The 71,345-nt window shown below is 42.1% G+C and overlaps 2 protein-coding genes across 14 annotated transcripts; one reads left to right on the top strand and one right to left on the bottom strand.

The window, feature by feature from the left end:
* Positions 1–14,258: 14,258 nt before the first annotated feature.
* ECHDC1 (ethylmalonyl-CoA decarboxylase 1) lies at positions 14,259–57,997 on the top strand. 10 transcript variants are annotated; one of them, XR_012041473.1, is made up of 9 exons: positions 15,778–15,875; positions 18,051–18,188; positions 22,755–22,976; positions 28,003–28,145; positions 32,943–32,995; positions 34,934–35,014; positions 54,368–55,000; positions 55,137–55,219; positions 55,392–57,994. XR_012041473.1 is itself a non-coding variant. In XM_072855813.1 (7 exons), the coding sequence occupies exons 3-7, from the start codon at positions 22,757–22,759 to the stop codon at positions 54,771–54,773; spliced, it is 903 nt and encodes a 300-aa protein (XP_072711914.1). In that variant the 5' UTR covers positions 14,259–14,399; positions 15,238–15,307; positions 22,755–22,756; the 3' UTR covers positions 54,774–57,995. The 10 variants fall into 10 exon arrangements, 8 of the variants coding, with proteins under 8 accessions (XP_072711914.1, XP_072711913.1, XP_072711911.1 ...); XR_012041472.1 differs by having other exon boundaries at positions 54,368–55,219; XM_072855813.1 differs by lacking the exons at positions 15,778–15,875; positions 18,051–18,188 and adding exons at positions 14,259–14,399; positions 15,238–15,307 and having other exon boundaries at positions 54,368–57,995.
* A 1,742-nt stretch (positions 57,998–59,739) lies between these two features.
* RNF146 (ring finger protein 146) lies at positions 59,740–71,140 on the bottom strand. 4 transcript variants are annotated; one of them, XM_072855809.1, is made up of 4 exons: positions 70,990–71,140; positions 65,129–65,285; positions 61,371–61,509; positions 59,740–61,283 (listed from the first exon to the last, which is right to left on the bottom strand). In XM_072855809.1, the coding sequence occupies exons 3-4, from the start codon at positions 61,506–61,508 to the stop codon at positions 60,450–60,452; spliced, it is 972 nt and encodes a 323-aa protein (XP_072711910.1). In that variant the 5' UTR covers position 61,509; positions 65,129–65,285; positions 70,990–71,140; the 3' UTR covers positions 59,740–60,449. The 4 variants fall into 4 exon arrangements, with proteins under 4 accessions (XP_072711910.1, XP_072711907.1, XP_072711908.1 ...); XM_072855806.1 differs by having other exon boundaries at positions 59,740–61,509; XM_072855807.1 differs by lacking the exon at positions 70,990–71,140 and adding an exon at positions 70,473–70,497 and having other exon boundaries at positions 59,740–61,509.
* Between the last annotated feature and the right edge of the window lie 205 nt (positions 71,141–71,345).

The raw sequence follows: 71,345 nt of genomic DNA, 5'->3' as shown, positions 1-71,345 counted from the left end.
TTTGGCTGCAGCGCATCTTCAGGCCCTGTGAGCAGCATTCAGCCTCTCTTGCCGACCTTCTTGTATCAGTGTGCCAGAGGAACTACCAGGGGTTACAAATAAGGCACAACAGTAATTCAACAGCAGAAGAGCACTCCTCCCATCAAAGTCTTTGCAACAGCTTTAACTAAGGCAGAGCTGTGCTTCACTGAATAGCATCTGCACGTTTAACTTCCTTCACTCCGTACTGCAGGCAAGGTAAGGGGCACACACTTCCACTACAATTTTTCCTGCTTGGAAAATCAGAGCCTAAATCTGCTTTTGACATGAAAAATAAAGACCCATGTGCACTTCTCAGTCTGTTTCAACAGCCTGGCCCAGAGACTCCCTGTAAATTCACTCTGCTGCACCAAACCAGCACTTTTATTTTTCATTCTGTGTCTTGAAATAGTAGCAACCTCCTATGTAATTTCCCTGGTAACTGTACGGAAGAGAATAGAGTATTCCCTGGCATAGATATGCAGAGCAATAACTGAACTTCATGATGAGCAATTTCAAAATATCATCAGTCTTTGCCACCGCAGGATATTGTTTCCTTAGTTCTCCCACAAAACCCTGCCCACAGTCAACTGTTTTAACACTCTCCCATTTGTTCCCACACAGGTTCCCAAAGGTTTGATTACTATGTTGCTCAGATCCATCAGTCTGCTGCAGCTGTTTTGTAGCACCACAGGTACACAGTGGCCATAAACGTGAAACGTGTTTTGTAGCTGCTGTGTGTTCGTGGAAGCCTCAGGTCATTAACGGAATACAGCTGTAGGCACAGAGGGACTGGGATCTGGTCCTAACATGGCAGCTTGGAAAACCTCAGCTTAAAATGACAAGATACATGTGTTCTGCACAAAATGTTAGAAAATTGGCTCTTTGGTTGCCTTCTCTGGTCAAATCACTTAGGCACCATACTCTGTGTGTTTCTAAATATACGCTGTGTATTTTGGGAGTTATTTTACAGCAAGGCAACACCATGAGGAGCTGGATCACTAAGGAAAAAGCCAAGGCTGGGCTGACGCAGTTCAGTCTGGGGTGGTGGAACCAGCTGCTCAAACCATAGTCATTTTGCAAATCCCTAATAAAAGCCAGCTTCTGCAGGGTTATACTGCACCAGTTTCCCTGTGCTATCGATCACAGCCAGTCACCTCTTCTATACACCACCTTGGAAAAGCAGCTCGTGGCCAGCAGGCAGCTGATTCCTTCCCACAACAGGACTGGGAAACAGTCTCCTGCAAGACAGCTCAAAACACATTTACTGGCGCACGTGTTGGACTATATCACAGTGAGACAGGCACATATCTGCCTCTGTCTGATGAGTGTGGCTGGGCCATCTTATAATTACAGTGATGTAACTTCTGCTGCCTGCTTATGAGGGCAGGAGTGGAGCCAGGCCAGCTGGGAGGTGAGATACTGGATTATTGGACTACAGAGAAACAGCTGGCAGTTCCCGCTCTGGCTGCCACAGCTGTACATAGGCTTTGTAGGACAGTCACATTTTGTAGTTTGGGACACCACTGACTGAAGTTTAGGTTACATCATCAGACATTCCCTGCCCTCACCGATATTTTTTAAATGCTTGTTTTTATCCCCAGGGAGCATTTGGCCTTCTGTAACACAGTGTACTCAAGATGGCACTCGGTACTGGACACTGATTTATAAACTCTGAGGCCAGGACAGATGGGAACCATCTCATCTGACCGCCTGAACAAAACAGAGCATTGCATTTCACCCATTTATTCCTACATTAAGCATAGTTGTTTGGGAATTTGATTGGAAGACATTTGAGTCAAAGGCACACCAAGAGCTAAAATCCCCACTAGTTCTCTTGGCGTTTGTTCCCATGGTTGATTCCCTACTCCACCCCTGCGGTTAAAAAATGGGTGTCTATTTTCTCACTTGAAAACATGAAGGACTTCTCACCTGGCATTAACTGGTTCACATTGGTTCATATCAGGACTTTTTCTCTGCTGGTGTGAAGATACCTCCTCCTGGTGTGGGCACCTGGTCGACAAAACAGAGCCAAGGCGTAGGTGATGCACAAGCCTCAGCATGGCTCCTGTGAGCCTCCCCTGGCGCAGACGTGGGCTGCCCGCCTCGCCTCCTCACCCTCACCTGTACCCGAGGACCTCCCTGTTAGTGTAATTCCTCTGGCGTCTCCAGTGCCGAAAGCGTGTCCATCCCTCACAGCTAGGTGAAGGCAGCAGTAAATGAGGAGCTGAGGTGTTTCCCTATCAAGAAGCTGCAACTCCTGAAGTCTCCGTTCTGAGGAAAGCCTCAGGTGCAAGGCTTCGTTATTTCCTTCTTGAAGTCAAGCCTGTCTTGTGAATACCAGGCCAAACTAAAATGCATATTGATTGCTGTGTTGCCTTCCCTGGAGTTGTATCATTAACATCATCAAAGTGCCAGCTATGATATCCTATGTTCTTCTGTCCTGCTGTAGACATTGGGTTTCCCCATTTGCCTAACCCTACAGGGAAGCTGAATTGGTTTATTGTTGTAGGAAAACTGTATTTCCATTTGGTTTTGTTAAGGTATCGCTCAGTTACTACAGGAATGCATATAACCACTATTACTGATCAATAACAATTGTTATTGTTTAATCTGGAGGAAATGCTAAGACAACCAGCAGCTCCTCCATTATTTGTGTTAGAGCAAACCACTCCCAGGGGTTGTCCCAGACCTGAATGTGGCAGCAGGAGCACCAGAGCTCGCAGCCTCTGCCTCTGGCCTCACGGAGCTGCAGGCAGCCGCGCTGAAAGCTCTCCCCGTCTGCCACAGGTGCAGCGACTCCGGCCGGGAAAGGAAGGGACAATTGCATCCCCGTGCTGGAGCAAGCGTAGGCTGAGTCTGAGACCGCGCTGCATGGTGCATGTTGCTGTGAATCACACTGTTTCTATGACCTTCAGGTCCTCTGGACTAAATGGAGTGCCTCATTGTGTTTTTCTCTAGAAACTCAGTGCAGCCCCTGAACCTGAGGCTGAAGGACGTGCTTGGACAATAATTCTCTGTCTGCTCTCAGCATCCATTCAAAAGAGAGGTCTCAGACTAGGGTGGTCCTGCTGCTAAAACTATCATTCTTGTTTTATGTCGAGGCAAGGCTATGTAGACTCAGTACCTCAAGATTATCAAAATATGCCACGCTTTCAAAGAGCATGGTGAGGTCAAACGGGACCAATATCATTTGTATACATACACACACCTCCATCTATCTGTCTGCCTATCTATCTACCTACCTACCTGCCTTTCTACCTATCTGTAACACAGATTGCTTCCTGGTTTCTTCTCCAGGAGGGTCACCATGAAGTGTTACATGCTAAAGGACTTAATCTTGGTTTTCTCACCCAAGCCTCAGTAAATGGATTATGACCTGTGTCATACAGCCGTCCCAGACAGGATGACACCTGCGTGTTGATAGACGACACAGACAGTGTTTATCTATCAGCACAAGCCCTGCAGCTGCAAAGCTCAAAAAGCACAGCGACAGCAAGGGATCCTTCTGCTTCATGTCAAAAGCATTGACCCGCCAATACCATCTTTGCAAATAGATTTGATTGTCTCCTGTCTTGGCGAGGCCACGTAAGCTCTCTGTGCACAACACGTCACCCATCTTCTCCCCCTCCTCCTCTTTTTTGTTACTCTCCTGACGCTTCCCTTCTGTCTTCACTGTATAAACTTGCCATTGTTATTAATGCCTTGCTCCTTGTTCCTTCCTGCCTTGACTTTATAAGGCAAGAACAGAGGAGCGGCCCTTTTGGAAAGAATAAATGTTATTACTACAAGGGGATGAAAACTCCACTGCTCCCAGGTTGCAGGCTCCCATATTGCCATTGTGTTTCTGGGAGAGGCAGCTAAAGTCCTGAAGCTACCCATATCACATGAGCTATAAAACCTGGGAAAGTGTGTCAGCAAGTCCTGAATATCTTGGGCAGATGACCATGTTACAACAATCAATTTCTTCTCTGAGCTCATTCTGCTTGCAGGTGACAGGTATGCGTGCAGTCCTATGATTTAGCGCAGGCCTTATGTGTGTAAGCCTGGTGTCAGCGGAAAGCTATATTTACCAGAACCGGTGCTAGCATCTGGTGTATCTGACTGCTTGTAGGAAAAAGCAGAGGTTTCCCTAATGTGAACTGCTGTAAGGTACGTACGGTTCCACATATCAGACTGACTGGATCCAGAAAGGGATCTCAGAGCACAGGGCAACATGGACGAAATGTCAAAAAGACATTAACATATTGGGGAACAGAGAAAGCAGGAAATGTTATATTTATTCTGTTGAAAAAGCTGTTATGACAGCTCAGATATATGCCTCAGCTATGTTGTGTCACTGTAACAGACATATTACATTATTGTTGAAACTTTTTTTGTTTTTAAAAAGATAGAAAAGCTGCCAAGAAGGGCTAGTGTCTCTATACCATATTGCAGCAGGAAATAATACCTGGATGTCCTGGTTTTGGCTGGAATGGAGTTAATTTTCTTCCTAGTAGCTGGTGTAGTGCTGTGTTTTGGATTTAGGATGAGAATAATGTTGATAACACACTGATGGTTTAGTTGTTGCTAAGCAGTGCTTACACTGGTCAAGGACTTTTTGGGTTCCCATGCTCTGCCAGGTGCTCAAGAAGCTGGGAGGGGGCACAGCCAGGACAGCTGACCCCCACTGGCCAAAGGGCTATTCCATACCATAGGGCGTCATGCTCAGTATAGAAACTGGGGGAAAGCTGGCTGGGGGGCAGCGACCACTGCTCGGGGACAGGCTGGGCATCTGTTGGTGGCTGGTGAGCGATTGCATCATGCATCACTGGCTTTGTATATTCTAGTAGTAGTAGTAGTAGTAGTAGTAGTAGTAGTAGTAGTAGTAGTAGTAGTATTTTCTCCTCCTCTGCTGTCCTATTAAACTGTCTTTATCTCAACCCACAGGTGTTACTTTTTTCCAATTCTATCCCCCATCAGGAGGGTGAGTGAGTGGCTGTGTGGTGCTTAGGGGCCGACTGGGGTAAAACTGCAACATTGGTGCAGGAATGATCAGAAATACTAGCTTCTGCTAAAGCAGTCTGGGTTATGGCTCTGTGGACCTTTATTCTGCAGCAATGCTTGCTGAAGTGACCCTTCCTTCCTTCTCACCTTGGCGTCTTGTTCCTACACCGCACTTCCCTCCTTTCATGTGCCTAGCACAACTGCTTGTATAGTCATGCAATGAACTAGATCAGAGAACTTTTCTGCCTGAAAGTCAACTTTCATTTCCTCAGCTGTGCTACTTTTCAGCCAAACCAAAACATCGATTCAGTTCATGATCTGGACACACAAACCATTGTGCCAATATGATGGAGGAGGTATTGGGTTAGGAGTGAGCTCTAGAGGAAGGTAGGGTACTATATAAAGTGCTGCAGCGCTGCTGCCACATGTGAGGAAACTCTCTAGTCCCTGCAGCCATGGTTAGTGGTCTCTTTAGCCCAGCACATCACGAACACAAGTCTGTAGTCCAATCCAACACATACTGAGAAGTGTTAATGGGCTCCAGTCCTTGGCCTGGCTTCTCTTGCTGCATCATGATTAGCTCTGAAGTTATTATGCTATAAACAAGTAACGTATTCAAATGCATGTCTGTTCAGAGGGTGATGTAATCGGGTAATCTGACAATTTGTGTTCACTTGCTGAAGCACTAAGACTAGCAGCAGCCATCTGGCCAGGTGGGGTCCTACAAAAGCATCCTTATGCTTCAAATGGAAGCAAAGACAGACAAACCTCCTTTACTGCAGGAGCCAGAAGAAAAACTAATGCCATAATTAAATCAGTTATCAAGAAGAGGTGGGGAAAAAAGACATAAAGTAAATTTCTACTCCAGGTGATCTGGCTCACTCCAAGGCTTCCCCTTCTTTAGGGGCTGCCAGGTCCATCCTTGCTGCTGACCTGCTCTCAGTGCCAAACACTGCAAGCAGGAAGCCCCAGAGGCTGTGAGCATTTATCCCTCTACCAGACTGCAAGACAGCAGCTGCAGGGGCTGCCAGAGAGGATGTCAGCCTAAAAGAAACCTCTCCCAGTGAAAATCCTTCCCTGTAAAACAGGGAAGAAGGTGCTTGGCCACCAGGATTTCCCTGAACCTACAGCATCTGTTAGAAGTAGGCAAACTCTAACGCGCACTTACCCTTACCTACTCAATGACTCTATTTCCAAGGAATTTTGCCAGTTTAAATTGCCAAACATAAGTCAAATAATTATGTGAGAATGTCCATTTTTAATTTTTTTAAAGTTCATTTTTAGTCCTTCTTTAGCAGTCTCAAAAATGTGATCCAAATTATCATAATGACTCCAAAGAATCCAGATAAGAAACACAATGTATGTGTGAACATCACATTTATTACCATGATTTTTAGCCTGAAAATTAGTTTTATGGGATTATGCTGTCTGCACATCAGTCACTACCCTTACAGTTTCTGAATCCTTTGCTTTATGTCAGCCAAGTCTGAGAGGTCTCCAGGTCTCAAAGGTATTCAGATTCCTGAAAGTTTCATGTAAATCACCTTAGTGGACTCAAATGAATTCCCCTTCAAGAGAAAGTTAAGCAAAACAACCATTACTCCCTCGTTCTGGCAGTGGTCACCCAGCGCACTGGCAGCACACACGCTGGGGTGTGCTGCCTCTGCCTTGGGGTGCCCTATGGGGAACACTGGGTTGTTGCAAAGGAGCTAGATGAGCCACCAGGCAGGCACAAACCCGTAGGAAAGCACATCTCCTTGTTTTTTGTGCTCACAGAAAAAAATGTCCAGTCCATTCCAACACAGAGTCTCCTAGGCTTGGAGTGCAGGGGGTAATGAATGCTGGTCTTGCTGTGGTCCATCATCTTCTCTCACCTTATAGCCTTAAATATACATTACGATTTAGTAAATTAAGATGTAATTTCAGTGCTGCTTGTTTGAAACGGTATTGATTCCACTTCAAAAGCAATGTGGCAGAGTAGAGGCATGGTAGTATATAAAAGACCTGTGAAGTCCCAGGGTGCTTCATGGTAGCAGGGCACAGCAGGAAGAGGAATGAGCTCACACAGCAGCTAATGCAGAGAAAATTTTGGAGGATCACTTCTAGTGTTTTCTACTTTTTATTTGCGGTGTTTGACAAAAAGAATCCTGAAAGAAAGGTCTCAAAATACATGGTGGCTTCTGTTCCTAGGCCAATAAACCCACCTTCCATCTTCTAGTATGGAAGAGCTTATTCACATTAATAATTTTTATTGACAAAGGCTTTACAAGTCATAGCAGGACAGATTTTTAATAAAAGCATGGAAGAAAACTTCACCTCTTCTGAGACACCTTTATGAGAAGCAATGGCTCAGCTCCTGGTTCTGAATGAGTCTGGGCCGTAGCAGGAGCCAGGCATTGCTGCGAGGACCCACCAGTCAGCTGCACTGGAGCCCACTGGGAGACGGGATCTGCCAGCTACCACCGCATTTTGGGTGGAACACTTTTTCCACCTTCCTATCAAGGACCTGGTATCACATGCGTTTAAGGCAGCACTTTGGCCTCTCTTCTACTTCGTAAGGATGTGTTGTGGCAGCTGTCGGACAAACGGCTGTGGTGCACCACAGAGCAATAGAGGAAGAGACTGAAGCGCTGTGGGAGCGGCATAAAGACATGTGAGTGCTCATGCTGCTTATGGGGGTCTCTGCCCTTGCTGTGTGACCCAGCACGTGGCAGACAGAGCCCGTCTCACGCACTGGATCCTGACAAATTTCCTGGTTCGCTTTTCTCCCGGGTGTCCCATCCTCCCTCAATGACATTTAGAGCACAGCAGCTGCTCTGAGGTTCCCATGGGTGCCAGGTCCCAGGCAGGTTTTTAACCACCTACGGCTTGAGATGAGGCTAATTCCCCACACAGCATCTTTGTGCGCAGTCAGTATAAAGATTAATTTCTGTTCTTTTCCCTTGCAGGGTTTTTTTTAAAGATGTGATTATGCTCCTTACCCATCTCTTCCTGCTTGGATGAGGAAACAGCAGACAGAATACTGCACAGCATGCCAGATTAGAAGCTGCTAAAATATATATGGCCACAGATGTCTGATCAGATTTGATGAATAATAATACCAATACCTAGCGTTACAAAACACTCTATAAAGGATGTCTGTCTAGCCATCCATTTATCATTCTGCAGACAGGGAAGGGGAGGTAAATGGAACGGCAGGAGGCTCCCCTTGCCAGTGCCTGTCATTTTCATCAACGGGGAATGTTTGCTCGCTCTCAGCAGAGATGTTAGCTCAACCCCATGGGCAGAGCATCCCCCGCTGCCAGCTCACGTAGCTCCCCTGCCTTCCCGTGAAGCTGCACCCAGGCCTGCGCTCAGCACTGCACCAGCACGCACGCACATCGAGCAGCCACCCTCCGAGCTGACCCACCCAGCCTCCCAGTAACGCCTGGCTAACAAGTGTGGAGGGAAAAACAACACAAATCCTAAACACCTTCGGAAATGATGACATGGTACCTCATCACCAGCTTTATAGGAATAGAAAAATAAATTTGTCTGCATTAAATAAATTATTAATTGTGATTTATTCTCTTGATTCAGCAGTTAAAAGCTTATAAAAATTTTTTTCTTGGTATATTACTGGGAAATACATGTTGTTTAAGCACCAGAAAGAGAGAAAGACATTCTGTGAAGACTCAGGCTTTTTGTTAATGTTTTAAATCCTATTGTATTCACATGTATCTAAAAGGCAATAAAGAGACATGATAAAATCGATGAAGTGATCTTTTCATTTCTTTATGCCATTTCTTGTCAGGGTAGGCTAGTCATATTTTCAGATGCACTCCTTGGCAGCATCCTGAAATAAAGCTGTCTGAATGTACAACCAGATTATGCAAAATCAACGCAAGCAGGAGCAGCCCTGCCTCAGGGACACAGATCATACAAATTTCCGTTCAGGCTGACTCCAGCCTGCCGTCCCCTGGTTAGCTTTGATAGTCCAGAGATTTTGCACTCCTGTTACTTTAGGCCAGCTGGCAACATGCACCTATCTAGATCAACTTAAGTAAAATCAGGTTTGACTGCACTGCTAGTGAAAACATAGCGAGAATGATAAGCTAACTCACAGATATTAATATTCCAGTGTTATTCATGTTAGGTGTTGTTTTAGGCTGAAATTATTTATTTAAAAAAACACAAGCAGGTAATTGAGATTTTGCATGTTGTTTGTCCAGTTGCCATCTGTTGAGAGGAGGAAATGGGTCAGCACAGGAAGCACCAGTAACACAACAGGAATCTCAAGAGGTTTATTTTGCTTCGAAACGTCTCTGCATTTGGTTTTAGCTTCGAATTAAACCACAAAAGCAGTAAATTTTGACACTGTGAAAAGAGTGGTGGGTTAGAACATTAGACCTGTACAGGATTATGCTTTCAATTGAGGAAAAGTGCAGGGCCTAGTTAATCTTTAAAGTCTTTAAGAACAGTAGATATTCAAGATTTTTTTCTGTGAAAAACAAAAAAATATATACAAACCCAGCATTTTACAATATTAAAAAAATACTAACATGTAGGTATAAATGAATTTATTCCTAAATTAACTACTTCAGAGACATGATCACAGCCATTAGCAGTTCTTTAATACTGTTAAAATATCTAGATTTAATACCATGAAATCCCTGGTGATAGTCAGAAGTTTCTTATTATTAATTACCTCTTTTACCATTACAGTATTTTTACATGCTTTGTGTTTCCATTTAATGTGGTCTATTACAAGATAAGCTCTAAGCTGGTCAGCTTTCCCGTGAAAGTGGGGTCACAGGATTCAGCAGGCTGTTCTGCCTCGAGCCAGCTGAGAACCTCATTATCCACCTTTTGAAATAATTCAGCTGTGGAAGCAATACACTTACATAACGCATACTTCAGAAAAATAAAACCATCTCTGCTTTTAAAGAGAAATGCTCTGCAGCTCCTGCCGCCACTCAATTCTCACAATTTCCTCTTTCTCTGTAAAGTGTGAACCAGAAAAATATTATGAGCAAACAATAGTGATGACCAGAAAAGAAGGAAGAGAAACGATGAAAAGGCAGATGAAAGCAGGGAATAATGCTACCTTAAAAAAAGGTACCTAAAAATATTCTGGTTCTTCTCATTTAGCAATAATCCTCACATCGCATCACAGCATCTTCCGTTTCACCCGGAACCACTTACTATCTCTTCACGTGAAAAGGGGAACTAGAACCATGTATTAAAGAAAACCAACGTCGATTTAGCGCTTCTGCGACCAGCCACCGCAGGAGCTGGGGCCAGGCAGTGTGTCAGCATCCCCCAGGTGCCTGCCCTGGCCGCAGGTCCCACTCCCCTGCCACCTCCACGGGAACTGCGTGCACCCACGCACGGTGGATGCCTCGTTCCTCTGCCCCGGCGGGTACAGGGGACACACTTCAAGACATCAGTCCCCAGTCGAGGACTTGTCTCCGCTTTAGCTGCGGAGACCTGGCTGCTCCATAGATAAAGATCTTGCCGTAAATGCAATTATTGGTGTCCGTGGCGGTGCGCTTCACCGCACTTCGTGGAAACGCAGCGACAGCGAAAGACTGAAATCCTTGGCCAGATCTCTGCGTAGTTTCTCGTGGATGGACCTCCTGCATAGGTATCTAGGCATAAAAGTGCCAACATCTACCATGATTTCATGCTACAGCTACTGATAACAACTGGAACTGCTCTTCCAAAATCTTTAAATACACACACTGTGAGGCAAGAAGGAAAGTGGTTTGGCAGAGTGGACCTGTTTCAGCAAAGTGCTTATGTGTCACTGAAATCAATGGGACTATTTAGGGGCTTAATTGCTTTGCTGAATCCAGGCCAAAGAGACAAAAAGCAAGATGGTTAAGTGGCAAGGCTTGGATATATATATATCTTTAGTCCGGAACACTTAGATCCTTTATCAATATTATGATTCTCCCTAATAATTCACGGTGGTTTAGAAAAGTGTCAAAGGAAGCACATGCCTTACTTTCTGGCCCTGATTTAGCAAACATTCTGGTGTCCGTGTAACATTATTCATGCGGATAGCGCCATTTTCTTAAGAACAGAAAGACACGAGTGAAGTGCCACAACAGGCTGTTTTTGCAGGTCAGAGCTGTATTTTAATATCTACAGCATTTAAGCATTCCTACCAAGGTTATACAACTGCTAGAGACATCTGGACCTAATACTGAAATGTTCCCTATTGCAATCTGTGTGCGTGTGAGTATTCTTGTGCCAGAATATTTATTTTAAACTCTCTTTAAAAGAAAGAACAATAAGTTCAGGGAGTTATAATTTTTTTTCCAGTTGTTTTTCTTCAAATAGTAAACACACCTCAGACAAATAAAAATGAACAAATCCAATACCAATGTTGAAATAATGCTTTTACTCGCTGGTTAGTCAGAACCCATACAGAATGGCTGCATTTGCCCTAATTAATGGCCCATTTTCAGGAAAGGCTTTAATTAACAGCTGACATTTAAGCAGCAATACAACGTGCTGTGCAATTATCACCTGGCCTACTTCTGTGTGATTCAAATGCTCTTGGAGAAAAAGGCACGATGCCTTTTTTTCCGGAAAGTTTTACAGAACAGAGTGCTGAGAGAGAACTGAGGAAGAGGGAGGAAAGACAGCTGGATCTTCAAAGGGATTTATGGTGGAGTATTCCAGTACAATTAGCCTGACCCAGCGACTGGCTGCCCCCTCAAAAGAGGGGCACCCGCTCATGCATCTCTCAGCTTTGCCCTGCGTTACGTATTTCTAACCCACTCCCTCTCGTCAGACTGGCAATGCCCTGAGCATCACATTGGGGAGAGTCAGGAATAATAATACAACCGAGCCCATTTGATAGCTCAGTGCTGCTAAAACGGCACAGCCTTCCTCCTACGGCTTCCTCCATCTTCTTTCTCCTGTTCTGTGTCCCTGAGGCTCACCTGGTAGCAAGCCAGGCTGATTCAGTTCCTTAGCCCTGGAATCAAAACAAAACCTAATTGTTGTGCTAAAGCAGTTTTCTTCCAGTTCGGTGAGCTCAACCGGCTCGCTGTGCAGTCGCCCTCGGTCCTCACTCCCAGGAAGGAGGCGGAAGAAGCGTGGGACCACCACCCCTCAGCGGAGATGAGCTGGTATTTTAAGCTGTACTGTAAATTGAGCAGTCTTGTGAAATCAGATCTTATCTTGTGTAGGAAGGTAAACCACACACAAGCATATTTTTGTACTGCATACATTTCCTGCCAGAAAATCAATGTCTAATCGAACAACAGTGCTGGTAAAGCGAAAGGTGGGACCACGTGGCAGGGGCCTGATGGCCCTTTAGGCTGGACTGAGCCCACTCTTCCAGTGGTTAGCCGTAACCAGACAGAGGACTTTGCAGAGCAAGAACATACTTTACCCTACCTGTTCAAACTGCTCTATATTGCATGCAATAACTTAAGTAGCTATTAATGTTTAAATACATCAGTATTTGCTGGGTCATTGAGAGAATGAGCCAACACCAAGCTGTGGCCATGCCGAACCTCTCTCCTGCTCTCTGGCCTGATGAATATTTCATTATGCTACACCAAGTGAAACAGCTTTCGGCACGGGGGCCTGGGTGCCTTTCCCTCAGCTTCCCCACAAGACACCCCAGCCTGCGGATCAGAGCACCTTCCCCAGAGAAACAAGCTGGTTTGCTTGGGCAGAAGAGGGCATTCAGCCCAGCTGGGTGACACTTCCCATGCCATGCTACAAGAGGTGAGTGTTTCTTCGCCTCTCCTTCCAGCCATGTCTTGCCGGAGCCCGGGTCAGCTCTGCTGGTTCTCACAGGGCCCGCCACAGGAGACCCTTAAACAACGTGGGCAGAGAACATAAAATCAACACACCGTGGTAGGATGGGTATGGAGCTACCTGGGAAGAGCTGAGCCCTTTGTGGACATGTCCAGTGACCGAGTCTTGTGTGGGAAATAACCCCGGTCTTGTGTGCTGGCAGCTTTGGTTCCTGAGGCGGATGGGCTGACATACGAATGCCTGATACGGTTGCAGTCCTGAGGTATGCACGGTGACTTCCCTGTCCCCAGCCAGCCCTTGCCTAACGAAATCAAACCAAATTTAACTTGGCATGCGGGGCTGCGTTTAGAAAGCTGCGGCAGCTCAGGGGTATTCCAGATATCTGCAGTGGGGACAGGAGAGACAGCTGGGGCGGTAGTCTTGTTAGCTAGCCTGATATAAATTGTCTGTTCCCATGAATCACAGCTGCCAGGCACCAACAGGATTTGGGAGCCTCCATGGTTTGGCAATGAGGAGAAACTGAATATCAGGATTTTGGATCCAGAAATCTAAATTTTAGGAAGATTTTAGAAAATTAGAAATAGAATGCAGGTACCCATGTCGTTTTTGTGGATCTAGTCTTTGGAGTATGCATTAGGCCATCTTTTAGCCTGTTACACTTCCACACAGAGTTGAAGATATTTGCCCCCTAAAAATTACAGTCAAGGGACCCGTTATGAACTGACTGTGGGATTATGTGTTGGTTAGTATCCAATAATTCCTGAGATCTAAACCCGGATCTGTCATTGGTTTGTTCCATGGCTCTGAAAGGAGTTTGTAAAAATAGCACCAATGAGCTCTGTATCTATTGGTATTCAATATTTCAGTCTGGCAGCCTTGGATCTGAGAGTGAGGCGTTGCTCTTTTAGCCAGCACACCGTCGCCAGCTTCTGGGTCAGTGATGGGGAATGGGAACATACTAAATAATTCAGGTGGTGACCTGACTCTCCTAGGGCAGTACTGCTTTAGCAATGCAAGGAGAGTATGTTATTGAAATCAGTGGGATTATTTGCATGAATAAGAATGAGAAACTTTGCAGGACTGTGCATTTTTTTCTTTTTTTTTTTTCTTTTTTTCTTTTCCTTATTGTGCAGTCAAACATGCAGGCACTAGCATCACCATCCTGCTGGAAGTTACAACCCATAAGGGGTCTTTAGTGTCTGTTTTCAAAGAGAATCCCATTCGTCTGTTCGTTTTCCTACAGTCCTCATTCTGCACTCTTGTATATCCTACTCTAATCATCATGTCTTATATGATACAACGCAATAACAACGAAAGTGAGGCAAACTGTTGTTTATGGAACGGAAGGTCAGGTTTGTGCTGCTTTCGCTCAGTGCTGCTAGGTGGCAATATGTTACCTAGAAAACCATGAGCTTCCAACCACCATCCCTCTCCTCTGCTTCGGACCTAGCTGGGACGTGTCTGGGCATTGCTCCCCTCCAAAAGGGACAAGGCCTTGGAGCAGGACCTGGTGAGAGCTGCTTCACTCACACGGATTTCTAACTCGGTACTGATGTTTTCCAGAAACAAATGCAGGACGGAATCCTACTGGAAAAATCTCTCCTCTGTGAACCCATGAGGAAAAATAAGAGGCAAGCCCGCCTGTTGCAATATTTCTGTTTATAGTGGGAGCGTTGTAATAAGGGAATGAATCCTTCTGTTGTAGAAAGATATTGCCACCTGGGACCAGAATATTTCATATTCTCAGAGGATTCTCTTAACAATACAAAATTTAAAAGATCTGTTCAGAGTGCAAAGATTTTGTTTTTCCAAATGTATGATTAATTGAAATCCTCTACATGTTCAATCATAATATTTAATCAACTAGACCAACTTCAGGACATTTGTATTGACAGCTGGGTTGAAAAACAGCTTTAATAAGGTGGAGAAGATGTATTTCCAGATACATCTTTCAGCCATGCTACAAATACTTAAAACTGAGTCATCTTATGTATGTGTATTAACAAGGACCTAGTAATAAAGACTGGTTTATATTTGCATATTGCTTTGAATACACAAAGTGATCTGCCTTGAAACAAGCATTTATTGCCCTTGATCTGGCTCCTGGTGTGGCAGCATATGTTCTTCCAAGGAGGGAAACCAACGGCCAGGGGAAGGGCAGAGAAGGCAGGGCTGTGTGTGACGGTGCCATTTTACGCCAGCTGTAAGTTTACACAAAATTACAGTTTAAGGATTACTCCCTTTCGATGCCGGGCTAGTTTGCAGCTGGCTCGGCACTTTGGCCCAGCTGCCAGAGCGTGGGTGCAGGTGAGCGGCACCCGAAGCTGGGGAGGCAGTGGCCAGGAGCACGCCTGCTGGAACGGGCTCACACTTGTGCTGACAGATAAAACAGATATATGCAAACATGGGGAGCCCGAGTATCTCCTTGTGGTGGCATGGGTAAGGCATTAATGCCTCTCCTCCCAACAGTGCAACACCGGGGAGAGCAAATGGGCCAGTGAGCAGCTGCTTTGCTCCAGGCAGAATCCTCCTGTCAGAGGTGCGTATCCAAACTCGAGCGACCTGAGGTGAGACGTTGTTCTGGGATGGCGGAGAAATTAGCGTCTTCAATTACACTGGCTTGGACAGAATACTGGGCTGATGCAGGGTATCAGTGCAGGAAACAAAAATAATAATGAGCTGCTCATGTGGTATTTAGCAACCTTGGAGCTAACAAGTGTCTTCTGCGGCAAAGCTGCTTAAATTTAGACTGCGTTTTCGGCGCCTGGGGTCACCCGTAAGTGGCTGTGGCACGGAGCAAAGGACGCCGGTTCCCCGCCGCGGCTCAGGCCGCCTGCCTGCCGGCCCCGAGCCTGCCTCGGGCTCGCGGGGGCTCCATGTTCTCTTTGTTCACCTTCGCTTCGCCCCGCGGCTGCCCCCGCACCCGCTGCTCCCCGCGGCAGGGCGGCTGCAGGCCCGGCCCAGAGGCCTCGGCCCGGCGCCGAGCCGGGCCCTGCCATCCCGGCCCGGCGCGGCGCGGCGGCGGTTCCCGGCGGGGCCGCTTTCCCCGCAGCACCGCCCACCAGCCGCTGCCTGACCGGCGACGGGAAGGGGAGCGGCGGGGCCAGGTCAGTGCCCGGCCGCGGGCCTCCGCTTCCCCCCGGCCCCCCCTTCCCTCCGCAGTAGGAGCGGGGGCTGCCGAGGCGGCTCGGGGCTTCTGCGGGGCCCTGGGGCTTGCGGTGGCGAAGGGGAGGAGCAGCGTCTGGCCGCGGCTTCGGCCCGAGGAGCGGGCCGGGGCCCGGCGGCGGCAGCCGCGGCGGGGGCAGGCGGGAGGCGCGGTGTGGCCAGGTCCCCGCGGGGCCGCTGCGTGCCTGGGGCAAAGGCGAGGCGGCCTCGCCGGTGTTGGGGTGGCCGGTGGTGTTTCTGCCTGCAAATGTTAGGCAGTGCGAGCTGCCGTCGCTTGCTCGGCCTCAGCCCAGAGACCTCGGGTTTTATTTTGGGAACAGCGGATTACCGCCCCCTTCGGCCCTGCTCGGCACGGAGCCGGTTGATTTAAAATGAATCTTTTTTTTTAAAGATAGGCTGTGCCAGAAATGCTTGCCTAGGTCAGACCAAGCGCTACAGTGCACTTGGTGGGATTTTGGCATTGCACAAGGTCAGCAGCAAGAAACCTGTTGGGGAAGGAGTTCCCCCCCCTCCCCCTCGAGTCTTCGCAGGGTGATGCCATGCAGGATGCCTTCGCTTCCCGAAATTTAGCGTGCAGAGCCAAGGAGCCAGGTGACACGCTGTCCTGGTGTGCTTCTGCTAAATTCCCAGTGCCGTTGCAGGGGAGCGGGAGATACACCCCTGAGAATCGTGCTGCGTGGCTGGTTCTGACGTCAGGATGCAGTTTTGCTGTTGCTGTCAGCAAGAGCACTTACTGGTGGTAGTGGCAAGGGCAGCAATAGTAAAGAACTGCGTACTAAGTGGAATTCAGAGCACTGCTTGACTACAAAACTTTTCACAGTTTTCAAGGCACATTAATCCTTGAGAAAGCATCGGTATTTGTGGTTACAGCTAGAATGAATTCATCTTTATGTTTTTTATGGTTTAGGATTTGGTGACTAAAAAGCAAACGGTGAGTTGGTTGTGGTTGTTTCTGTTCCTGTGAAGTAGCGCATCTGTTTGTTTCAAAGGTGTCTAAAATACACCTAGTAGGCAGTGAGCTTTATGGGAACTTAAAAGTGTTTTCTGTCGCTGTTATAGAGGGTCTTTTGCTGACAGAGGCAAAGAGAACCTCTTCAGATCAAAGCATTAAAAAATAAAGGCCTGCGTGCTTTTTGCAGAAGATAACGGATTCTTGCTTTCACCCTCTGCTGTGAAACTCAAGATCTTGTACTCACCATGTGACCAAAATCAAATGTTTTTAGGTAGTGTCATGTGTATTTATAGAAAGACTTCTTTTGTCAGCTGTTTTGCATCCTTGTGCTATTATTTTTCATGGGACTTGGGTACGTTTCTGTGCGATTTGTTTACTAGGTCTTCAAAATAATTAAAATGTGATTAAAAGGGAGTATAATTGGTTAGGAACAGAGAGACAATTCACGTCTAAACCTTAGCCTGTGGGGACCATTAAAAAACACAAAACTAAACAAAGAACAAACAATTTGGAAAGCACATAGCTTGCTATCCCAAGAATCGAGCTGCTCGGAAACAATGAAAAAACAAGGAACAAAAGGGAGAGGGAGAAGCAGAAAAGAGGTGACTGCCCTCAGCTTGCCTCAGCTGGTAATTATTAGAGTGGGAAGAACCTGTCAGGTAAGGTGTTTAAGTTAACCTAACCCACGCAGCACTGAAGGAAAGGAGAGAGATGCATAAGTAGATGAGGTAGATGGAGGGCTCTGTAACCTTCAGGTGAGGGGTGCTGACAAGCAGCTGTCAACAGTGGCCTGTTCAGCCAGTGCTGGGGAGGAACGCTGCAGGTGAGACCTCCCTCCTACACCTTTCTTCTGTCTGAAGGCAGGGTCCAGTGACTCCTCTTCACTATGAGACCCATGCTCGTCTTGATTTGCATCCAGGCTGGCCCCCTTTGATCTTGCTGTTTCTGAATTCTTTCTCTCTGTCCAACACTGGGATTTATTTTTTCCCTTCCACACCACCCCCCCAGTCACCCACCAGCCTACTGTCCCAGGTTTCAGTCAGTTGGTGTTAATGATTTTCACTTGTTTTCAACCCTACTTTTTTTTAATACAGATGGACTATTTTCATGCTTTGGTTACATTTCTCCTTCACTCTCTGTTCTTTCATCTGCTTTCACATTATAGGGTCAGTTGTGCCAGTCCTCAGCATTGCGTCACCAATTGCTTTTCATTCATTAGTCAGTCACTGCCGGAACCTGGTGAAGCATCCGACAGTCACGCACGCTGCTCTCTAGTACAGATGAATGCCTTCGACAGTGACTGGTAAGACACGCACCCAGAGGGTTGAACTGTGAATCATGTCATCATCATCTTCAGTTCACGTCTTCTATCCCTTTCTCCATGCCCTGTCTTCGCATTTCTGTGCTTGTCACTGAAATTGCAGCTGCTGGAGGACTTCATCAAGTCAAGTTCTCCTGCTTCTTGATGCCTTTGGCAGTGTCACAAAAGTGCCTTTCTAATTGTTTTTTTGTTATGTCGTTTGAATATTTTTCCCTCCCTGAGATTTTTTTTGTGGATTTTGTATGTTGGATCCCTTTATTTCTGCTACACTTTATTTCAGGATACCTTCACCCAAAACCAGAAATTCAGCTGATGTGTTTTTGCAGGTGACTTGCAAGTCTGTATCTGCACATCACACCTGTCACCTCCTGCCCCACATGAAAGGGCACGCTTATTTCCCTGATGTATTGAAAACACATCCCTGCATCTTCTCTCCCCATTTTCTTTTCTCCTGACTTGTGTCAATAATTCAGGCACTATCTTTGAGTCAGAATTTTCCCTGCTTATGTCTTTTAACTTGCTGATTATTTCTGTGTAGCTGCTCTGTAGTGCAGCGTTTCACACAGCTCAAACAGCCTCATTTGGGCTCCCAATGTCCAGTTCTCTGGTTTGTCTTAGTTCTACCTGTCCAGCAAGTTGCTACCTACATCCCTTACCCAGTGCTCTGGCGGGCTATCTTTATGCTTGCTGGCAATTGCAAGTGGCAACATTGATGGAGGTTGCTGTTTGATACAGCGTATTTTAAGAGAAAAACTGGGGTTGCAACAGTGTAGTGGTGGGTGGCAAGGGCAAATACGCTTGTTCAAGAGCTGGGGTTTACTAGTTTCCCAAAGAATCTGCTCAGTTAGGGAATATTGGTGCTGGTGTTATCCCTATTACTGTTGTTTTTTATTAACATTGTGAGAGCTGAATTTTAACTAGGCAGTTACCAGAGGCTTTGAGAAGGCTTGTGATAAATATGCGTACACAAAAATACATATATTGTGCGTGAGTGTCTGCATGTAGATGCATATATTGCTCTTGCATAATGTGTGTCATTCCTTTGATACCAAAGTGTGAACATTCGATACGTGTTCATATTAACCCGCAGTCTGCTAGCCCACAGGCAAGGGTGTTATAAAATCACTTGAGTGTCAAATGGGATTTAAACTGTTGGTTTATGTAAGAGGTACAATAACTGTGGAATGAACAACTATTGATGTCCATACTATCAGCTTATCTCTTAGTTGTCACCAGTGATACGTAAAACTCTAGCACTTCTTAAAACATTTGAAAGCTGCTAATTGCCCACAGTGTGTGTTATTCCTATACTGTCAGATTTTTTTCACTATAAAAACTGTCCATAAACTGTGTGTGCTACAGATGTTAATGGGTATAGCATGTCTGACTTCTTAAAATTAGACTAAGACTTAATTTCTATAAGTGTATCTAAATAGATGTGATTATGTTAAATTGAAAATCTGAACATTTTAGTGTAATAAATAGCTCTTGGCTTGCCCTACAACATTGTGCGGGTTATTGCAACATCTCTCTTACACTGCTTTCATTTACAGTACAAAAAAATCAGTCTCAGTCATGCCGTGGATTGCGATTGCTCCATACTGATTGAAATTTTGGATGTTGTTTGTCAGAGATCAGCAGAAATCCCTTTAGTTTGAGAGAGCTGTAGCTTAAATATCATGCTTTTCCTGAGTGGTTAGCTTTCTCAGACTGAGCTGTTAAAATAATCATGTTTTTATTAAAAAAAAGTACTGGGTACTGACCAGTACTGTAAGAGATGGTTTTAAAGAAAATAATTCAATGATAATACCTTGCATGAGTCATTAATCATGAGTCATGATCAGCAGGCAGTAATGTCCAATTTGTTTCCTAATCCCGCACTTGCTGATGCTCTTTATTACCATAGTGATAATATTAAAGAGCTGTTAATGCATATAACCACGCAGTTGAAAATGACAGACTTTTTTTTTTTGGTAGAATAAAATTTCCATATCTTAAGTCTGTTTTGCTCTGTACATTTTTTTGACATGGGAAATCTAGGTAGCATAAAAGTGATCAAACAAGTATAATTTGGCAGGGAGTTAGGTTACCAGAACAGACTCCCCCCTGCTTTGCTTTCAAGCCAATCATTGTGGCTTCCTAGAGAATTAAATCTAGTCTGTCTTCTTATGAGGACTGGGGAGGCTTTGTATTCATTAAAAATTGGGAGTTAATTGTTCAAGCTACACTTTGCAACGAGAGCCTGCACTATCCATGGTTTTCATGTTTGTTCTCTCCTGAGCAAAAACTAGTACCTGGATGGAAAGTTTTATTGCATGAATGTATGTTGGGGAAATGACTACTGAGGTTTTAGAGAAAATGGAAGGCCATTTCTCTTCTGAGAGCCTGAATATAAAAAGAATCATTTAGCTGAGAAATGAGCTTTGGAAACCTGTTTTCACTCTTAAATAAAATTTTACCAAGAGAAGCCATTTTAAAAGCTCTGAAAGGTGATGGCTGAAATGTTGCAGACAATATTAGAATGTGCATAGATGGAGAGTGGTGGGGTGCAGCAGCAGTTGGGTGATATTATTTATGAAGTAATGAATCTTGTATTCAATCAGATTTTTAACTTGATTAAATTTTAATTAGTTTTATTAGTTTACTCTTGAATGTAGAAAAGTTGATCATAACAGATTAAAACCTTGAATTTAGTAAGGAACTCGGAAGACCCTTCAAAGTGTCTTACCAGATGTTAAAAAATGATCCCTTTACCTATTCCAGTGTATATGACCTTATAATGCATGGATTCCTATAGGCCTTACTAGTTTCTTTGTGTTGAACGTGTGAGATAGTGCTGTATTGGTGGATGCGATGCGGTAGGACAGGTATGAATCTACTGGCATAGGCGGCTCTCTTTGAAATTGTCTGGTGCGATGCATACTCTTCCACATCCCATAATGTGGTTGCTATGCAAACTCCTCCTCCATTTCGAGGAGGATTATACCTGCCCCAACAGAAGCATTTTCCATTTTAGTGTGGGATGGTGCAGCTAGAGGCAAGATAAGTGTACACCTGACAGGATTGTTCACTTCTTTCATTATAAACTAATTGTGTGTGCTTTTTTAATGTGTGTTTGCTTGTTCATGTGTATATAATAAATGTTTTTAAAATTTCAGTCTGTAAACTGTAAGATGCCCTGAGCACAGCATTAAATATAGCTGTCACCAAATTCTGTCTCACTTGAATATGTTTGTGTTTCGGGTTCACCTTAGAAAAACTTTCCAGGAGCTTCTTGTGAGTTTTGGAAGACTCTTGTTTCTGCCAAGTATAATTATGAAACAAAGATAGTCTTTTCCCAATTCTCCAAAAAATGAGCATCTACCATGTCTTCTGAACAGCTGTATCCATTAAAAAGGGGGTTGGGGCAAAGCCAGGGCTAGTCTAGCAAATTGCGGGATTTAAATATGGCAAACCTTTTTCTGCATCCTGTGGCAGTTCTTTTACTTCCCACTCCAAGTGGCTTCTAAGATGACTTCTTTTTCAGATCAGTAGTCTCTTGTTCAGGCTTTACCCTATTTCTTTCAAATCACTTGTCAGCCACTTTCTCCAGTAGACCCTTTTCCAAAGTAAATAAAATAAAGCAGAGCTGAAGCTCAAGAATAATATTTAATAATGACTTCCTTGTTATTTCCTGGTATACACGCATACATTGCAGAGTGGAAATAGCGGAGGAATAAGCCGTGGGTGTACTGGTACATAGAAATAGACTAACAATATTACATAGCTGTATAAAAGGCAGGTGCAATGCTTTGTATAATACTGTTGTACACTTTTCCTCCTTTGGGGTATTGCACAGGTTCTGGTGCTCTGTGTCCAAGAGAGATCAATTCAAAGTGGAACTGGAATAACTGGGAAAAGCAGATAGCTACCAGAAGCTAGGGAGTCTAGTGTTAAGATGGAGTGTGATGAATGTGTTAATGGAACTGGGTGACAGGGAATGGATCTCAATATAGGAATGGTCTTCAGTTCTTAATTTTTGTGTTCCTCAAGTATTCTCTTGGAAAGGTCTTGCAGTGTAATAGTTTTTTACAGAAAAACAGGAGATGCTGAAAACATCTAGATCCTGAAGAGTAGGGGTTTTGATAGGATTTCTCCTCCAACACAGGTGGGCTTTTTTGGTTTGTTTTTTCTTTTGGCGGAGGGGGGAGGGTTTAGAAGATTAGTACAAAGTTGGTCTAATGGAATACGTAAGCATCTTACTACAGTTCTTGAGCCTCTTTGATATTCTGCACCCAAATACTTTTGGGTAATTTTTAGAAGAAAATATTTTAAAATATGTTAATTTCTGGCTTAACTACTAAAATAACTTCTTAAAACTCCTTCTATTAACTTTGAGGGAGTAGATTCAAACTAAGAATTTTGCAAATACTGTCTGCAGTGATTTCTGTAAACTTCTGTGATTGTATCACCTTTATATTAGTGTCTTCTGTTCTGCTTTCCTCTGTCAGAGGACTGAGGTAGATCTCAAAGGAAATTTACTCTTCTTCCTCCGCCCCCCGTTTCCAGAAATGGCAGCTTCTCTGTGGAAGAACTTACTTCAGACTACAAAGGACAGAATACTACAACAGAGAAGGGCATCACTGTATATTGGTGCTCATGGTTATGAGGAAGAATTGATTAAGAAGAAACTTCAGCAGTTTGCTGGTGGATCCATCAACCTCTCCAAAGAAGACAGTGGCATTGGAATACTTACTTTGAACAACCCGAAGCTAATGAATGCCTTTACAGGTATTAGTTAGTTGATGGGGTTGCTGGTTTGTTTTTTTTTCTCCTTCAGTTACCCTTTTTAGCATTTTGCCTAAACAAAATGAAAACCTGTGCCTTACCATTCCTTAGTTAAAAGAGAAATGTTTAAATTTTATTCAGCTGTGCATCAAATGCCCACTGTTCTGTATAGTAGCTTTGCCATAAATGCCATGAGAATATAAGAAATTCTCAATAACACAAAGGACTGTCTGGCAGAACATGCCTTCCCCCCCCCCCCCCTTTTTTTTTTCCCCAGTTGGCACAATTCTGCTACTGTGCTCTTTCTTATATCTCATTGTATTTTGTCTCTACTGCTCTGGAAATGTATAGGGTACTTTTATGGGGGTGGGAAGATGCCATCTTTGTTTTGTAGGTGGTGTCAAAAGGATGAGTTTACTCATACTGTACCTAAAGCCTTCCCTGTAACTTAAGATTCCATAATTTGGTCTTTTCGTCACCCAAACTGGCTTCCACGTCTTCATTTGCCTTATATCTTAAATACCAGTGATTGGTTAATGAAAGATCAAATGAGCTGTATATTCTCAGCTGTTGCAGATCCGGAATCTTCTTCATATGCTTTTACACTGGATGTGTAAAAGTGCCCTGTTTGATTAATCTTGTATTATGAGAGGCTTTTGATCTCCAAGATAGGTATATTTTCTGTCTCAACTGTCTAGAATATTCCAATTTATGCTGTTCTCTTCAGACATAAGTGGCACAGGTTCAGGGTCTGCATCTGCCTGAGCTTGAGCTGTGCATAAGCCTTTACTGTAAGAATGCCTTTATCACTTAATATTTTGAAATGGATGCATTTGTGTCATCTTGTTAATTTCTTTTCTGCTGTTCTATTTTCCTGCCCGGTTCTCCCTGTTCGTTTGCTGTCAGCAAATTTGTTTGCAACCCACTAGCAAAGTGTAGAGCTGTTTACATGGAGAATGTCAATCTACTCCTTCCACTAATGACTGTGAGCTGAAAGAAAGAGAACCTAACAGAACAACAGAATTAGTGGTAATGCACCTAGATGTCTCTGCAGTTTCTCTTTTGTTTCCATTTAAAAGCTCATGTATAAAAACATTACCTAACTTGAGAAGTTGTAGCTAAAAGATGTTAGCATGGAGATTGTCCTTCTGAATGTCTCCCTGTCAGCATACATGTTGTTATACAATCGTAATTACATTGTTGTTTCCTCTTTTTCTACAGATTGTTTTTTTTTATTTTTGACTCAAAATAGAGCTGTGCAAGGTACAGCTTGTAGACTGTGTCCTCTTAGCTAGCTTGTTGTGGAAGTTGAAAGGGGCATGAGAAATGAGATGTAATAGCAAAAGGAGAAAGGACTAAGCCTTAGTCTGCTAAGGAGATCAGATCTCTGATCTCTATGGAGATCAGATGTAATGGAAGTCAAATTGCTTAAACTAAACTTTCACAGAAACTTACAACTGTGTTCTCTGTTTTCTAGGTGCTTGGCAGAAGGGGCTCAGAACTGATTTGCTGAAGTGCTGAGCAGTTGCAGCTGCTATTTAGGCCACTGGTAGCTGTGCTGTGACTATATGAAGTGCTATATAATGTTAATGTACTGAAATCATATTGCACATCTCAAGTTGAGCACGCAAAATTAGCAGATGTTTTCTTTCTGGCTCAGTTAGTGGTCTGTAAAATAATTTCTTCTCTCCTTATAGGATTGCTGTGAAAATAAATTATTAGTGTATGTGAATTAGATGCTCTAGTAGCAAAGAGGAGCTACAAAAACCCGTGAGGAAATTAATAGTTCTGTCTTTCTTGCAGACCCTGATTAGCATATAGCAAATGAGCCATGGGATCAGGCAGTTCTGTTTTACGGTAGTCTGTAGAGCCCTGTAGAGAGCAGTACTCTGTTTTGCTAGGTAATAGCCACAAAAATTTGCTCTGGAAAATCTTACTGTGGCAGTTCAAGAGATTACTGCTTCTTTCTACTGTGCACCTCTGCCAGAGACTTTTGTTGTTACAAGAGGGAGAGTAGAAGCAAAATCATGCTGGCCCCTTGACCGCTGCAGTAGATGGTATGGGATATTAATTTATGCTGCTCTTCATTTTATTTTAACATTACTGCCTGTAAACTGTAGTTGCTGAGGAACTAGCAAGCACTTGATCCTTTTCCATTTGTTGTGTATCAAGTAATACCCTTCAGGAGAAGTAGGAAGAGATGGAATGCGCAACCCCTAAACTGCCCCAGCAAGATCTGGTTGACTTCATCAGCCAGAGCATGTAGATACCCCCTGCCTCAAATAAATTCTCTTGATTCTGTGTCTCAGAGCTTCTGCATAGTGGCAGATGTGAATTTATATATACATGTTCACTTCCTTTAGAAAGCTGCAAAACATCATTAAACTGTTGAGAGAAATCCTATTTGCCAGGCACTTACTTTACACAGCAGCTTTTTATCTCAGAGGAATTATGTTTATTCTAAGCTTGAGCAACTCATGGAACCAAAAGCAGAACAAAATTGTTGGCAAATTGCTAATGGGCAATGTGGAGGTTGTTATGCCTTTTTTCTCTTCTTAATTGGAATCTGATAGCCACCTGTTTGAAATAGTCTCTTTGGAAACAAATGGTAATAATGTCAGTTAAAGCCTGGTGGAACCAATTTCAGCAGCCCAACCTCTTGCTGAACTAAAAGAGAAGGAAGCCAGCCTGCAGGAATTAGATAATAATGGTGATAAAATTATTTTCTAAAATTGACTTTAAAGCATTTATTCTCAGATTATAATTAAGATGCAAACAAACTATTATTCCAAGTAGATTTAGTTCTGTGAAGAGCATGAACTTACTGGTATCACATACTGAAGGACCAAGACTGGCAGAATGAGGATTTGCTTTAGTATTGTGTCCTCATCATTATATCAAACATCATGGACTATACAGGTTGGTAAAATAACAGTTCAGTGTTGTCAGTAATGGAAGGGATCTTCTCCCACCAAAACAGGACAGCCTCTGGACAGTGTTTCTTGTCCCCTGCTGTTACACGTATATTGGCTTATACAGTTCCTTTTTGTAAACTCCATTTTTCAGTTAAGTAGATTTTTGGCTTGTAACACTATGGAAAGACTCTTCAGTACCTCACTGCTTTGACTATTAAAAGCACCACAAACAGTGGTTGTGCTGTATCTTGACTCTGGCAAAGCTTGGATGCCAGCTGAAATACCTTTCTTGTAAGAAAACTTGGCAAATATGCAAAAAGTGAAATGCATGGGGTTGATGCACACCTATTTAAACAGCAGCATTTGCAGAAAAGTCATTGTTGAGTGTACTGTCAGGCTGGGAATGCATTTCAAGTAAAGACCCACAAAAATCTCATCTAGGCCTAGTTCTGTTCAGTATTTTCATTCATGCCTGGGATGAGGGAATAGAAGGGGAACTGCTGAAATTGTCAGATGACTCCAAATTGGGAGAGCTTGCAAGATTATTATTTGGAGCAGAGGAGTGGAATTCAAAGTGATCTTGATTAACTGCTACAAAGAGCTCAAGATAACAAGGTGAAATTCAATGAAAGCAAATGTAATGTCCAACACACAAACAGCATGACCAAATTATAAATACAGAAGGGAAAGGAACAGTAAGAGTTCTGGGATTTGTTAGAGGATCATAGTCTGGAACAGTGGAAAAAAACCAACCCAATGTCATTCTGGTATATAATATGTAACGTCCACTTAATTATTGCCCTCCTCAGGAACATTGTCAAAATGTGCTATTTCAGTGGCTTAGGTCAGCCCTAAGGTGGAAGTGCTTGACTGAGAATTCACTCTTGATCTGGTGCTGGGAAGCTTACCTCATAAGGAACTGCAAGGAAAACAAGCAGGAAGGAAAAAAAATAATCTCCCACGTGAGGATGGCTGCTAACAGGCAATTTCAGAACAGGATTAGTTCTGTGCGTGCAGGCGTGGGGTCAAAAAACCATCACTCTTGGCAGAAAACGAGAGAGTCCTTGAGGGTATTAATCTAAAGCACATTTCTATCTGAAGAAGGTAGGCTTGTCCATCTAAATTCTTGTCAAAGGAGGATAAAGCTGAGTACCATCAGCTTGTATGTAGGCTGCTTTCTGAAATTAGTTTCTGTAAATGTTTTCTTTTAAGAATATAACTGAACAAGAGTCATAGGCATTCAGAGAAGAAGAGCTTTAAGTTAATGCTGGGTAAGCTCAGTTGGTGTGGAAGATGCTGCAGTCTAGGATGAGCTCTAGAAACAGGAGTTTGTAGAGTTCCACATCAGGAAGGGTACTTATGTGAACATACAAGAATACTATCTTTAGGCTAGAAGTAGAAAGCTATTACTGTATAATCCATACATTTGGAGCCTAGGATATACTTTGTAAAGAGAGCCTTTCTAGAAAGGTACCAGGGAGGGAATCAAAGATGTTTTAGAATGATCTTTTTTTTTTTTCTTGTCTTTTTAAAAGATAAAAGGCACTTTGCTCCTATTTTCAAATATATCTTTATTTTCTTTTGGATGAACACTTCTAAATGTCTTTGGTCTCCAACATAGTTTGCTCTTCAGCCTTTTTTTAGGAATCTTTATTAACATTAACTGGTCGTAGCTTGAACCCAGCTTGCACATGATTCTCTTCTGTACTCTGCCAGCTCTTTGGGCAGGGTGGAATGACAGTAACATCAAAATGACTAGATGGACAGATCTGGATAGATACATGTATAAGTTCATGTGTTCTGAATGTATGCAAACAAGAATAAACCAGGTAGAGTTCATGCTTGCCTCCTTGCGTCCTTGCGCTTTTTTTTTTTTTTTTTTTTTTGGTGAGTGTAACACAAATTGCAGAATATGCTTCAGAATTTCAGGAAGTGCATCTTTGAGGAAAAAACATATGTCAGTGCTTGTGTGTGGGATAAGGTGATGCTTTCCTTTGTGTTTTTAAGCCCATCACTTATTAATGATAACTTGGTTTTGGTGGTGAAAAATGTAATGTAAAACATAGTGATGATAAGCTCCTGTTAAAAATTTTGCTTCTCCCCTCTTGTGACAGGCACTATGATGCTAGAACTCCAGGAGAGGGTAACCGAACTGGAAAACTGGAAGGATGGCAAAGGCCTTATCATCTGTGGTGCAGGAAACACCTTTTGCTCAGGATCTGATTTGAATGCTGTCAAAGCTATATCCAACTCCCAGGCAAGTACTGATACAAATTAAGTTTTTTGAAGAAAAATTAGCTTTCTGATATTGTGAGATCCCTTTCAGACAGAGGTGTGCACGCTGCCTGTGCTGCAATTTTATATGCAAGTCACAGAATAGAGCTTTTAATGGTTCAAAAAATGCTGGCAGACCCTTTAAGCCATGGCTTAAGTGTTACCTTAATTCATTCATAACACTGAATTCCTACGCCACATATTCTTTTTAGCCTTTTCTTTTAAAAATGTCATTTCAGTTTCTCAGAGCAGTATATGGTGAATTTACACATCAAATAACCTGTGCTTCAGTAGTCTGGCCTTTAAAAGCAGATACAAGTAGTCATTTCTCATATATTATAAAGTCAAAACCAAATTTAAGCAGCATGGCTGCTATTACAGAAGGGTTTCAATTTTGTCAAAACTGTGCTTGGACCTGCATAAAATGGAAGGATGGATGCAGTGCTTGCGCTGTAAAGCTTTGGCATTGATCTTGTAGTCCAGTCAGGTGAGTCACGTGTAACTATGGGGCTGAAGAGATCAAGGTTTGATGGCAGTTTTTCACTCATGCCAGCCTGTCTTGACAACTTTCACATGTGCTGCAATTCTTTTTATGGGTTAATATGGGATTCTTGGCAATGTGTGAAATAGGGCTTTGTCAACTGCAGGGGAAAGGGGCCTTCCTGTGCTGCTCTTATGTCCTGGTTTGCAATTGTGATAACTGGCATCCTGGTGCTTTTTTGTGTCCATTTCAAGTTTCAGGATTTGCCCACAGAAATTAATTTTAATCGAACATTCCAGTAAGAACACCAACTCAAAAACTGATTAATCTGGTGTTTGTCTGTAGTGATGATTTGTTTCTGTTGATGAAACTAAGTATCATAAAAACCACCATGTCTTAAATATTTCTGGCCTGATAAAATAAATGGAATGGTCCAGCTTTCAAAAGGTACAGGAGGCTTTGTTTCCTTTGTGGAACACCCTGAGAGGTATGCTTTCCTTAATATGGAGACACCATGCCTCATAGATACAAACATTCTTTGGGGAGTTTTCATTTGGACGCTTTTATAAGCACTGCTCATTTTAAAAATATAGATGTATCTGTGATTTGTGTGTGGGTTTTTTGTTTCGTTTTGTGTGTGGTTTTTTTTAGTCTGAAATTTTCAGCTTATAGCAACAGAAAAGGAGCTGAAACCAAGCACGGGCCAGTTGTTTTCTTATCTGCAGTCTAGGCTTTCCTTCAGAGTTCTGCATTCAGTAATTCTCAGTGATTCTGCTTCCATACTCTCTTGGGCACTTAGTATTCTGTCTATGTTTATACAAATTACTTGGAGCCACTGCAGTGGCAGAGAGGGCTCTTGTGAGGATTAGGGTCCATAACAGATACACTGGACAGAATGAAATGCGTAGGTATTAGTTATGACTTTGTTGAAAATTCTCTGGAAAGAATCTAGATCTCATGCTAGTGCTGAAATATGAGTCTTAAGAGTCACCAGAAATGATCCAAGAATAGTTAAACATCATTGCTTTTTATTTCCTTTGGAGAGTTCAAACTATTTATCCAGAACTCAGAGTTTCTGTACAATAGCCAACTCCTAAACCATCTGTTTGATGGGATTTAATACTTTTTATTAAATAAAACTTTAATAGAATAAGGAATAGCATTTGCTGTTCTCTAGTCTTGCAGAACTCTGCTCTAACTCACTGCAGATGAGAGAGTTTTGTCTGGTTTCTGGTTAAAAGAGCATTAGGTTAAGTTTTCTGTCCACAGGCATCCCTAAGACGCAAAAAAAAAAAAAAAAAAAAAGGGAATAGCTTTGTCCCTGAACTGGTATGTTTCTCCTTTAATTTTTTGCAAGGCTGCTTTAGCTCATAGCTTTTAGTAATTACCGAAAACATGTATTTTATTCAACCTGTTGGTTGAGGGGAGATGTATTTTTCGTAATCCACAATATAGTTTGCCTTTCCCTGTGGTGCAGGAAAGGCAGAATAACGGCCAAGAATGCTGAAGAATTTTCGTGCCCCCTAGTGGCTCCTCCTTCTCTTCTTCCTCCTCCTCCTCCTCTTCCTCTTTGTCCTCCTTCTCCCATGTTCAGTTGTTCCTAACCCTGAAACAAACCCAGGTCCTCTGCCTGTTCTTTGGCAAGTGCTAACATTACATGATGAAATCACAGAAGGCAAATTAAGCGGAATTTAAAACAAAAAACAAACAAACAAACAAAAGATTCCCCCCCGTCCTTGTAAGCCTGGTCCCCAAGAGCCATAACCTCATTCTAGAGTGAGACTTGAAAAGCTGGCTAGCTGAAAAGCAGGGGAAGCTCTTGAAAGGACAGCTGAGAGGAAGGAAGCACAAAGGAGAACGTCACTTTCCTTGGTCCTTGTCTAGAAGCCCTAGGACAGAGGTTCCCAAGCTGTAAGCCACGGAGGAAGGACTTCCAAGCAGTTAGAGGTGGTCTGGAAATATTGTTCTATCTGTAGTGAAAGTGGACTCTAAGCTCTTGCAGCAAAAAGAGCCAGGGGTACAGTCATCTGCTTTAGAAAGGTGACTTTCTTCTTCCCTGCCCCCCCTAGCCCCACTGCAAACTATTAATCCTTTTCTTCTATGTGTAGTGCATACTGTATTTTGCCTCACTTTTTGCTTGTAGTTTTCTTCCTACTCCAAGGACAGTATTAGAGCTGAAAATGTGATTATTCCACTAGACTCCAGTGAACGCCTCTCTTAGTCAGGGTATTTTATCTGAATAGTAGCCTTATTTTTCTTATCAGGAAGGTTTGAAGGGTATATTGGCCAGGGCTCAAGTAATTGTGGCTTTTTTTCAGGGTGTTTGCTGTGCAGGCATTTTTTCCATGTGATACCCAGTAATCTCTCTATCACCTGAGAATAGGAAGACCTTTCTTTTTGTCTGCTCAGTCATAACTGCGTTTATCAAGCTGGTCTGTTCTGGCATTAATCTTTAATTACTGTTTTGGTATGAATTCAGATGGCCAATTTGAATGCAAGGACTCTGCTGTGATGAAGTGGAAAATTACTTTCTCTGAAGAGCTTTTTTGCAGCTTCATCCTGATGGTTGTAGTATGGGAATTGTGTAAGTCTATGTCCGAGAACTGGTACCTTGTATGTGGGTTTTGAACTTTTCTCCCGGATTAGAAGTGCTAAGACAGCTATCATGGAGGATTTGATTGTTCTTTAATTCGGAGTGGAAATGCTGCTACTGGTCTTAACGGATGTAGGAGTTTGCTACAAGTGATAAATAAAAGCCTCTTTGTAAATCAATGTGTGCTGAAATTTTCAAGCAGGCCTTTAATGTAATGAAACTGAGTTCACAGGTTCCTGTGTAGCGATTGTTGTGGCAGCTTTTATCTGCCAGAGATCTGTCCCTAAACACCAAAATGGTTGTTGGTGTTGGGCAGAGTAGGTCTTGGGAACATATGAATAAATGGACAATCAGTCAACTGAAGTTGACCTACTATTATTTCAAGGTCCGGTTCCAAGATGTACAGAAGACTTACTGCATGTCTTTTCTTTCCCTAAGGTATGAGTCAGAAGCTTTTAATCAAGGCAGATTCTTTAACTTGCCAACCCCTGTAAAACTGTGTTTTAGAAATTAGTAAATGCCAATAAAGAGATGTTTGTTTGTTCTTTTTCTTCCTACCATTTATTTTTTTGCCTTTTTTGTTTGGTTGGGAGTTTTTTTGAAAGACATGCTGAAATTGTTACCTACTGGTTTTTTGACTTCTGTGGTGTCCAAACATTTTTTTTTCAATTTGGATTAAAAGGCACATGTGTAGTTCAGTGTATGCAGTTCAGTATGTATATGAACATGGTCATACTGGGTCATTTAGCCCAGTCATTTCTTGAGTTCCTGGTCAATACTGGATGCCTGAGAAAGAATATAAGGACAGGGAAGGCAGATAGATAATTATTTTTGCTTCAAAATGTTCTCTTAGTCCCTAGCAACTTGCACTAAGACTTCTAAAGCTTGAGGTGTTACCTTGTATTTAATAACCTTTTGTTGATTTTTCTGTCGTGAGTTTATCTAGTTGTTCTTGAATTCGTGTAGTCTTGTAGAGGTTGCAGCGCCCTTCTGCAAGGTGTTTCACAGTTTAACTACGTGTTGCAGGAAGAAATATATTTGTTTTGAATCTAGCAGCAACTGATTTTATTTGGAGCCCCTTAGTTCTTGTACTGGAAGATAAGGGAACAATTGTTTTAAATTCACTATTATTTGCAAGCTGATGTAAAACATAAAGGAGGAGAGAAATAAGAAGAATCTTCTTTCTGTTTTGTTTTTTTGTGTGTTGATTGGGGTTTTTTTTGGCTGAAATGCTTTTGGCCCAAACAATAAAAAAATGTAGTTCCAAACAATAAAAAAATGTAGTTGGTAAACTGTATCTTGTCTAAAACTTTATGGATTTGGAACAGTAAAAAGTATGCAGTGCTCTATGATCCTATACAGACTTAAAACTCAGCTTTATGGGTGTTTAACTGGGAGCGAGAAAATTAAGAGGAAAGGATGTAAAATTTCACATCACAGAAATTCAGTATTGCAGTTACTTTAACAGTGGCTTAGTTATAACTGAAATTCATATAAATTAATTGAGTTCAGATTTTTTAACCTGATTTATACTAGGTTTTCTATTTGTGCATAGTGGGGTTGGGCTGGAATTTGGGCAAGATTAACCAAAGAGGAAAAAAAACAGCTAGAGTAAATATAATGAATACTCGCGTCTACTCCATCTGTGTGTTTAATTGCTTCACATAAGGATCACTTAACATTTTTTAATTTCCTATTCTTTGTAGGATGGGATGAATATGTGCATGTTTATGCAAAACACCTTAACCAGGCTTATGAGGTAATATATTTTATTTACCCTTCTTTATGAAGTAATTATAAGGATTGGAATATGTTTTGGCTAACTCTTTAACAAGATGTTTAAAGTTAAATATATAGTTTTAAGTATGTCATTTTGAATCCCAGACCTTGTATTCACACATTTTAATCAGGTAGGTATTTATGGATTTAAATTAGGCCTTGACATTTTGCAACTACTAGACTTTACAGAGATTGGAACAGAAAAAAACCCCTATGTGCTTATATGTGGAGGGCCAGGAGATACCTAGAATTAAGGAAATCTAGGCCTTCAAAGTTTCTGAAACTGCCTTCTGTAACTCAGTGGAAATCGGTAGCTCTTAAAAAACAAGCAGGGCCAACTTATGCAGCCTACGCAGGTAACATTTATTTAATATATTTATTTAATCTTCCCACTTCATAAGAGGAATGTATTCAGTTCTACCATCTGGTACTTCTGAAAAACATTTTTTCCTTTCCTTTAGATTTAGCTTCCCTTAAGAAGTCACATTTCTATTAAATCTATGTGTGGTAGAGTCTGTCTTTTTTTCTGCTCAGAGCTCTTTGAAGATAAATATTATTTGTTTTCAAATAATCTATATGAGAAAGTGTTATGAGTTAACATTATTCTGTAAAACTGCCCAGGAGCTTGGAGACTTAGTAGTAGTAGTACTGTAAGGAATCGTCAGAACCGGAGTTAGAATCCACTTGTGTAAGTTGGTCTTTGTATAATCAAAATTGATGGGACAAAGCAAAGAGGAGGAACATGTATGAAGACTAATCCCTCACCTCAGGTGTCCTGACTTAGAGTATGTTGAAGCTATAGTTCAGAGGGAGCACTGAACTGCTGTTTGGGGACATCTATTGTAGATGGATCAATCTCCCTCAGAGGGAGCTGAGGCTGACTGTGATCCTGAAGGAAGTGCCTCAAATGGATCAGAGTGTGGATGTAGGGGACTTGGACCCATATCTTCTGTTTCCCATAGACCACAGAAAAAATGAGGTTACCCTCTTCCAGTGGGTTCACTTGTGCCATGTATTGTATGAAGTGTGTCGCAGCTGGTAAGTGAACTTGGGCCATAAGAAACTGTTGGTGCTTCTGTTAAAGTAGAAGTAAAACCAAACGTGGTCAGGACTGGGAAGCTGACTTCAGAATGTGGTTTCAAAACTGCTCAATGAGTTAAATGTCTCTTCGTAGTAAAAGATGAAACAGCTGTATCAGCATGCAAAGTCTGGGACTAACCACTTGTCTTCATTTCTTAGGGAACTTGGCTTGTCCTACGTCAGTCACTGTTCATTAGTATTCATTTCACAATGGCAGTGGGGAAAGAGGTTCTCCCTACATACTCTTCCTTCCCTCTCTCCTTTGAATTACCTTGAACATGATTAAATACCTTGAGCATGATTAAATACAACACCATCAAAGGTAACAGACTGTTGCTATCCTCAAAGGATGTTTTGTCCTCCAAAAAAAGTTTTGTTGATGACTGAGATGGTAGCATTCTGAAGAAGCTGCTGAAGGTATCATGCTGAATCTCATTATTTTTAGATAACCCAGCCATGCAGTTCCTTGTGTCCCTTTCTACTGCTTTCTGTAGCGTACTGGCTTAGGGTAGGGTCTTGTGTTGCTGTCCTGTCACTCCTTCTTGTATAATCTGTAGTATGTATTTTTCATAATTTTTCATTATCTTCTTTACTTTGATTCTACTTGATATATCTGGCTTGCTGTTTCATTTTGGGATTCTATATTAATTATGGAATAATCATTTTAGCATAAGTGGAATTGGTATTGTGCTACTTACCCACAAAGTTGTAGTTATTTGAATGAGTTGGAACAGTATATTTTCCCAATCTTTTACTGTAAAGATGGTTTGTTTAAATACTTTTGTAATTTCTAGAAGACTAAAAGCATGAATTTTGGTTACAAAACTCTCTTGTGTAGATTGCCTTTGATCAGTGTTGCACTAGTCCAAGGAAAAGCTGTTGGAGGAGGAGCAGAACTTACCACAGCATGTGATTTCAGGTAAGATCAACAATTTGAGTAGCTGTCATGTTGGGTCAGTGATTTAATGCCTGTACCTGTGAAATGCGGAAAGCTTGAGGTACCACTTTTACCAGGAGTCAGGTCCCTGAGTTCCAAGGCATTAGGAACTGGGCTTTGTCAGCAGACTTCACAGGAAAAAAGTTTGGGTTTCCTGATAGTACAGAGGAAAGGTTATTTACTGTCAAGTTCTAGAGTTCGAATCACTGTATAAAACAAGAGCAGTGAGGAGCTTTAGCAACCGACTGTGTCATAGACCAAGTGGGTCCAACTTCTCACCCCTGAGTGAGAGGTAGGACTGCAAAATTGTATATCCCCTTACGTCTCTTTATGTGGCTGTCATAAGTAAAAATAAATAAATAAAATTATCCATTAGTCTGGTATTTTGTGTTCTGGGTTTACTATTTGTAACATAACTTTGTGCTGTACAGTTTTTGAAACAAGAGTTTGAAATGCATAGGAAAGCAAATGAGGTTTTGTCCCTGCTTTTTTTTTCTGTGCAGGTATTTGCCAGCACGAAACAACTAGTGAAAAACAGAGGGCTCTAATTAAAGAGGCTGACTGCACAACAGGAACTGGAAGAAACTAAAATAATAAAATGTCAATTTATTTAAACAGTTGCTAATGTGCAAACAGCCTACAGATGTAACAGGATAAGCACTGTGCGCAGCCTCTCTCAAAATGAGGAGTGAAGTTTTTATCTAAGAGAAGGAAATGTGCTCTTTAAGAGGGCCTTAGCACCTAAAGTGGGAAATGAATTGTCCAGAACAAGCTGAAAGTACTTGTGTTCAAAATAATACTAAGCAAAGTAAACTGGAGTATTACAGTGCTGTTCCTGATACGTGGAACAGGCTTTGGATAGAGGAGATGGCATCTGCATTGTCTGAGCCACTCGGAAGCAATGTTCCTTTGCTTTGAAACTAGATGCGGCCAGAACTTTCTTCATATCTACACAGCACCTGGTGAACTGGAACCCCAGCTCTGCCTCTGGCCTCTGAGTACATGCTATATTATAAATGCCTAGGAAGCATGCAGATAAGTACCATGGTTGACAGGAGAATGCACCTGGGAGACTTAGTCGACCTTTCTGTATCTGTGAGTCCATTGACAGAAAGTGAATCCTGTTATCCCTAAACAGGAGTTTAGGGAATGTTAATGTAATGAAATGGAAATCTTTTGCCTTTCTAAAATATGTAGTCTCTACTTTTACTCCAGCTATGTTGTTTGACATACCGTGTAATTACAGTCATTGTCAAGTAGCTCTTATTTGAATGAACTGAGCAGCTGTAGTTCCTCTGACGTGCTGCCATAATTTTCATAATAACTACAGCTGTTGATCCATCTTCCATTACTTTCTAACACACTCATCCAGTGCAACTAAATAATAGCAATTCAGGAGTAGCAAACGGTACTTAATTAGCAACAACAACAAGATAGAGAAACATACTCTCTGCTGCTCTTGCTCCTGAATTTGAGAATGTTAATACTGGGGGAAAAAAATCTTGGGTTTTTTTGAGGGCTATGAGCAGATATTAGTGGAACAGGAATTCTGTCCTGAGTCACTAGATGCCAAAAGAGGAACTGGAGAACATAAATCAGAGAGGTTTGTTCTCTTCCTTGAATAAACTGTTTGGACATTTTTATTTTTTTTTTAAGAACAGAATGAGTGAGTTGTGGCTGCTTTTAATTCTAAATTTTCAAATCCACTTCTATTTCACAGTTACTGTGTAAACTACCAAAGCGCTTGGTATTGGCCTGAAATATTTTCTAATTTTTATCTCTGCCAGTTTGTACTACATTAACTATACTGATACTGTTGAAGTGATTCACTTGAACCAAAATGGCTTTTATACCTTCTCTGAAATGTGCTCTGGCAGCATGATGCACATGTCTACTGAAGTAGAGGTGTGGACAAATCCAATTTTAAAATAGCTGAGGTAGTTTAAAATATTCCTGATGCATTCTTCCAGCAGCAGTTCTTGTGGCTAATTGTCTCTTACTCTGTTTTAAGCCAGCTCATTGGATTAGGGAGGGCTTGCATGAACTGGCACATTTATTGCTGGCATAAGGGCAGTGATGAAAAGCGAAAGCATCTTGGGTCACTTTACCTTTGATCTGGAGGAAGAGGTCTTCTAAAAACATCTTCAATCTTAGATGCTTTATGGATTGTTGCAGTATGACTCTCCATAAGAAGCAACATTCTTATAAAGATCATAAACATGTGATTGAGGGGGGGGAAATCATTGTCCAGACAAGTGCAAGGTAATTAAAATCCTTTCAGACTTTTTCTGATACGAATATTGGGAAGATAAGGCTTCTGAAACTCTAATTATTTATCTAAATTATTTATGTAAAACAGTAATGTAAAACCATGCAGGTATGAAACTTGTTTGGACAGCTGAGCTTTTTAGTACAGTTTCAGGAAACCTAGACTTTTTTTGGTGTGCCACAGCTGAATATTCTCTCTGAGCCTGTGAAGATGGCTCATGGGTTCTGCTGCCAAATGTCAGTGTACACTGCAGTTCTGCGTGACACTGCAGCCATTTCAGTGAAATGCACAAATGACTATGTTGTTGGATTCAGTGATGCAATTTTACAAATAATTGAAATGAAGTATCTGTTCTGAGTTCCCTGTAGGCAGAAACTTGAAGTGTATCTTGTACTTGCACAATGCATGAAGTTAAGGAGAACTGATTTGGCAGGGTTGGCTAAGGAATTTGGACAACAATTGTAGTGGGTTGTTGGGCAATAAGCTAACAGATATGGGGCAGAGACAGTTTGGTAATGAATCTATCTGTGCAGTTATCATGAACACAGTAATCTCTCAGCACAGTAGCTGTGCTACCAGCCAATAGCCAGAATAACTAACTTTGGTGCCTTTGAGAAATCTCGCTGGGGCGATGTCTGTCTTTTAGACAGGTCTACAACTTTGAAAATTTGGTCCTACATCACTTGGCAAATGGACTTCCATTGTACCTGAGTGCTTCTGAAAAATATAGTCTCTTCTCCCCCACCCCCTTTTTCCTCTCTGATGCTACTGCAGTCAAGATAGAGGTGTGCCAGTGCCATGTAAATACCATTTAAAAGGTGGTGTCTCCAGGCAGAGGATAGGAGTGCAAAGATGGAAAGCTACCCACTTCTCTTACCATTGACCTCAAAGTGGGCTCATGGGTAGAGGAAGCAGTATTCTCCTTTTCTTTTTTAGAAAATAAATTAATCAACTGTAATTTCTTCAGCTGTAGTTGATGTTGCACAGTTAAATTGCAAAGGACCAGTTTCATTACTCTTGCTAGTGCTGAGCAGTATCCTACTTTGTAAAAAGCACAATTGATTTAAAGAAGTACTTGCTTTCTGAGCAGACTTCTGCCCTGTATCTGTAGGAATGGCAGAATTGAGCTTTTAACAAGGGAGGAAGCTTATGCTAATTATACTGCACTTATCAAATTGGCCTTGCTGTGTTTTAATTGGGTGTTTTGTATATTTTTGTGAAATATGTAGGCATGCTTAGTATTACATTTTAAGGTGTTAGGCATGTTCCATAAAACACCTAATAAGAGATACAGTGAAATGCACTGTTATTGAATAGCTTTTGTCGTGTGTGTTCCTGTGATGACTTATGCTTATTTACTTTTACAAGCATGCGTTTAGTGCATTAGATGTAATTAATATGAAATGAAAGGAGCAGAAGATGATAACCACTACCTAGATGTAGGCCCACTATGACCGACTTTTCAGTTGTTGCTCCTTTAAAAAAGGGGGGGGGGGGGGCCTGTAAAGACATTAGTATTCTACACCAAGCTTTTCCAAGAATAGGTTTCAGAACGTCAGAGTGCAACACAGTAGCTTCTTTGGAAATATTTAGCTGTATGCAAGGATTTTGGCTTTTAGTTTTATCAGGAGGAGCTTTTAGGTACACAAGATGCTGCTGTTTGAAGTAAGGGTGCCTCAGGACATAGTAGCTCTTTTCACTGGGCAGAGCATGATATGAATGTAATGGGATGGGGTTCACATATTCATGAGTTCTTGCAAAGTCAGGCTGACAAAGCACTTTTCATTAGATGTGACTCTGGAATGTTGCTGCACGTCATCAGAAGAATCAGAAGCCAAATCTGAGTGGGTTCTCACAGCTTCAGGTGCTTGCTATATGCCATAGATCACTTTTTTAACTATATAAAATTTTTATCTCTAATATATATGTGTGTGTGTATATATATATGTAAAACCTCCTTCAAATCAGCTGGCAATTTTAGAATTCCATTGCAGTCATGCATCACTTCACATTTTTAGAGCCCTGGGAGGTTTGTTAGTACAATTTTCTGATGAATTTTGAGAGAGAGATATTATGGTTTTAAAAGTTTCACATTGCCTGCCTTTAAGAAGGCAGTCTTATTTTTGTCCTGGCACACTTGACATCTGGTTAAGTAATCACAGCACTGCTAGAAATGGACTTGAGAGCTTGTATTTTTGGGCTTGTATTTATGGGCTGGTATTGCTTTTTTTCTTTGTTACCAGTTTTCATTTGGGTTTGAATTTCATGTGTTTACAATCTTCCAGGCAGAGGATTTTTCACATAGTCTACAGTTCAAATTTACCAATGTTGGATTTTACTGGAAATGTAAACAAGAGCAACAAAGCATGAATTTGAGTTGAAGTTTTCTTTCTGAGGTTGTCTTTTTGTAGGGATTTACTTCATTCCAAGTTTTGGTTTTTTGTTGTGTGGTTTGTTTTTTTTTTCTCCTTTGGGAGGCCAAACCATCTTATCCTGGGTGAATGAGACTTTTGTTATTGGCATGTGTCTACATTTGAGACCACTTCTACCATGCAATCTTATGTCCTTTCTGTTGAACAAACCTGATGCAGCTGATTTGCTGTTGCACAGTAATAATAAACAGAGATAGCCCAGATAATGGAAAACTTAGCTAAACCAGATTTTAGGGAATGCAGAGCTGGACCCATGCTGATTATTGCTGGGACACTGGGCTGTTGATACACTGTAGGGAAGCATTCAAGGTTCAAGGAGAATTAGTTTAGGAAGAATACAAATGCACTGAAATGGTTCATTATGCTTGCATCTGTGAAGTGACTAATCCCCAGTTTAGATAAACTGCCTGCAGGTATTTGAGTTTGACACTCCACTGTTGATCTTCACTACCAAAATATTCTTTTAAATACATACATATATAACCAGATAGCTCCACAAGTTGGTTAACATGAAGTCTGAGAAGCACTTATGTATTCCAGTCTGCTGATTCCGAGGTGGGATTATGTTGAGCTGTGATTTAATGAGAAGGACAGACTGCCTGAACAGCTCACCTTGATGTGCGAGGAGGATGTCCCTGCTGCCCATTCCCAGCTCACTGTGTACCTCTGGTTTGCCAAGCACCAGTGAAGATGCCTGTATGAGGCAATTATTTCATGAAAAAGCAACAGAAAGGCTAGATATTTCCTGTTCTTACAGCAAGTTAGAGTGGTTTGTAAAAGGATATAGTAATGGCTAGATCCAATGTAAAGGAGGAACTCGGCCTCTAGGAGAGGATGACAAAGAACAGGAGGGGATGGGAATACAATCTTCTCCTTTTGGCTCTAGGGAGCTGTTGGCCTCAGTTTCCCCTGAAGCCACAGCTTTAAACTGCCTAACTGCATTGCATCAGCTTCCAGAGAATGTTTTCCAATGTCCCTGTTACTTATCTCATTTTTTCAGTCCTGTCACGTGCTATTGAAGGACTACAAAAAGATTAACTCTTCCTCTCTCTATCACTCCAGGTAGCCATATAGTTAATATTGTAGATATCTGAAGGGTAATCATCCACATCTGAGTTACTGCTCATGCAATGACCAAATGACTCAATCTCCCTGGGTGTTTGCAAGTGTAAGCAGGCATTGCTGTGTGGATCTCAACCTACTTTCATTGTAAACATTGCCTTCACAATTGCAACTTCTAGTTTTCCCCTTCACCCCCTGTTTCTCTTCTCCCTTGTAATCCAAAGCAACCCAATATCTTAGTGAAGATTTGCAGGCCTGCTGGCTGGACCACTCTGTTCCTGTTCCTTCCAGACTTACCCAAAATTGTGTGAAACAAGACTGTGGACTGTTTGAACCTGTAAACCTTGGTGGTTTCAGCTTCCTACTTCTTCCTGGATTCTGTAGTTAGAAATTAATTGCTACTGCTGTAACTCAGCAGTCACAGTAAGAATAAATCAAATTATAAGTTCTTATATTAAATAAATTCCTATTGTGCTTAAACTGTTGAATGTTTAAGAGCTTCTAGTGTATCCATGGTCTGTTATTAGGTATTATCCTCCAGTTCTGTTTTGTGTGCTGATACATTCATATTCATAAACAAAAATCAAATATATAGACTGAGGAAAAAACAATTTCAGTTAGTGTGGATTTGTGTGTGTGAAAGACTGTAAATAAAAAGGGACTGGGAAAAATTATACTTTTGGCGATAAGAGAATTGGTCACACTCTTAGGCATATTTGTGGAGGATCTGCTACAGTTTGCTGAAAATGTGCCTGTTTCTTGTCCAACTAGTCTGAACATACCATCAGTTAGTGATCTGAAGCTGGCTTTAGTTCCCCATCAACATAACTAATGTGCTATATTAAAAAGAACAGAGGTGAATAAGTTAAAATTCTACATTACAAACAGTAACTTAATGTTAAATTCTCCCTCCCATTTAAGCCTTTTTTGATATGTCATTGTGCACCCTCCCCCCCCCAAAAAAAAGAGATGAGCTCTAAAATAATATTTCATGTCTGCAAAACTTAAAATTTAGCTCACAGCCACTGTGATCATTTAAAAAAAAAAAAAACCCAAAACCTCAGCATTTTTTGTTTGAGATTATTAACCTGGTATCCTGACAAAATGTCAACATTTCATTGTAATTTCATCACCAGTGATTTCAAATAAGTGTATGATCTCTTTTTGCTTTAGTCAGAAATTGTTGTGTAGCATATGCGAATGCAGCATCAGTAGCACTGCACACAGACAGAGCTGAATTTCAAAGTGTGTCTCATTACCCGAAGTCTTGCGACTGGTTGTTAGTTAGTGTGATGTTACAACATATTTTAAATCCTTTAATGCTGTGAGTTGCAGAAATGTGATATATCGAATCCATCGTAAAGTATTAGAGCAATTTGAACCTTGCATCTCTTAGGGCTGATGCCAAGAAACGCTGTTCCTTTCCAGTCGGCTGTGTTCAGGCGGGTGAGGTGATCTTTGCCTTTTTGACATTTTAGATGCCAAGCTCTGAGCCAGAGCGTTGGGAAGTTCCCCCTCCCCTTTCTGTATCAGCAGCAGAGATGAGCAAAGAATATGACTGAAATGTTCCTGCTTTAAGAGACTCTTGAATTTGGTCCAGGAGAATTTTGTTCTATTTTCTTTGGTCTTGATAAATGTACATGATGGAAATAAAGATGTGGGAAACTGAGGTTATAAATACAGGTGTATATGCTGCATGAAAGTGTGCACATAATTTAAAAAACAGAACATTTTCAATTTGAAAACAAGCTCCACTGTACTTTTTTGATTTCTAGATGAATACTGGCATTCAGATTTGACTAAGAATTTCAATTATCAAACACCTTTACCTCCAAGTAATCTTTTTTCATCAAAGAATCTGGTAAAATATCACTGGATCTTTTCTAATGGAAATTTTTGCTTTAGTCTAAAAGGCATATCTGTTGTTGAAAATGTTTGCTTGAATGAAATCCAAATAGCTGTAGTTCCTTTTTTGGAAGGAAGGACTCATGTAACATTTTAGATTGCCAGCATGAGTAATTTTTATGTGAGCATTATTTTGGTGTTCACTCACTTGTGTATTGAGACTTCGGCAGCCTGTAAAGAATATCTAAAACCTGCTTCATGGGTAAGACCTGAGTGCTATGTCAAGATGAGAACTACTCTGAAAATAATTGTATGGTAACGGAGGTTGCAGTGTGCCTGTGACTGGGACCCAGTGACACCAGGGTAATATAAATAAAGTCATAGCTGGGAAATAGAGGAGGAGGAGCGTGTTAGTAAGACATCAGTGGTTTGCAGGGGAGGAGAAATGGGGTGGTACTCCGGGGATTGCTGTTGTACAACTGTGGGGAGAAAGGAAGATCCAGGCACTACATTTTGAATGATGGGGCTTCAGTCCCACTTTATGGCTCTGGTGATTCATGACATTTTCAGAGTTTATACTGCACAGTTCAGGGGAATTACAGCTCCCCGGTGTAACTATCTTTTTTTATTCTCTTGATTCTGTGTGCTCTTAAATTGTGGTATGAGCCTTGCGTGCGTTCATAAGCCTTTGTAAAGCCATGCTGCTCCTTCCCCGTGTGCGCACAGGGAGTGTTCTCAAACAGATCCAAGGCAGCACCCATGGACTGGGGAATCTTTATTGCTAGCTGTATAATTGTAAAAAGTCTATGTCTCTCCCACTTGGGAAAGGCCTTTTAATTTACTTTTTCTGCTGTTTTCTGGGTCTCCTCAGCTCACTTGAATGCTCAGGCGCAAGAGCGGGGACGAGGGAACGGTGTGTGGCTCAGCTTTTACGTCGCATCGCAGCTTGCAGAGGTGCCGCGCGATGCGTGTGTGCGTGCAGCACGAAGCGCCTTGCGTGACAGTGGGGCGGGCTGCGTGAGTCCCCTGGCCAGCCCTGTCCCCATCTCCACAGCCCCCCTGCACGGTGCTGCCCATCTCCCGGCACCCGCAGCCCACCGCGGGGGAATAGTACCCCGGGCAGTGGGAAACCCTTGTGAGCATCGCATGTGGACCTCAAGCAGTATCAGCCTGGGAAATGGGGCAGATTCACTTTGCAGTTTGGCCAAATAATTTTCTTTCCTGTCAGTTTATTGAAAAATGACTGCAGAAAAAAAAAAAAAAGATCATATTACTTCCTTTAATACCGCTTGTGGAGTTTTAATCAGTCATGCTTTTTTGGGCCCCTATTTCTTGCCCTGTGATCTGTCATCTAATTCAATTTTTCATTCCTGCTACAGAAGAAGTCTTTTTGTAACTTCCAATATTCAGCTTCATTTATCCCTTTTAGAAGAAATGTAGCTTTTTATAGCACGCTTTTCTCTCTCCAGCTTCTGTGAAGCCACAGGCAAGAAAGTGTCAAGCCTGAGGTAAAAACTTATATTTAAAACCCCTAATCACCCAGGTCTGCTGGGTGAGCCTTCATCCGTAGCTGACTTCTGGGAGATTCTGGTCCAGCAAGAGATTGGAGGAGCCGTCGGTGTGGATGGCAGCCAGTATGACAGCCAGCATCGCCTGCAGGAGACTTTTGGAGGGCCCTACCTACCTTGACTTGTTTGAGGCTGCCCTGCTCCCCTTGCAGGGTATTAGCAACAGCTTCTTTCCCTGTGTTTCTTGCCTTCCATAATCCCTCTCTCAAATTAATAGTCTTTCTTGCCCTTCTTTTAGCCACTCTCCTTTGATCAGGGAAGTACTCCTCTTTTCACTTCTCTGGTCATTCTTACACAGTCGTGTCTGGACTGGTTTTAGTCTGGGTCTTGCTGCATCACAGGGTGCTCTGCTTCCTTTTTGCTGCTGATAGGCCTTTTCTTAATTTTTCTCAGTGCAGGCTTTGCTATTGATGAGATGCTGGTTTTGGGGCATGCAGATTTCTGTATCTGCCTATTACAATTTAACTCCTTGTTATCCACGGGATCTTTTTCCGGTAACAATACTATTTTTGTGCTTCTTCCCTGGAGTGGCTTCCTTTTGAAATGGGTAACCTTGCAGCCTCTTTGAGTTGACTCTGTTCCTTTTGGAGGCTCATCTTCCATTGAATGTCTGAATGTTTCGGCAATAAATGGTGGAGTTATCCACACCTTAAGCTCCTGTTTATTCTCGGAGACCATATTCCTCCTAAAATGGCTCATGTCTATTTAGTAGTTTCTGCTCTGATGTCCCTGTGTTCCATCTCTGTCTCCAACTCTTTTCTTGTTACTCCATCTTCCCTTTTATTGATTTAGGACTCCACTTTTCAGAATTTTAGCATCAACCAAATGTTTTGTGTCTTTAGATGAAAATATTACGTTGTCATTCTTTCTTCTGCATTTCATTTGTGTCCTGGTTTCAGCTGAGATAGAGTTAATTTTCTTTATAGTGGCTGGTATGGGGCTATGTTTTGGATTTGTGCTGAAAACAGTGTTGATAATACAGAGATGGTTTAGTTGTTGCTGCACCAGTCAAGGACTTTTCAGCTTCCCATGCTCTGCCAGGTGCAGAAGAAGCTGGGGGGGACACAGCCAGGATAGTTGATCCAAACTGACCAAAGGGCTATTCCATACCACATGACGCCATGCTCAGTATATAAAGCTGGGGAAGAAGAAGGAAGGGGGGGACATTCGGAGTGATGGCGTTTGTCTTCCCAAGTCACCGTTACGCGTGATGGAGCCCTGCTGTCCTGGAGATGGCTGAACACCTGCCTGCCCATGGGAAGGAGTGAAGGAATTCCTTGCTTTGCTTTGCTTGCGTATGTGGCTTTTGCTTTACCTATTAAACTGTTTTTATCTCAACCCTTGAGTTTTCTTACTTTTGCTCTTCCGATTCTCTCCCCCATCCCACCGGGGGGGAGTGAGCAAGCGGCTGTGTGGGGCTTAGTTGCCAGCTGGGGCTAAACTACAACAATTTGACTCTGGGTGATGTGAAAAAGCATGATAGTCACACTATAAATGGTTATTTTAAGGTTTCCCTTGAAGAGTGCATCTCTCATTGTTTAGGTCCATGCTCCCCTCTGGGAAGAGGCCTGGGGTTTCCCAGCCAACCCAGAAGAACATTAACTCTTGCTCAAGAAAATACATCTGTAATTAGGGTCTATTTTCCGATCGAATTTTGACCCTGATTCTTAGGGCTCCATAAAATGCATTGGAAAATCTGACTGGAGGGCAGAAAGTAAGGTGGCAAAGGCAGTGTGCTAGGGAGACTATCTCATTTTCTCCTAGGCTACTTTATGTAAACCTTGATTCTTAGCTTTTGTTGCAAGTGGGGGGAAAATGGATGCATGAAGAGTGTTACAAAACAATTCAGTAACTATAAATAAAATTCCATATAATCTGTAAGGCAATTTGAAAAGAGCTGTGAGAAAAGAGAGCTCTCGTGTTGGTGAGATTTCTTAGGCTGGCATCAAGCCTACTCCTTTGACACTGAGTTTTAGAGCGTGCCTAGAACACTCTGTACTTGGGAGGCTCAGTAGGATTTTTTTATTTTGGTTCTTGGGTATCATTTTAATTTATTTAAACCTCAAATAAAGAAGGTGTATTATTTTGTTTTAATCACTGAAAGGATTTGAGAGGGCTGACTTTCTGATGGGCTTATTAAAATAGTAGCTGGACCTACTTCTTTCTATTGCATTCCTGTAGTAAAGGTGACAAATTAAAGCTCATGAAGAGGAGAGCTCATTAATGAGCACAGTCTTCCCTATTGAAATTTGGGATGGCAGAGCTGCTTTGTGCAATTGTATCTAAGATATGCATAAGGGACATAGTTTCCCCAAACTCTCTTAAACAATTTTGTCTTCATTTTTATATTCTTTAGTGGTTACCATTTAGGCATCTGTCAAGAGAATATTTGTGACTAAAGGATTTTCAGAAAGAGCAAAGATTTAGGGGGTTGTTTTTATGATGCCAGTCTGCACGGACTATCACCAAAAGCATGTTGGACAAGTCCTTAGTTTTATCAGTTTTACAGTATTTTCACTTTGGAAGGCTCACTTTGTGTTGCCAGAGCTCTGAAGCAGCAATTGCTGTAATGTCTAATGGTCTTACTCTTCCTCTGCATAAAGTGGAAACATGAGAAGCTCTCCATGAGAGAGAAGAGGGGAGAGGAGCAGGGGAGATTAATACTAGCAAGCTGTGCTGGGAAAGCGCAGAGCAGTCCTGGCTGGCCAATATTCACTGCATTGTTATAGTTCAAAAATCTGCTAAATATAATTAGCAAGGAGTTATTTATTAAATGTATAATCGAGGCTTTTTGATCCTTTAAAGCCTATCCAATTAATCAAGTGAGATTGAAAGATAAGTGAAGTTGTGACTAAGTCTTCTCAGGCTGAATCCACTTGTTAGTGTTAGGAATCAATTTTCAGAGAATTAGGGGGGTTTTTTGGTGATAGAGGGTGTAGCTGAATTTCAGAAAAATCTTTTGCTGTTTTGTCTAGATAATTGCTTTACAGAGTACCTAGGTAATTATTTGATGGTGTAGTGATAAAGAGACTGACGAGACACTGCACTGGATAGGCAGAGACAGATTAATTAGTCCCAGCTTGCTTTTTGGAGGAGACTGTCTTATTCTTGAGGGTCTAATTCTAACAGCATCTGTCATGAAAATTGAAGTAAGGACTGGAAACTGCTCATCAGCAGCATTGCTGACTAGCTAAATTATTTTAGTATAGTACTGCATATTTCTTCTGCAGAATATTTTTCCCACAGTACCTTGCTGCTTCAAAATTCATTTTTTATTGCAAAAATGACTGGTTAATGCAGTTGTTGTTTTAAGGTAAGTTTCTGTAATAACCATGGAAGGCTTGTGTGTTGGAATATCGAACAAGGCTAGAACTAGTTTTTTTTAATTAAAAGTAAAGCCCCATTCACTCTGCAGTTAAATACTGATGAAAGTATTCCTAGCCTTTCCAGTAAGATTTATGGTCCTAAGAATATTTTGAGACTAAATACTTATACAAGACAAGTTGTCACTGTTAGAACACAATGTTGTCATGTAATTAACTATCGGTATTTAGGTTTCCAGGTTAGGTCTCCGCAGGCACGAACTGCAGCCTTAACTTTAGTCAGTACTCTTAATTTCAGGCTTTCTGTGGCTTTGTGAAGATGTCAAGGCAAGTGGCTTGTATTCAGGTCTTGTTTTCAAAGCTATACTCAGAAATTACTTCTGTTGTTAAAGGATTCTGGAGAAGGTAGGGATGAGTTTTGCAGCAAATTGCCAAGGAGCATTCATAATACGAGGCCTCAAGAATTTGTATCTTAATGCTAAGGAAGTTCTGTAGTTCCTTACATGTGCATTAACATCTGTCCGTGTGTAGTGGGGAGGATAGGTTTTACATACACTAAATGGGAAGGTACCTGATCTCTGGTGTATCTTTCTGACTCTAAGATTTGGAACGCAGATATGAGAGGTGGATTGAGCACTAGGTACATGTTAAAGCTTGCAGGGCCACCTGCCATGCTAAAGCAAATGGGGAGAAGGCAGGTAGCCTGGAGGTTTCCAAACCGCAGTATGTGCTACATGAACTGTTCAACATAGCGTGCAGTTGCAGCAGTGCTTGACTACTTGTGTGATGGTCCTTGCCCAAGCTTCAGGCTAACAGCACCTGGAGTCCCAATTAATTGCTCCTTACAGTCCAGCTTGCAGGGCTGCCACTTGCCAGGGCAAGACCCCTTGGCACCCCTCCCTGAGCCAAGGAACTGAAGCTCCAGAACTGGCTGGCTGCATCTGCAGCAAAGGGGCTGGAGGCATCAGAGGAGACCACCAGGACTTGGGTTTTTGGGCAGGGCAGGCACTCCCAGGATGTGCTGCAGCCACTGATCATAGGTTTGCTCAGCCCTTTTGTGGCTGTAGGAGGAGCTTTATCCTGCTGTTGGCTGACGACCCTTTCACACGCTTGCATCTTCTCAGGCACAGATGGACCTTGGTTTTCATGTGCCATGATGGACAGTACAGGAGACCCCAGCTATTCAGATCCTATAGTTGTACTGAACTCCAGATGCCTATGGCAATGCTTTTGCCTCCAGTGAAAGATTCAAGGTGACTTCTCTCTTCTATGGAAATGCTTTCACATCCATCTACCCAATTCTACCTCATCTGAACAGTTATTGTGTTTCAGCCATCCACTTTAAAGTCATTTGGGGGGTTTTGGGGTTTTTTTTTGTTTTTCTTTTTTTTCATACTAGAGATCTAGTATGAAAGACAGACATTATTTGATTTATGTGGTGCACTGGACCAACCTGAAATAAAGGACTTCTGTTTAATCACAAATCAGGGCTTTTGTTGTACACATGAAGGAACAGGTAGTTTAGTTCTTACTCTGATGCTATAAATTCAACAATCACAACTCTCCTGTGCTTTAACTTACTGTAACACCCTCGTTGACTAAAAACATCCCATCTACTGCATGTGTTCAGCAGCGCTTTGTGTTTAAGAGCAGCACTTTTTTTTTTTTTGGTGGGTTTTGCATGCATCAGCAAGAGGAGAAGGGAGGTCAGATTACAGATATTACCTGTGTAACTCTATCTGCTGCCTGCATCACAGTCGCTTGCTGCAAGAACACACCACCAGTACTGGGATCTTCTGTGCCCTTTGGGATGCTGAAGAAGTGTAAGGAAGATGGGCTGAGACTGAGGTGCAACGTGCAGGTGAAGTGATGGGACAGGGACTGTATTTTGAGTGTTGAGAAGGTGCAGTAGGAGAACAGGGAAGAAGTAGACAACGGACTCCGGCTTTCTTGCTCGTTAAGGTCCAGCATGCATTTGAGAGCTGCTGTTGCAGTGGATGGTCCTGGCAGCACTTGCCAAGCAAAGTTACAAAATCCTAAGCTAGTTACACCTGAGCTTTTGTCACTCGCAAGCAAGGTCATCAAATTTTCATGCCCACCTGGCAAAACAAGTTCCATTTGCATGATAAACACCATCCACAGATAATGTCATACTAGACCTCCCACAAATTCTTGAACTTGCACTCCCCAGCAGTGTGTATTTTAAAAAGCTATTTTGGCCACATGTCAGCATAGCAAGGCTGTTACTTAATTTAACAAGAGTTAATTAAGCTGATATCATATTGATGAGTGTATTAGAAAAACATACACATTGGGGAAAGTGTATGACTGGATTGTACATCCACTTTGTTCTTCTGTTTTTTGCTGGTTAAAACAAATGTTTGGCTCTTGATAGCATTCTTTCTGTTACCATTTTCCTGGTGGTTTTCTTTTTTCTTTAATGTCTCTCTTTTCCTGTGCTTAAAATAGTTGCATGTGTGATTTGGATGGTTGGTTGAAAGCCTTTGATATCAATACTGTATTCCTGCTGTCTTCACTGAGTAATGACAGTTGCCCAAAATGCATGTGTGGCTGACCATGACCATTGCTCTTCATGTGTCTGGATGTCTTGCATCTATGTTTTGCAAAAATGTCTAGTTGTATTTGAAATTTTCTTATTATTTCTATAACTCTTGTTCTACAGCATGTTAAAATTATGGATGTCTTTTAATTGTATCCCAAGGCCTTTGACTCTGGAGAATTTTCAACTTTGTGTTGGTTCAGTCACCTCATAGATAGTGTTACCAGAGAAGTTAGCAGATGTGGTGAGGGAACTTCCTATGACGCAAGGCATAAACTTTGCTTATTATTTATGTTGATTGGTGGTTTGAGAGCAGGAGGCCAAACTATTTGTGGGGGAGATAAGTCATCTCCTGCAGTTCTGGCTGCCCTCTCTCAGTATAACCATGGCGGAGAACCAGGTGCTGCAGAACGGTGTGATGCTGGCTGCCTCCCTCCATGGTGTGCCAGTCTCACGCCAGCTAAAAGGAGAAGATTGGAAGTCAGGAGCTCTGTCCTTATGTGACCCTGGGAGTCAAACAGGGATGGGAACGAAATCCAGGTCGCTGACAACACGTTTAATATTTTAGGCATCCTTTTTTTTCATTATGGGTTTCAGAAGCATAGTAGTAGGAGCTTTTAAAATGCATAAAATAGAGGATGGTATTTGTTCCTCCCTCGTAAACTTTGTTAGTGCCTTTGCCTTGTCAGAATGCTGAACATAATTCAAACCCCGAAGAAATGATGAGGTAAGGGCCAGCACAAACCTTAATATAATCTTAATTCTGCCTGAGGAACTGATTATACCTGTTGGAACAGTTCAGTAACAAGAGTACTATAAAAAGCAGGTATGAAAAACTGAGAAAATACATCTTTGTTTCCATTTTCAGCTTTCATTGTATATGCTCCAGCTTCAAGTAGCTGGGAAATACTTCAGCAAAGGAAAGCACAGCTGTTAGCTCACAGCAAGTGCCACCTTTGAGGAAGCAAGCGCACCTGTTTAAGGGATGGGATTTGTTAGATTGCATTGTTAATGGCAAACAAGGTTTTTTTCTCACGTGCATTGCCAGTGATGTGATGTGACACGACAGTCGGTAGTTCGTGGGTGCAATGAGATGTCATGGAGTGAAGGAATCCTTCGATCAAAGGTGGAGGGTTTGTAACATTTAGCGCGTCTGAGAACATTTTAAAATGTACAGCAGGAACATTTGCTGTAGCTCGTTTGCTTTAGATGACTAACCCAAAATTGGATGTGGCCCATGGTGGCTGTGCTTTCTTCCTAGGGGTGTTGTAGTGCTTGTAACGTGGAAATATAATGTTCTGGAAGAAGGTTTCAGCTGCACTTTGGTGCTTATATTACCTTAACCTCTTATTTCCAATTTAAGTTGTGAGGATTTTGCTACCCTTCACATTTCTGAAGGATGTTTCTCTGCTTGTAAGGTCTTCAGTTACTTCGTTACATTAATTACATTTAATAAATATTTTTTCAGTATTGTCATGCAACAGATTTTCTTCTTTTTTGGGGGCAGGGAAGGCCCCCTTTTTTTTGTGTCCAGGAGCCTAGTGGTATGACCTTCCCCTGGGATACAGGAGACCCAGATTTTAATTCTCTTGACCTGGAAGACAAGAACAGGCATACTGTGTCAAATCAGGGTTCATTTTTTATTCACTTACTATTCTGTCTCAGGCAAGGCCAATACTAGGTGAATAAGGTGTAAACAGCTCAGGAATAGAATGGTACTTGTCTTTTCAGCTTTTTGATGTCTGCCTCTTTGTGTTTAGTAATGCTTGATGTACTTTCCTTACATAAATTCATCTAATGGGAGATCAGATCTGTCGTGTCTCCAGAAGGTAGAATCCATTCCTTTCACAAAATAAAAAGGGAAATATTTATGCGAGGCTGCAGCCGGTGATGTTCAGAGGCTGATTCCAGGCTAGGTTGGCAGGGGCATATGCCTCTTCACATCTGCGCTCAGGTCTCTGTTGCTTCCTTGGGCATGGGGACTCAAAGTGAGTGGTATACCTAACAGTGTGATGGGTGGTTTCTGTAAGAAATGGTGTGACTTCAGGAGAGGATTCATAGTTGAAAAGGCTGAAAAACTATAGATACCTTTCTTAAGCCTGAAGGCAGTCCAAGACTACCTTTACACCTTCTACTGACCACCACTTATCTCAGTATTTTCTGTGGAGCTTGTTCAAAGAGCGTTGTAGGGAGAGTTGAATCCCAATGAGATCCTGAAAGTTGCAGCCTCACAGTGTCTCTATGGATTTAGCTGTCAATCGTTTATTTTCCTTTCATCATGTTTGGTTCCTTTTTCTCAGAGGGAGGTGAAGACTGTGCAGGCTAATAGAGCCTCTCCCACATGCTAAATGCTTTCAACTTTTTCTTGTTGGGGCTGATGGATCGGCTGTGTTTCTAATGTAAAATTTGACTTTCTGTGCAAACTTCAGAGTGCGTTGACCCAACTTCCCAAATAAGCCCATATGCTGCCCACAGGACATTCACTGAAATGCCTGTCCTGAAGGCCTGAACCCAGGTGCCTGGGACAGTCTCAGATTCAACAAACACAACATTGCCTTACTGACCTGCAGTGGCTGTCTCATGAGACTGCCTACAGGTTGTCTAGCATCAGATGCCTAGCTGCATATGGCTGCTTCTTTTTTAAATGCTTCACATTGCTCAGCATAGCTAGAATTAAACCCTTAATAATGTTTTCATTATTGCTTTCCCCGTGGTACACTGTGTGTCAGCAAATTGCAGCGTAAGCTGAGCCAGTGAAGGAATTTTGGAATACCTGCAGAATCTTCCTTGTGGAGGGACCTGAGCTCCCTGGGATCTGCTGGGTTTGGGAAGCACTTGCTAATGTTAGCTAAAAGCCTTTCCTCCCCTGCAATACTCTGCTTTCTTCCTTTTTGTCACAAAACCTTCCTCCACTATCCCTACAAAAAGGCTTTCATGCAATCTGGCATGTCAGCTGTTGCCTTTGTGCATTGTGTCAGGTCTGGGATAACACGGAAGCTCTTCAGCCCTGGTGCTTTATAGTATGGCATGAATGCTGATGGTGCTCTGGTTAAGAAAAAAGCAACCAAGCAAACTTAAAATTAACAATAACTAAGCAGATTTGGGAACTGTGAGTTCCTAGAAGTAGTTACATTTTTAAAAGTTTTCTTTTTCTTTCCCCTTTTAAAGCTGTTCACCTTGATATTTTCATTATGGCAAACTGCATTGTTAGGAAACAGACTTGTGTGTAGATCTTAGTATTACATGATTTATCTTTGGAAAGCTCATTAGTGGTTGAAGTAGAAGCTAATCTACTTCACAAGTATAATTTACATCCCTTGTCTTATAAGCAGCAGCAAGCAACCACACTGCAGAACATCATCTTAAGAAAAAGCAAGTACTGGTTTGCTTCTATACATCTTTTCTGTATGTTTCTATTTCTAGAGGCTTTTTCCACTAACCTAATGTGTGTCAGTGTGAACACTATGCGGAGACAGTACACTCCGCTGCAGCAGAGCTCCTCCAGGGAGATAGCTTAATCAGCCCTAGGGTGAGTTCTTAAATAAGGGAGGTGACAGACTGTAGAAAAGAAGCAAAGATGTGAAATCTTTGAAGAGAGGAATGTGACTCTACCTTCTGGAGGGGAGCAATTCTATTACACACTGTAAGGCATAAATAGAAAGCAATTCTGTTATATGTTGTGAGCCATAAGTAGAGCATCCATCCTGACTTCCCTTGCTGTAGTGAGCAGTTAGAAATCAAACTCACATGGACACTCTAAAGTACAGAACAAAGAAAACCCCAACTATGCTATAATGAAGCACTGGGGTGCTGACAGAACCTCCCAAGCACAGATCAGTACTAAAACCACAATCCATGCTCTTGAGAAATATGTTTTGTGCGCTAGTTTGCTCGGGGTTTACCCCAAACCCTGTTGTTTCAGGTATGAATTAGCAAGGCAGTGTTGGCACTGTAAAGAAGTGTAACGTGCCCTCCATCTTTGCAATTCTGTTTTCAAACACTTTAGGACTGACTACAGGTATCAGTGTGGGCACTAAGAATCTTTACTGATGGCAGCCTATGTATCTCATTTTGAGAAGGGCCAAAAGCTGCAGCTGAGGCACTGGCTGATGTAAAAATTAAAGATACTTCAGCTCTGGCTGTAATCAGCATGCTGTCAAGTTGTATCAGCCTTTGGAAGCAGAGGGGAGGAGAAAATAGAAAACTGAGTGCAGGCGAGCTGAACATGGAAGTCAATGCATGGATTGACCTCTGCGTGTTTGTTCTTCATTGACAGGTTGATGACGCCTGGGAGTGAAATTCGATTTGTCCATAAGCACATGGGTCTGGTGCCAGGCTGGGGAGGAGCTGCCCGGCTGGTGCGGATCGTCGGCAGCGGGGCTGCCCTCCGGCTGCTGAGCGGGGCTGCCAGGGTGGACCCCGAGAGAGCTTTGCGCCTTGGGCTCTCAGAGCAGACGTTGTCATCTTCAGATGAAACTGCAGCGTTAGAAGAAGCCCGAGCCTGGCTGAGTCAGTACACAGAAGGTCCAGCCAGCGTGATTCGGGCTGTGAAAAAGGTGGTGACAGCGGGAAGAGAGCTACCAGTGGAAGCTGCCCTAAGGACAGAGAAGGATGTTTTTGGAACTGTATGGGGTGGGCCTGCCAATTTGCAGGCATTGGTTAGAAGACCAAAACATAAATGACGGTCAATGCATAAAAAATGTTCTTGACCTTTTTGCAGACAAAGCTTTCACTAAAGCAGGCATTAAACGGAATCATTTAAGGACTTGTTCATTTAAACTGGCATTAACATTCCTGTCGTTCACGTCAGGCAGACATATTTGGTGTGCAACCACAGAGAAATCCCCAGCAGATTCTTTACTGTCCTAATCACCCACTGAATGGAGATTAGTGAAATTAGTATGTAAAGGTAAATACTGTGCTGAGAATAGAACTATAATTCTTTTGGAATGAGGCTGAAGATTATTTTCTTCAGAGTTAATTTTGTTTTTCTAACTGGTATGGAAATGAATTGCTTGAAAGATGTGAGGTTTATTTATTTGCAGAACAGGTGCATCTAAAGCTGCAAAATATGAGTTCCCCAACATGAGACCAGTGTCTTTAAGCAGCTTTGAAGGGATGATAACTGGTGAGATGATAGTTTTTATTTTTTCATCTTCAGTCAGTTCCTTGTATAATTGTTGAGAAAGTATCCGAAGATACTTCAGTTTTAATGGTGATTTTTAAAGGAGAAGCTCTAACACTGAGGAGCTTATAGCCCTCATTCACTGACACTGATTCAGGTCTTTACATGCATTTAGGTGTCTTCTCACTGCTGGAGGAGCCAACTACCTACATATGCATCTGCACATTCCCATAGCCCGGACCTGTGCTGCTGAGCATGTGCAAAGCTGCTGACCTGATTCTTTACATAGAATCTAGTTGAAATCTTGGAAGGCCATGAGGTATCATGTGCCCAAATGGGATGTCCTTGACTGCTTGGTGGTCTGAGTACTTCAGCATTCTGGAAAGACTTGTGTGGGGATCTGTCTACATCTTACTTCAGAGTATTTTTACTGGTAGGGTATATTTGGGCTGACCAGAAGATTTAGAACTCTGTCTCCACTTCATGCCAGTGACTGTGCAAGTAATTAGATAACTCAGTGGGGAGGGTTTTCCTTTTAGAAATTAGAAACTGACACGGAGTCCCTGCTTTGGCAGATGATTCTTAAAATGAAATCTGTGAGAGCAAAAACACACAGACATATCCATGACTGAGAGTTTCCTGTACTGTTGGTTAGGGTGAACTTGTCTCTCAATCCAGCAGGGGCTGAGATCTGAGCCCAGGACCCAAGTACTCCAGGGAAGCATGTTAAGGAGGAAACTTTGGGCTACCTGCCACTGACATGCATTCGCGCTCTGACCAGGCATAACTAACTCTAGATATATGGAACAAACTCCCTTAGGAAAAGGAGGCAATTCCTTGGATGGCGATCCATGTTACAATTTCTAGTGTGGCGGGATTCCTGAGTTTTGGACAGCGAGGTAACTGTACATATGTTTGAGGATCTTGGGACAGATCAATGATGGGAATTAGGCCTGGATTGCCTGTTAAGATTCTGCAGCTTTTGAGCAGATGCTGTGCTCTGCTGGGGATGTTTTATTATATGGCTTTCACAGCAGGGAGTGTGTATAGCCTGAAGCAACCAAAAGAAATGCTGAAGGGATGTGTTTTGAGCTGGCACCTCAGGGAGGGTAAGGAACTTACTCTGCCCTGTTGATACTGCCTGTTTGCCTTCACACCTGAAGCTGCTGCTGGAGGAATGTTTCAAATCTCTCTTCCCCAAAAATAAAGTTCAATTTTTACTTCCAGGTTAGAGAAGGGACAGGAATGGGAACATGGGGAGAGAGTAGTGATCTGTTTTGTCCCCCTTTCCCCCCCACCCCTTTTTATCCAGTAGCTCGGTTATTAGTCCCCAGTTTAGCTGGATTCTTTCCTGTGCTCTAAAGGACTTCAGACCCATGACTTCTGAAGTACAGATGTTTTAACATAGTCAGGCAGTGCTTGACTGTTTAGTAGTGAAGCTGTTCTGCTTTTCATGAAGTTCCTCAAGACTCGTGAGGGATACCAGACTGCCAACATCACTGAATGTTCAGAGGACGCTCCAGTCCATACTCATCCAACTTTTTGAAGCAATAGCACATCACATTGTTGTGAGTCAAAAAAACTGTGCTTTAAAGGGCAACTGGTTATGTCTTTGCTAGTAACAAGAATAAATTTGCAATCACTAATACTGTGATTATGTTTTTAAAATGTGTGTGAAAATTGCTTAGAACCTGAGCAAGACCCTTGAATAATTTTTTTTTTTCAGGTGCCAGGCTATAAGGCTCATTAGTGTATCTTGTGCACTGGGTGACAGAAATCTGAAAGGGAGGAAATTGTAGCAGAAAAGCAGAATCTGTTTTACTTGCATGTTTTGAACTAGACCTGTGCTGCCAGTAAGTGAAACTCGGTATGTACACCTGTTGGGGACTTCTTTCCCTTTTGATTTGTAGACAACGAGCTTGCTTCTCATTTCAGCAAATGCATTTCCCCAGCCGTCGTCTCTGATTTGTATCAAAGGCCAACGTTTGCTTCTAAGAACAGGACAAATAATTAACTAGTACAGAGTAAGACACTTTCAGAAAGGGTTACAGAAGCTCATTTTGTCCTCTGGTCTGCTGGAATCACAAATATACCAATATACCATATTCTCTGGTTTCTTTTCTGTTTTAAAAGCAAGTACAGCCCTTTGTATGAAAGCCAGCCTAACTGAATTACCATGAGTGCTAGCATGAGAGCTCCAGACTGAGTGAGATGGAATCCCATTTTACCAATTTCAGACCTAAATGCTTTATTTCATAGAATACTTGCTTATCTTAAAGTGATAAATAGTTGTAACCAGCAGCTGATAAGCATTTATATTTTCTTTACGATTATTAAAGACTACAAGCTTAATCTCTGCTTTTGTTCCCCTTCAGATATGGCCTAAAAACAAACAAGCACTAAATGCACAAAATAAATTAGAAACCTCAAAACTGATACTCCCAGTCTCCTAATTAAATGGCATGCTAGCTTTTTTATTTCTTAGGAGCTAGTTTGCCAGCTCCCTCCTCACCAAACTAGGTTTCCTATTACATTGTGAAATGCCTGTCTTGTCCCAGTACACAAAGGCAAGGGAACAGCCCAAGCGCTTCATGGGGGTGTGGATTCTGCGCCAAGCATTTAAAGGTTCGATACTGGAGATCACTTTTAGCAATATGGATACTTTATCATATTTGCTGCTGACAGAAATATATGTACCAAATGGGCAATCTAGGTAAAACTACATGTTCTTGCTGAATGCTTGGTTCGCTGTGTGATTTTTTTTTACTGACAGGATTCCTGTATCTGTGGTTATCTGTTCTCCTGGAAATGAAGAGATGCGGTAGATTTTGTAGTATTTTAATTTCCTTTTTCCTTTCCATTCTGATCCACTGTGCATTTCTCTAGCTATGCTGTACAAGTTGAAAAATTGCTTAATGGATGGAGTTACAGAAAACTACATAATGCAGTGTGGCTGTGGCTTAGCTAAAATTGACAGACAACAGGTCTCCTACTGAAGGTAATGGTTTAAATATAAGATGGGAATTACTAGTTACTACTTTTTCCTAGCTTGATCTGGGGAGTGCATTTGCCACTCTGGTGATTGGCTATTAAGCTCTTACCAGCCTTACTTTAACTAATTTTAGTACTTCACAGCTGCAGTCCGCCAGCAGGAGCCAAAAGCAGCATCATGGGTGTTTGGCTGAACAGAGGTCTGCTTCTCTACTTTGGTCAAGAACCCCCAAGGATAATCACTGATAAAATTATCTGTAGACTGTTTGGGCTGAAAATCCTGAAATTAAGTATATACCAAGTCAAGTTCTTGTATTTTGCTTCTTGCTTTCTTCAACAGTACATACCCTCCCATGAAGCAAAATGTGTGCACATAGCAGAAGTGTTCTTACTGAAGGTTTTTGCAGCACAAAGTCAGAGTTTGATTAGAGCCACTGTATGCTAACTCAAAACAGAGAAGGCAGCTGGCAACTAACAAATAGAAGAAAAAACATTCCATCCTCTTTCCTTCTAGAAAGCCCATGTTACTGGATTATTTCTTTATGGAACTGGAAAGTGATCGTAAAAATCTGTGATCAAGAGCATCCATTCCTAGCTAAGAAAGAAGGAAATCTTCCTTATTCCATCTGACCTTCCTCTGCACTTTCCTTTGTTCACTGACCCACTGATCTCACCGGTGGGCAGAGGAAACAAACTGAAGGGCTGGCACAGCTCTGCCCAAGATTAGACACATTAGCCATCATTATAGTAAGGAGAACATTCTAGAAGTTCAAATCTACCATTTTTAAAAATCAGCCCTTTCAATTCCCTTCAAATGGTTGTCTACAGCAACTTTTGTCTGAAGATGTGTACTACCTATGTATTGGTTACTGTCCCTTTCTAATCAGGGGTATGTGTACTAAGAATTGGAGTTTAATTAGCTTTATTTTAAAGATTGATTCTGGACTCAACTAATGCTGTTTCTCAATTTGAAAAAATTTAAAGCAACTGCCATAAACAGAAAAGACAAGCTGTGCTTTTCAAGATCTGGCCTCTAACCTTCTCTAATACCCAGAAGTCAGTTTGTAGCAATCTAGGAGATGCATTTCTACTACAAGCACAGAACTACCTTTTCTGTGCTGCCACTAGTTTTGCTATGAAGAACAGATAAAACAGCAATATAGTCCTTAACATCCATATTCTTTCTTATAGGGTCAAGCTTGATAACTTATGCTCTTTCATTTCAACATTTCTGCTGTTAAAATAAGGCTGTGTGTGACACTTCTGCCTACCGTTAACAGTGAAGCGAGTTGATCAGCTCTTTAGATGAGAAGTGAGTGTTAAGCCTGTGTGAGCATTAAGCCTGCAACTCATGATTTTTCAGTAGAAAGACATACTCCTACAGTGTTGTTTTTGAGACAGCCAGTCAGGAATGCAAGAACTTGAAGATACGACTCAGAGCCAACCCTCCCTTTTGGCAAACACAGGAAGCTGTTTTTGATAGCTTTCTTTAAAGTTCCTCCAGTGAAGTTCAATTAAACTGGAGACATATCTAAGATTGGTACTGATAAAATGTAGTTTTATTAAATTATAAATTCCGTAACAAAAACAAGACAGATCAAGAAAGACCTCAAAAACAAAACTACAAAGACTAGATGGCAAAGCCAGTGAAAATGCCATGAAGAGTGTATAGGTAAGAATTTGCAACAAAAGTTAACAGCATTTTTACATTTCCGTTGAAGGAAGGTAAATGATTGCTCTTGTCTAGTAAAAACACGTTTTAACTCCAAACTCACATCTATTTTCTCACATTAAATTAAGCATCCTGCTCACACCCAACATCTTGCCTGCTCCCACACTGCTTTAGTGTTCTTTTCATACATCAATCCATGCAGAAAGTAGTAAGACACTTAATGCAACAGTCAGATAATGAAGACAATTCAAGTTGTACAGTAGATATACATTGGCCAAAAAGGGATTGAGTATCTCCAAGGGGAAAATGCTACAAAATAAACACAAGACGTTTTCAAGAAAACTGGGTATTGCTAAACAGCTTTCAAGCCATTAACAGGACAACCCAGTTTCCTACAGTTAAAGTCTTCCAGCTGAAACATGTTAAGAGACTTAAGTTAAACAGACCAAATCCATTTCTCCCCTTCATCCCACCCTCCCACCAAACACACTGCTAGGTTTGAGCGCAATGCCAATGTGGACAGAAAATTTACAGATACAGGACTGAGTTTTTAATTGCATGGCTCTAGATTTAAACTTCAGTGACAGTGCACTGTCCATCTGGCCGCCTAGATCTTACACTTGTGTTTACCACCCCACCCCCTGCCACTGGTCTATCCGCTCCTGACTGGCTTGTATTTGCATTGAAGTGTCTCTGCTGGACAGAGGACAGGCGCTGCTGAAGGTGGGCAGACACATCCTCGCTATCGCTGCTAGCATCCGATTCGGTCTCCTCAACAGAGGTGTCAGGGGCTGGTACCCTACCAGAAGATGATGATTCGTGGTCTTCTTCTCCTTCTCCCCTATGACTCCTTTCAGCCATACTGTCTCCATTTATTTGCAAGTGGGCAAAAGAGTTCTCCAGAGAATTGCTTGCATCGGGTGATGGCGTTGAAGGACTCATCAGCTGACCATCTAGCGACGGCAGGGGCCTAGCAGAAATGGATGCTAGAGGCTGCACAGCTGCAGCCCCCAGAGTCGGTGTGCTGTCTGCACCATCAGCGGAGCTCTCTCTTGCCAGGTTGACAGTGTTAGCGTCACAGTCCAACCTCAGCCCAGCCACTCCCTTCTTTGGTATATCTATTATGTCCCGTTTTATTTTTCTGCGGCGTCCGTGCTCATTTCTCCTATACTGAACCATATTTTCAAGATCTGCGACGTATAAAAACCCAGCGATTAGCATTTCAGTGCTCTTTTTACCCTTGGAAAAGGCATCTTCCAGCTCTCTGCTGGTACGTTCATCATACTGCCACCAACCATTTCTACCTTCATAGTACCAAGCATATTCTCCATTGCCTCTGCTTGCCGCTTTGAGTTCTTCTGGTGACAATAAGGTTGGCTTGTCAAGAAAATCCTCTGGAATCTCCTGCCGGCAGAGTGCACATCGTTTCCCAAGCCAAGAAGCTCCCTTCACACACAGATAGCAGAAAACGTGTTTACAAGGCAGACTTACTGGATGGACACATGTTTGCAGACAGATAGCACATTCGGGGACTGTCAGGGAAGGTGTTGCGTTAGCACACGACTCATTTGTCTTCCTGTTTGTGGGAAGCATGTTGATCGAATGATCTACTTCACCACAGCCAGCCATCCTGCAGAGGATCAAAGATAGATTTAAATCAGTTTATTGTGTCAACCTAAACTGGCACCTTACATCACCTTTGACCTCAACATCCACACAATGAGACGCTTACCTTAAATTAAGGTAAGTTATAATTTATGAAGCTCAACTCAAAGAAACTGACAGGTTAACATTCTGTTTCCTGAGCTGACAGACTAAATCAAGTACTGGGAGAATTTCTTTTGCTAATCACCAATCTTTATCTGTTGCATTTTCAGCACATTACCACGCCAAGTTAGAAAACAAATTTTGGGATTTCCTGTGTTCTTTCTCTGAAGTAGTGTTGATTAATGAACATCCAGTCAGCTAGTTACTTTGGAGCCTCCTCAGAAAATTTAAAGAAGTTATGATTCCTTCCTCAAGAGGTGATCTAGCTGCAAACATTGAACTTAAAACAATCTCTCTTCACAGTACTGGTGATCATCCATTTGATCAAGGGATTGCCTGAACAGGACCTCAGACTAGGTGTCCACAGTAGAAAATATGCCTGGCAGCAGGACCCAGCTGAAATATTCCCCCACTCTGTTTCTTGGTCCCCATGCACCACAGTATACCATCCCTCAAACTGGGCTCAGAACAACCACAGGGCTGCAGAAAGAACCAGATTTGCAAACTGAGGTGGCTTTTTCAAAAGATACCCTGGATTCCTTTTTCCTAAACATCAGGTGAACTCCCCAATATAGCTAAGTGCATCTCAAAAGGAATCACTGCAGCCCAGCAAAAGGAGCAGTATATCACAGAAGACACACAACTGTGATTTGATTGGTTTGTGAAGTCATTGCCTCTGCCTTCTCTGGGCATGTCTTATTTCTGTCATTAAAGATCATTTTGGAACCAACTGTAAGAGAGCAGGGAATGCAAAACTGTGTCACTTTGGCATTGTGTAGGATTTCAGTAGTTGAAAAATTCTAGCCTAAATATGCAAATGCCTTCTCAACTACATTTTTGCCATGGCAATCTTTCACAGTCTGTTTCATGGTAATTTTTCTTTTATGTTCTTATTTATCAGCAATCAAAACCAAACACCAGACATCAAATGAGGGAGAAGAATGGGCTTTGGGGGATGGGGCCCAAAAAGGTGCCTTTTTTTATTTAAATCCTCAAGGAACTTTGAGGCTGATGTTCAGCAAAACAGCCTTTCAGTGAAACTAGTCTTTGTTGTACAAGCAGCTAAGAATAGTTCATGCAAAACTATGAAAGGCATGTGGGCCAAAGGAGACCTGTAGAGGTCAGGTAGTCCAGTCTCCTGCTTCATGTGGCACTACCACCAATACTAGATCAGATCAGCCCTGGCTTTGCCTAGCCGAGTTTTTTTGAAACCTGCAAGGATGGAGATACCACAACCTCTCTGGACAGCCTGTTCTAGTGTTATACACATTTCTAGCTGAACATGTTACCCCAAGAGAAAATACCTAGTGTTACTGTAAAAGCCTCCACTGCTTTAAACATCTTATGAATACATGCTGGGATTAAAAAAAAAAAAAAAGATTTATGCTTCACTATCTGTATTTATCTTTACAATAATGTATTAAGTGCCATTTACTTAAAAATGTATTTCTGTATGCTGTCTGTTCCCTTCTATCACGATAATTTCCTCTCGAAAGACCAAAGCCTCTTTAATCCATTTTTTATCAAATCATTCTTTTAAAAGCTCTATAGCACATAATTGTATCCACCTATCTTTCAGTTTCGTATCTGAATTTCTTTCTCTGAGATTAAAGACAAATCTGCATACTAGTTCTTAAATCAGCATGCCAGATACAGACACAGCATTACCTCCCACCTGGGAACTGTCTCTTTACTGTATAGTACACATCTATCTGTGCGATCCGTGCTAACAATGTTGTGAATAAGTTGCTTTCTAGGAGCCTCACATTTTTGAGGTTGTATTTTGCAACAGAATTTTACACCAAAACTAGGGTTTTATAATGAGAAACTTATTAGAAAAATGGGGGAAGAAAATCTATTGAGATTTCAGAATACCCACAAATACAACCCAACCAGTATCTCACAACAGAAGAGCTGAAAGAGAAATCCATGTATTGATTAATCTGCGCTAACTGGCTGAGGTAAAGGATCTGAATTTTCAAGTGCTCCCATAATGAGATACTACTGTGCAAAAAGGCACAGCAGCAGAGATTTTTACTTCCACGCTACAGTTTTACAAAAGGCTGCTTCTCCCTGAATACACTTTATAAGGTTACCCTTTTCAGAGTCAAAGAAAAGATTAAAACAACCTGTAGATAAGTAACTTCTATACAAGTCACATACCGTAATTAAGATTTGGGAGGGGATTAAAATGCAATGCTGGGATTAAAAATGCAATGCATTTTGACAAATCAAATTCTGATATGATGAGCTAACTTCTTAGTAAACTAAAAGCAGAGTGAAAGTTCTCACCTGTTCACTGAAAGCACAAAAATGCTAACATTTGAACTGTGCTCAATACGTCACCCATTAATTTGAGGGTTCTTTGATTCCTTACTAGATCAAGACAATAATGCAGGATATGAAAAGAAAGGAGTAAATGCCTTGTCTTGAAATTCCTATGTGATTTTTAATGACTCAGAGGAAAATGTTATGTGTAAAATGAATACAACTGGAGGAGTAAACCCTTATCTCTAAGCAAGTGCTACCCAGCAACATAAAACTCTTAAAAGATAAGCGCAATTGCAGTTGCATGTGCTTGGAATGCAGGACAATTATGCACTTGAAGATTCATATCAACTAAACTGATGCTGTCTCACTTTTTTATTTTAACGGAAGATCCTAATTAATCCTTTTTTATTTACCTTTGACACTTAAGTATCAAGCCTAGGTCACAGAGTTTGCTCATAAGCTGGTATGAGGATGTACATGTAGATTTTTATTGAAGATGTAATCCTTCAGAAAGGAGGAAAAACATCTAGAACTACTATTCTGCTACATTATGGCTGTGGAAGCACTTTAATTGCAACTTCATTATATTAAGAACTAAACAAAACTGACCACAGAATATTTTTCCTGAAATTAAGAGTAATATTTTATAACAAGGTTTAATCAAAACAAGTTTCATATTAGAACTGTTATCAAACAATAAAGCTCTGGTTTTTGGAGGGTTGGGTTCCCTTAAGTCACTTCGGGCAAGAGGGAAAATAACATTATTGAATAGTGAGGCTAAAAATTAATCAAACTCAAGGACAAGTTCTAAAAATAATTTTATTTTAAGTATTTAGGTCCTCAATTCAGGTATAAATAAGGGAACAATAAGTATCTGAACACTGCATTTTAACGTAAATACAGCCTAAAGCCAACTGAGAAGGAGCTAGTCCACAATCTTGCCAGATCCCACCTCTCTATTATCCTTTTGTGATTTTTTTTTTTATTTTTAATATTAAAACATATATTTAATTTGTAAGCTTAGGGTGCACAGCCTAGAACACCTTCATCAACACACAAAGCTGGAAGACTATTTGGAAGAAAAAGTAAATTCCCACAAAACCACCTCAAAACTGAGTAATTTTTCAAACTCCAGGTCAAATTCTAACTGCAACGAAGCAGTCTGTCAAGGAGCTGACACGTGTAAGTCCATTAACAAAACAACAGCTTACTTTTGCTGAATAATTTCTACTGAAGCATGCCACAAGACTAAAATGTCTTCTCTTCAGATGTGTCCAGCTAGGGTGGCACGTCCTCTTTCCCAAGGCTGGCTCATTCCTTACTTGTCCTGCCCAACGGTACACTACAGTGTTTCAGCTTCTCTGCAAACTAATGGAAAGCAAATAATATCACCATTACAATGTTGTACAGAGGTATGAACAAGCAAAATACAATGTCATGGTCCTGTTACAGAAAAGAAATTACTATGCTTTCATTTACCTGATGCAGGCTATTTTCAATAAAAATATCATCAGAATTCTGTTTTATTTTTTGCAATAATCAATTCTGACCCACTGTTTTGATGTCAATTATTTTGATGTCTGACTTAAGCAAATTATCTTTTTCTAAAGTATTGTAAAAGGCAATTATCTTTAACTATAATAAGTTAATGGCTCATTTCGATAAAGTGACCACATACACAAAAGGAGAAACAAGAGCAAAGTTAGGAGCGTGTTGTGTTTATGCAAATTTAACCTCTAATAAATTACTCCTTATATTCAGAGTTTAAAAAGTCACAATACCTTCCTAAACCTGTTTATAAAACTATCAATGTCATATCATTCCAAAGGACTATCTAGGCTTGTATCTTGTCTCTTAACAGGGGCTAGTATCAGATGCTTGAGTAGAAAACAGTGCGTGCAAACAGCTGATCTCCCCTAGGTCCACTCCACACTTCAAGCAGTCTGTAGCTCAGAGCCTTGCATCTTTGTCCTCTTTTTCAGAGATCACATGCATTCATTTAATGAATGAACCTCAGAACCGTTCAGCACTTTTTTCTTTATAAATCTACATATGTATGTCCTCATACTAGCTTATAAAAAACCTCATATGACCTAGATTTGATACTTAACAAGGTAAACATAAAAAGGATTAATTAGGATCTTCCTTTATTTCTTTATAAAGTGCTGAAGGGCTCCGAGGTTCATTCATGAAATGAATGCATGCAATCTCTGAAAAAGAGGACAAGGATGCAACTCAGCCTCCACACCTCTGAGGTAATATACCCCTCTTCTGGCTAGCAGGTAATGTCAGTCACAATACATTTTGTGTATGTCACCAACCAGAATCTGAGCTAAGTCGTTTCACAAATACATAATAATCACTGGAAACCACTAAGTGTCTAACAGATACCTAAACAATTATCCTGTAGGGAAGTACGAATCTGCAAATTCGGAGACGACAGGGGGACCATCAAGATTCCAGTCACATTCTCACCCTAAACAGGAAGGTCTTAACCTAAAAGAGCCACCCTTAGTTACAGAAAGTATTTGGGAGTCCTCTGTAAAAAGACTGATGAGCCATAGAGTTTTATCTTCCTTCTGGGCTGTAGCTTTCAAAATTATTCTTAAGCATTTTGAACTACAATTTCCAGTTGCTGCAAAACGTTACATCTAGGAATAGTATGAAGCAGACCCGAGAATGTCACGTCTTACATTTTAATTTGGTCAAGGAAAGAATAATTTCAGTATAAATACAGTGCAGATCAGACATGTACAGAGTCGAGCAAAGTCAAGGAGTGATAAGTCCCTGAAAGAACATGGAGCACTAAGTATTACAGTCCTTCATCAAATGATTGAACATTTATCATTAACAACATCCGAGTGAAGTGTTCAGATGACCTCAGTATAAGACACATTACTCAACTATGTTATTTTCTTTATAGCTGAGCTCCATGTAACATTCTGTGCAGCTATTTTTAGAAAGAACTCCTAAGGAAAAATGCAAAAATTAACAAGCCTATCGACACCTTTTCTCCCCTCATCATTCTAGCAGCTTCCCCTTTCTTCAAACATCAATCTGAAACCAAGAGCTGCAATCACATTAAAATTTTGGCTCTACTAATCCACTCAGACAAGATACTATGTTTGCTATCATCAGAGAGACAGTTCTTGATGCTGTGGGTGTGGCGTTCAGTCCTTCATCTTAGGAGCTGGCTTTCTTTTACTTCTGCAGGTATCACCTGAAGCCCTTTATCTACTACCTCTTGCAATCCGCTACATCTCGCAATCCACTGTTAGAGGTAGCACATCATAAAACCAAATGTTATGTGGAGATGGGAGAAAAAGGTTGGGTCAGTTCTGGCAGATTTCTTAGGAAATAAAAATGCATGCACATATTCAAGGTATGTAATTATACCTAGAAGAATCCACTTAAGGCATAATTATAGGATTATGGTAAGGCAACTTTCTAATTGCTGCATAGCTCTTAGAAAGAACTAGTTCACCAACTGACTTCAGGTAACCTCTACATTTCATGACATTGTTATTTATTTAATAAGCCAGTCTTGAAAATTTTACTAAATGGGATAAAAGACACTTGTGGTTACACACACCCCCCCTTTCCTGGACGATGACTCCTCCTTTAAAGTCAAGTGGGTAAGAGCTGTGTTCTATATTTAGCAATTAATTTTCTATGCTAGAGAAGCACGTAGTATGAGGAGTTACGCTATCTGTAGCAACCTGCAAGTATGCCTTCCTTCTGCACACTCACTAAATCCATGCATCCTATTATACACTGATTTTGAAACTTTCATTCAAGATGCAACAGATGAAGGACAATCCCACTGATCAGGAGCAAGAATTTAAATTGGGCCACAACACTCCTCCCAACTGAGGCTCAGCCAGCATTTAACTGCTCTCTTTGTCCCCTTGGAAGTCTCTCAGGATGGTTGCTGGGAGAAGTCACGTCTGCTTCTTCCACACAACTTTAAGATGCTGAAGCGGTGGACTTCCTACCAGACTGATCTCCCCAAAATTATTTCAGGTTCTCCTTAAGAAAAACTTCAAGCTTTTATTAGACTAAGATGGGATTAATAATTTCTTGTTAGTTCAATCAACTGTGCCCACTGGATTCCCAGTAAACTATCAGATCCAACCCAATTTTTTCCACTTTTCTGTTTCTTTGGAAAAAACAGCAATAATAAAAAAGTCCCAGAAACATACATATTTAAGAAGTCAGCTCGTAAATGTCGATGAAGTGTTACCTACAGTCTTAAGTCTTTTCTGTAAGTAAAAGCTTAGCTTTTAAAAAACAAACAAGCATAAACCATTGGTAAATTCAACACCAGCTTCTAACCAAACCAGCCAAAGACTATTATTTGAGTCCTACTTCAAATGACAGATGAGCTCACAAATTCTGCAACTCTGTACAGATTACTCTAAAGCAGCTACCACAAATTCACCCCTTCCCCCATTTCAACTCATAGGTTGAAAACTCAACAGCTACAGCATTACTTCAAAACAGTAAATGCTCTTCTGGAATTAAATACTTGGATTTTTCCATCAAGCTCCCTAACTCAATTACTGGGGGGGGGCAGGAGGGGAAAAAAGAACCCCGGATTTCCGCCCTTCCCTACACGGCACCACAAGCCAAACACTGTGGGAAGAAAGAAGGAAGGTGGCTGGGTTTTTTTAATAGGAAAAAATCACTCTCCTGTCTGAAGGTCTGCTACTGTCAATATAGTATCAGCTCAAGGTACTGAGCCTATTAGGTATTTTTTAAACTGTCCCTGGGCACTGGATAGCACAACAGATAAATAACCTCGCTGTTTCCTGTTCTTATCTACTTTTCTGGATCTGGTTATTAAACTTAAGAGTATCTTCAGGAACTGCTGATTGTGATGAGGCTTCAAGCTGCCTGTCATTCCTTATCCTCTGCTATTACACATTAATAAAAAAACAACCCTTACATGTACATTTGGAACTGAATCACAGAAGGATAGTCAAGTGCAGAACAGCCAACCATTTCTGTATTGAACTGCTATATCTTTATTCAAAATGAGGTTCTTCACCTATGCTACAATTGCAGCACTGAATTTCAATACTGAGCATATATCCTATTCCAATGTATTTAACAGAACAAAATGCTAGTTTCTCACTCAAATAAAATGATATTGTGTGGAAATCAAAGCAGAAACGGGTTCATCTGAAGTTATCAATGCTTCAGAAACAGAAAATAAGTACAGGAACATCTCTTCATGTATGTATAGAGACGTGATTAACACGCACAGAAGAGAGGGATTAAAAAAAAAACAAAACATTTCAACAAAAAGACTTTTCCTCCACCAATTCCAGGAGTCCACTTTTTGATAGCCTTTAAAAATACTGCAGTTCCAGCTCTCTACATAAACAACAATTCAATTACATGTAAATTGATGCAGTATATCTTGAAGGAAACAAGAAGAACAGAACTTTTTCTTTCACTCAGTACAGATTCTACATTATAGCAATTTAAACAATTGGTACTTTGATTCACTTGGAAAGAAATCACAGTATTAACCACACAAGACTATAAAGCAAGCTCCTGCAAACATTCAATATTTAAGATTTACTCAAAATGACCAAATCAATATGCAGATTTCACTGTGTCTTCAACACTATTACAAACTGTAATTTTTGGTAGTGCATTTTTCGAGACGCTTTAAGAACTATTTTTAAGTAGCCCACTGTCCGGAGGCAGCAGCTAACAAAGCAGCAGGACTGTATTGTTAGCATTACAAATCTGACAAACGCTAAACATTTTAAAGCTCTGCTCCCTACTCCTCCTTGCAATTATTCAATGTATACTTGCATACTACACCACCAGTAACAAAACCTACAGTATGTCTAGTCTGTATCACAGAAAAGTTATACTAAGATTTAAAACCCCACACTTTTATTTGGTTTTAACTATTTCACCATTCTGATTATCTTGTTTGTATGAAGAAGACCTATTTACTAAATATTTTGTCATAATTTTTCAGTGGTGGCAATATGCACTCCACCAAAAGCCGGACCTGTTTTCACGTCCCATTTTAACATTCTGAAGGGATGCAATCCAAACACTTGAGCCGAGACCATCACGCACAAAGAAACAACAGCACTTCCACTAAAAACACCAGTTACTTCTTTTTACGTGCTTTGCACTGTGCTCCTATGCCTGTCTGTACGACTTCCATTCTAGGTTCGCACAGCTCATTCGGGTAATCAAAGTAAGCCAGCTACAGCAATGACATTTTGAAAGGCGAGTGACAACACGCAGCGCAGAATTATTTAAAGCGCTGCACATCGCTCGAAGAATTAAAGCGCTGCGCTCGTTCGGTCAGGGGATTCTGCCACGCGTGACGACGCTACAGAGCTAATGCTCCTGACCTATTTTACTACCGAGCAAAACGAAACCTGGAAACCAGGGCCCCGGCCCGGCACGCAGCGCGCACGTAATCCTACACCGGCAGAAGGATGCCGCCTCCCTCAGAGGCAAACCCCGGCACAAAAGCGCCGGCAGCAGGAGGGCCCCGGCCCGGCAGCGGGGACCTACAGGAAGGACCGGCAGGCTCGCCGCCGGCGGGCCGCGGGCTCAGCGGAGCCGGGCCCCGGCTCTCCCAGCCCCTCAGCGCCGCGGGGCAGGGGCAGGCCTCTCCGCCGGGGCGGCCACCAGAGCCCTGCGCCGCCGCGGCCCCAACACCCGTCACGTGACGCCGCGGGCGGGGCGGGTGCTGGCCCCCCCCCGCCAAAACAATAACGGGCACGGCTCCCCGCCGGGGCGGCCGCCCCTCAGCTCAGCGCAGCCGGGGCGCCGCGGCAGGCCCGCATCGCGCTGCTCCGCGCCGCTCGCCGGCCTTTTGTTCAGGGCCGGTGCCCACCCGCGCGGCGAGGCCTCGGCGCCCGCCCGCCCGCTCCCCGCCGCGGGCAGCGCCGCCGGCGGAGGAGGGGGCAGCGCCGGCGCCGGCCCCGGGCGGCCGCGGAAGAGGGGCGCTGTTGGAGCGACCGTTGGAGCGACTCCCCCCCGCGCCCGCGGCGGCGCCAGGGACTCGCTGGCTGCGCCAGGCACTCACCCGCCGGGCCGGCCGGCTCGAGCCGCTCAGCCCGCCGCCACCTGCCGCCTCCTCCGGCCCCGCCGCCGGGACAGCGGGACGTGCCGACGTCACGCGCGGGAGGGGGGGAGCCGAACGCGCCACTGTGACGCCGCGGAGGGGGAGGGGCAGCGGGAGGGGGCGGGGTGAGCTCGCCCGCGCGCGCGTGTGACGCCGCTGCGTGACGCCGCCTCGCCCCGTCCCCGGGGCGGCGCCATGGTGGCGCGGGCTGCGGCGGCCGCGGTCCGGCTGCTCTTGGGCTGACGGGGGGGGGCGGTGTCCTGCGGGCCGCGGCCCCTCCGGGCGTCCCGTGGTGAGGCCAGCGGGGTGCGTGAGGG

Source organism: Ciconia boyciana, chromosome 3, assembly GCF_034638445.1.
Source record: "Ciconia boyciana chromosome 3, ASM3463844v1, whole genome shotgun sequence".
In the NCBI taxonomy this organism is placed as follows: domain Eukaryota; kingdom Metazoa; phylum Chordata; class Aves; order Ciconiiformes; family Ciconiidae; genus Ciconia; species Ciconia boyciana.
Note: the sequence above shows the minus strand (reverse complement) of the source record. Positions and strands in the feature narration are given on the sequence as shown.

Coding starts and splice junctions, on each gene's coding strand:
- ECHDC1 (XM_072855810.1), top strand. Junction 32,996..34,933: donor ACCTTAACCAGGCTTATGAG/GTAATATATTTT, acceptor TCTCTTGTGTAG/ATTGCCTTTGATCAGTGTTG. Junction 35,015..54,367: donor ACCACAGCATGTGATTTCAG/GTAAGATCAACA, acceptor CTTCATTGACAG/GTTGATGACGCCTGGGAGTG.
- RNF146 (XM_072855806.1), bottom strand. CDS start 61,508: ATGGCTGGCTGTGGTGAAGTAGATCATTCGATCAACATGCTTCCCACA.